The 72089-nt window shown below is 34.8% G+C and overlaps 2 protein-coding genes and 3 pseudogenes across 2 annotated transcripts; 3 read left to right on the top strand and 2 right to left on the bottom strand.

Annotated features, from left to right (window-relative positions):
* The first annotated feature begins 6578 nt into the window (after nt 1-6578).
* LOC141519529 (vomeronasal type-1 receptor 4-like) lies at nt 6579-8171 on the top strand (annotated as a pseudogene).
* A 13908-nt stretch (nt 8172-22079) lies between these two features.
* Nucleotides 22080-23009, top strand: LOC141516783 (olfactory receptor 9G19-like). Its single transcript, XM_074227757.1, has one exon. It carries the CDS (start codon nt 22080-22082, stop codon nt 23007-23009), a length of 930 nt encoding a protein of 309 aa, XP_074083858.1.
* Nucleotides 23010-36862: 13853 nt separating this feature from the next.
* LOC141516782 (olfactory receptor 9G19-like) lies at nt 36863-37892 on the bottom strand. The gene has a single exon (XM_074227756.1). It carries the CDS (start codon nt 37890-37892, stop codon nt 36960-36962), a length of 933 nt encoding a protein of 310 aa, XP_074083857.1. The 3' UTR covers nt 36863-36959.
* Nucleotides 37893-53428: 15536 nt separating this feature from the next.
* On the top strand, nt 53429-54181 carry LOC141516780 (GTP-binding nuclear protein Ran-like; annotated as a pseudogene).
* A 4004-nt stretch (nt 54182-58185) lies between these two features.
* On the bottom strand, nt 58186-59096 carry LOC141516779 (olfactory receptor 9G19-like; annotated as a pseudogene).
* Between the last annotated feature and the right edge of the window lie 12993 nt (nt 59097-72089).

Genomic DNA, 72089 nt, shown 5'->3' with positions numbered 1-72089 from the left:
ATCCTTGCATGGGTTATTTCTTTAACATTTTTGTCATAGTAATGTTGGAATAGTACATTACCTCCATTATCTCATTTGATTCCCATATACCCTGTGAGCTAGATATGATCATTATTCTTTCCACTTTATGGATAAGGAAACTGAGACTGTGGGAGGTTGACATTTGCTTAGTTCACAGAACTAATCCATGGATGAGGGAGAATTTGGACTCTGTTAATCCAAAAAAATTAGAAGTCCATGAGACATAATGAAACTAATAAACATACTTGAATTTAAAATTTAAAATACTAGAAGACTTAACATCTGTTAATTTTAATATTATTGTACTGCTTTGGCTTTTTTGGTTTATCTGTATTTGGATACTAAGTTCTCTTGGTTATCTTGTCATTTTAATTAGTAGCTGATTTTGGACTTTCTTGTTATGGCTTGTATTGTGATTTATTTAGGATTCTGGTCCCACTTTGTGGTAGCAATTATTGTGTATCACTCAGTATGTTGTAAATTTGTTGTAAATTTTTCATCTTGACTTTAATTTAGAGAATCTTGTTCCTTGAGGTTAGGGAGCATTGGTTCTAATCATCTACATACTAGGGAGTAGATCTCTTGATATATTTCTGTCTGTTAGCTTGTGTCCTTCCCAAATATCTTTTTTACCCATGCTTCACATGCTCCACCTCTGGCATTAATATTTTATGAGGTGTTGCAAGTGGCATCTCTGGAGGCTGCCTTGGCCACAACAGGGAAGGTTACCCTGAGGCCAACTGAACTTGTCTTCTTGAGTTGCCATATTTTCCAAAGTTAAACTCTTAGTGTGTCCTTGGGAGTAGAACTAGCCAGAAGACAGGTATCAGTATCAGTCTGTACCAGATTTATAAACTGTCTGTGTAGCTAATCTACTTTCAGGTAAGCTGAACACCTTCCCCCTATGATCCAATATTCCTTAGTCCTTCTTCTCTTAATACTCTTTCCTCTTCCCTGGACATTTTAGAAGTCATAGCCCTCCATTATTAACATGAAACTGCTTTTTTAACTTATAAATACACAAATAACTATAAATATACAAACTTATAAATATACAAATATATGCACTTGGTTCAGTAACTCCCTCCTTGGGGATACTGTGGAAGAAATTCTGTTCAGTTAGGGGTTGATCTGGATTATCATTGAAGTTCCTTTTACTTCTAAATTACTGAGCTTACTAATTTTTCTTCCCTATGGAAAACTGGGGTCTAATTCAGAGAGGAAATTCATATGACACAAAGAGAAGCAGGAGAATATAGTATACAGATACAAAGGAACAAAAACCAAAATTCAATCATTAACATCAACATTTACAAACTTGAAGTCTCTGAAATTTATTTTGTTCAATCGACACATTTCATCTTGGATAAAATGTCTAGTTCCTGAAACATCTTTTCTTGCAACAGTTTTGAAAATCTCTTGTCCTCAAGATGACCATTTGAGTGGATTTTCTTTATGATTTCAAGTTACTTGAAAAAACTCCTTACCCATTCCTGCTAAAATCATTTATAAAACAGATCTCAATATAAATTTTCATGTCTCAAAGTTTCCCTCTTTAATAACTAGTTCACATAGTGAAAATTAGTTGGAGTCTTGTGGTTCTGATCTAATTAATAAGAGGAATAAAAGGATCTTTGTCAAGAAAACTCCAAATGAGGTCACAGAGATCCAAATGACTCAATAAGAGCAGTGGGTTCTTTCCAATAGAGAATTTGGTTCTTGCAATGTCCCAGAGTGAGCCTAGTTTCTCACTCTACTTCTGCTTTTGGTCTTCTCAATCATGGCCATGGGCCCCCAGAGAACATGTTTTTAAAAGACATTTCTTTCTGAGCCTACTTGACTCATCTGAAAAGTGACCATTAAGCTAAAAAGAAATTGGGAAGGGGAAGGAGGATAACTTATCACAGAATGGGAGAAACAGTGTAGAAGTTTTCACATTATATAGACCATGATATTTGCTCTTCATATGACTTTCAAAGAGGCAGGAGTGCTGGTGTGACACTATGCAGGGTGAGGTACAACATGGATTTGTCCATGGAGAAATGGGAGTCAAAGATAAGGGATAGAAATTATATTGATCCACTTCCCATAGAAATGCCACCTGCTCCTAGTGTGTGATCCTGGTGATCTATGGCTAAGATCTTTTTGCTACTATTTTATTTAAAATTTGGCATTAATGTTCTTTAGGGTAGTTGGTCTATAATTTTGTTTCTGTTGTGGCTCTTCCTTCTTTAGATATTATCATCATGTTGGTGTAATGAAAAAAAAAAGTTATGCCTCTTTCTTTGCCCTTTTTGCCAAATAGTTTATATAGTCCTAAAGTTAAATATGCTTTCAATATTTAGTCAAGTTCATGTTTAACCCATCTAGCCTTGGGGGTTTTTTCTTTAAGTTCATTGATGAAACTCCTACAACTCCTAGAAGCCTCTAGCTTAGCAAAATTCAGAGAGCAAAATGAAGGAGGACTGCTGGTTCCCCTTAAGTCTTCCCAGAGTCTTTTCCTTTTTCCAAAATACAGTTGGTCTCTTCCATTTTTCCTTTTGAAACTCAAAGTCAGAAGTATCCAAAGTAATTCCATGTTTGAACACTCTGGAATTTCATTATGGTAATCTGGACCTCATTTTCTTTCTTAAGTTTAGTTCTTTCTTAAAAATGGGGGTCCTTTAAAAATGCATTTTCCTGACTGGATAATCTGATCCATTTGTATTTTTTGCAAATATAAATCCATTTAATCTAGATTATGAGAGTTATAGGCATATAATCGGGCAATTAGCTCTTATTTATTTCTTTCATTTGCTCTTCATGAGTGGTAAATTCAACCTGTGGGATTCTAATACTCTTATTTGGGTTTTCTTCCATAAACCAGTTCTTAGTTTTATTTATTTGATCGAAGATGTTCTTGTTTTCAGTTTTATGAATCCCTCATTTGATTTTCTGGATTTCCAATTTGGTATTTATTGTGGATTTTTAGTCCTTTTTCCATGTTTCTCATTGGTGTGCTGAATTCATTGATCTACTCTTTCTCTATTTTACGGATACCGTATTTAGAGATACACATTTTGCCCATGAATACCGTTTTGGCTGCATCCCATACATTTTGGTGTGTTATCTGATAATTGTCATTCTCTTTCATGAAATGAGTCATGTTTCCATGATTTATTCTTTAAAGATTCCTTTTTCAGGATTAATGAACCAATTTCTTCTCAGCTTTGAATCTTCCTTGCCATGACACTTTATGAAATGTAATAGTTGGTTTGCTATGATCCAAAAAGGATGCACTTAATAGATCTGCCTTTTGGCATTTGATTGTGAGTTATTTTTGTGTGTCCTAATAACTGAACAGTTGAGAAGGCTACTGAGAAGGCATATTCTTTTGTGTCCCCATTCAATGGTCTCCAAAGGTCTATGATACCTAGCTTTTCTAACATTCTATTCACACCCTTAACATCATTCTTTGCTGAGCCAAGTCAGTTGGGCCTCATTTGCTGATTTGTTTTGGGCTGAGAGGCTTCCTGCAGCCTTACCCGGATACCATCTGCACTGGGCCATGCTCCCCCTTTACCCAATTGTGTCAGACCTCCACTGGAGTCCTGTGAAGTTATCTTATGCTGGAAACTTGTTTCACCCTGTCCTTTTGTGGGTTCTGTAACTTCAGAGTTCCTGTTGAGGCTTGAATTAAAATTGTTTCAATTAAAACTGAGGAGACCTCAGGCCACTTCCTGCCTTTTTGCCATTATCTCATGACATTTAATAGGAAGAACTACCTTAAAATGTTGGAAAGTAGGAAGGAACCAGATGGTGTTTTGCTATAAGCACAAAAGAGACAATGTTTTATTTTTTCATATTGAAAACATAATAGCAACACTTTCCTGAATAAGGGAGTAAGAATCTTTTCAATTTCTGAGAAGTGTAACAAGAATTAAGTGAGATCCTATCTTTAAAGCTAGAAATACTAGCTACTGCTATGTTTGTCTTATAAACCTCTCGTTTTTCACATGCTACATCTCATTCATACAATAGCAGTTTACTAGTCCACTTGCTAATCTTCAGACTTAGCAACACTTTACAAATTCTACTCTGGTATCAAAGAAAAGTCAAAGATCTCTGAATCTTCTTCAGAAGTTGGGCCCTTTAACCTCTTGATGCTTCCCTTCAACATTCTTTCCAGAAGCTTCATGAAGGATCAAGTTGTACAAGCCACATGTCCCAATCCCTTGGTTATAGTGTCCTTTAATCCTAAATGGAATGCAATAGTTAGAAACAAAGCTAAATCTTCCACTGATGCAGGTTGAATTTTGGAATTCAAAACCTTCAAACATCCTTCCGCTTTGTGACACCAACTACATGTTCTGGGCATTCCAAAGTGATTTTGATGTATCCAGGCATGCTTGTTCTCTAATGTATTCCTTTAATAACCAAAAACTTCAAATGTTTCCTATACAATGAGGGCAACACAACAATATTTGGTGCTAAACTTTCTAGGACAGCAGTCTACATTCTCAATTTTCTGAATCATCTTTCACCAAGGTCTTTTATAAAGGAGGGTTTCAGGTGTGAGTTAGGCCTGTTCCCTGACCTGTAACATGGGTGAGTCACTGGGTGACTGTCCCAAAGGGTCTCTAGCCTTTTTGACCCCCATCATTCTCCAAGGGACACTTTCATTCTTCCCAAGAGAAGATGCAGAAAATTAAGACCAATGATCATTTCTCTCCTCAGTGAGACAAGATATGGGTGAAGAATTCGATCTCTGTTCTCTTAAATGCTATTAGTGAAGGGTATATGAACTAGTTCATTCTTACTACTGGTACTTTTTTCATTATTGGGAGGAAGGGGGATGCCAAAGCACCTAATACAAATTCCACTATGTTCACACAGTTTCAATAGTAAGAGGGTCTCAGCCAGAGACAGTTCTTGAGCTCACTCAAGGGAGACTTCTAGAAGTCTATAATGTAGCAAACTTAAAGAGCAAAGTGATGGAGGTTGCTGGTTTCTTTAATGGCTTCTCAGAGTCTTCCTTCAGCCAGCTGAGATAGAGTTCACCTCTTCCATCTTTCTTCTTGAAACTGTAATTCAGAAATTCTCAGAGCACTCTAAAGTTGGAATTCTTGTTGTTTACTAACGATTTTGGGACCTCTATGACTCTAGACAACTTTTCCTTACCACTCAATGAGAGCAGAGCATCCATCGCTACAATGAGGAGTCCCATACCTATGGGTTCAGGGTCTAAGGTCATGTTTCTATGAATCTTGTGAGGGGGGAGAAACTTAGGAATGACTGATGAGTCCATCACTATGACTTGTGAGAACTAGGGTAATCTTCTTTTAATCCCTTTCTTTAATCACAATTGATACTTTAGACCATAAGTTTTAAACCATTCAAGTTTCTTTCTCTTTCTGGGTGCATTGGCCTATTGAGAGGCATCTTTAACATAGTGATAGGGGAAGAAATAGCTTCTATTCTGGTCTTTCCCTGGATTCTATTTTTTTTTTAAATCTATCCCTGAGGCAGAACCTGCAAGGTCATTTCTTCATAAGATTCACAGTAGCAAGAAAAGATATGAGTTAAAGTTGAATACTTGCCTCATGAGACATTTCTTGACGTGTTATTCACATGAACAACAATTTTACATAATCTATCAGTTTATGTCAATTCAATGTGTGTTTGGGGTCTGTGATACTTCATGTAGATAGATCCTTTCATGCCAGGTCAGCTCAATTGGGTACAGGAAACTATGAAACCTGTAAAGTTTTTGTCCTTAGAGATTGAAACTTTTGCTCCTGGACTGAATAAATTGTTGTATCCCTGAGATAGAAACTGGGATGGAAGTTTCCCCTTTCATCAATTTTTTTCCCAGACATAATCAGAGCCCATGCTAATCATGTCCAACCCACAGGTAGACAATACTCCTTATATTTAAACAGAGGCTGTGTTCTCTTGTAACCTTATTAATATTCTATTTAATTGCTGATCTCTTGGTATTTCCAACAATTTCAATGAACTAGAAAACTTTGGGTAACAAAATAAAAGATACTGTTATAATTACTGCAGTTAGACAATCATAGGGTATGGAAGGTGGGGAAAGAATCAAATTTGGGTCTATTTCCTTCAGACTTTATTTTCATTTCCGTGATGTCCATACAATCAAGGACTCTTCTTGGCACTCCTTTCCCTATTATAGCCTAGTCTTTCTTTTGCTCTATGCTTGCTCCAACATCTAGAAACTAGTCATCCAGTTTTTTTCTCAGATTTTCAGATGACTTTTCCATTTGTATCAAAATAGTCTAGGGTGCAAGACAAGTCTCTCGCATCATCAAAAAAAATTGAATAATGCTGAAATCTGTTCATGCAAATGTGATTCTGTGAAACATAATTTAAAGTTTTATTGTTTTGTATCCAACTCCCGTGGAAACATATAAAATAAAATAAAATCTTGAGACAAGGTCTCAATAATGCTTGCCCTGAGGCTAGGCTACATGGTTCAATTAAGTTTCTGGGTTGCCTCTCATTTCTCACTACTTGTTAGAAAATTTTTAAAAATTCTCCTATTACCCGTCCCCATGGAAGAGAAAGTAACATTCAACTGTTCCAGCTTCCATGTTTTCTAATTATCTATCTAAGTTTCCACCCTGAAGGCCTTTGGGACTTCTACTAGAATTTTAGTAGTCATACCTTCTATGTGAAGGAATTATCTCTTTAAAATGAGGAGAGTTCTCCTCTGGAAGAAGAGAAAGGCTCTTTTCATCAAATGGAAAATTCTCCTAGTGTTCTATGGAGTCTAGATAAGAAGTTACTTCCCCCAAATTTTTCTCCTATTATCTATCTCATTATCCAAGAACCACACGAGCCCTTTGTGAGTTCAAAGCTTTTCCTCCAAATTTGATTCACCAATAAAAAGTCACTGGTTCCTTTTTAAATATTGAATCATCCAGAAAAAAAAAAACCTAGATTTTTCTGGAAGCCAAGTTATACATGCTGTCACTAGGAGTCAGTATAGAAAATGGGATATTTGGATAGCCCACCTAGAGTAAATGGTGATATGAATATGCAAGTGTATGAGATTTGGTGCTTGGGAGAAAGGGCATGATTCTGTGTATGCTCATGTATACACATGAGCATGTGATATGAACTTAGGGAATTCTGAAGGCAATTGCCCACCAGCTAACAATTCATCATTCATCCATCAGTATCCTCACAGGTGAACTATGGGCCTTCATTTCATTCACCATGAAAGATTTTGGAATGATCTTTTATGTCTTCTTCCATGATATCTCCATCTATGCCTACTTAACACTCCAAGAGCATGCACCTATATAACAGAGTACTGGGGGTATTCTTTTCTCAAATTAGAATTGCTTTCTCTGCTTTTATGGCTTCCCTTTTTCAGCAGCCATAGGTCAAGGACAGTGGAACCCATAGTGGTCCAACTTATGTTGTCTAATACCCTAGTGCTCCTCTCCCAAGGATGCCCACTGGCACTCTTCCATTTAGAGAAAGGATATTTCCTGGGAAATGCAGGTTGTAAAATGGTATTTTACCTTCATTGTGGTACCTGAAGACATTCCATCTCTACCACCTGCCTCCTGAGTGCTTTCCAGGCGGTCACCATCGGTCCCTGCCACGGTAGCTTGGCAAAATTCAAAGTCAGATTTCCAAAGTTCATTAGACCATCAGGATTCCTCTGCTGGATATTCAACATGCTTATAGAAGTGAGGGTTCCCATATATAGAAAAGAATCGAGGATTGTCAGCAGCAGCCATAGAGGTGGAATGGATCTCCTTTATTGCTAGAGGGAAAGGGCACTTACAGTGCTTGCCATCTCCCCTTCCCTTTGAGATATGTTGTTAGTAGGATGCATGGCCTTCACCAGCAGCGACATGATATTTCCACTCTACAGACATCATCAGAGAGTCCATCGTATTCACAGCAGTTGTCTGGCTCCAACGACATTTCCAGAGACAGAGGCCAGTCAAAGCATCCTGCTGCTGGTGAGCATCTTTGCCACTGCTTACAGTACCAGTTGTGACTTCACACTGTACAAAGTGTATGTGATACATTCTGGTGCCTGGGTAGCGGTTGTGAGTACATTCATTGACCCTTTTTTGTTGATTCATAGGGAGCCTGAACCCTCCAAGTCCTGCTGTGCTCCCTGATCGAGGCCAAGTCTATAGTCTCAGAAGAACCATCAGAGCTTGTGAGTCATTCTGTAGTATCTGGGCGAGGTTCCTTCATGAAGATGCCTTTGAAAGACCTGACTGAGCTGTCCGTGTCCCAGTGGATAAGGCAAAGCAGGATCTACGGGGGTAGGAGATGTCAATGTTTCTCAACCCTCACTATGTGGGACAGAGAACCCAAAGAAGGACTTGGGGCCACTAGGACTCCAGGTTTTTATTGACTTCTAGTATTAGCTCTTCCCTGCCTGATCCCAGAGTCTCCAGTCAGCATCATCAGATATTCCTTCTGCTCCAACACTCTGCATTTCACTTATCTCTTCTCCCTTTGTTCCTCACCTACCATCTCCCATCTTCATGCTTTTATGCTGAAGAAAGACTCCTTACTTCCTCCTACTGTCACATCAGCTAAATTCATCGGGTCTCTCATCTTTTAGATGAAATTGAGATATTGCCTGTATGGGAAGCCTTTAACAGTCTTTCACTTTCTTAGACATTCTTCTTTCATAAACTACCTTGGATTCAATTGCTTTGGGTTTACTTGTATTAATTTACGTTGTATTTATGCTGCATGAATTTATGGAAGTCCTTCCTGTTTCCTCTTTACAATGGAAACTCCTTCAGTACAAGGACAGTTTTGCTCTTCATATTGTAATCCCAGCTCCAAGTGAATATCCGGGCACATAGTCACCACTGAATATATACTTGTTGCTTTGTTGATTGATAGGTTTTCCTGAAATGAGTGAGTGGACTTTCTTATACCCACCTCATAGCAGTCATTTTGTGCCTGTGATATATGGCAGGTCAGATCTGTAGGACAATGAGGAGTGTCCTCTACTGAAAAGAGCTCCAGATTTGGGAGGAGAAGCCCTGGGAGTTCAAACATTCTCTAATTAAGATCCAGTGTAAAGGTCAAATGATTTTATAGCAGCTCTTTTTGTGACAGTAAAGAATTGGAAATTCAGGGGTTGTCCATTAATTGGGAAGTGGCTGAATATGTTATAGTATAGGTCTGTTATGGAGTTCTATTGTTCCATAAGAAGTCAGGAATGACTAGACTTTAGAGACGTATGGGAAGAATTACATGAACTGAGTCTGAGGGAAGGGAGCAGAATCAAGAAAATAGTGTGTACTTTAATAGAAAGAATATGAGTTAATCAGTGATGATGGATGCAGCTTTCCCAGCAGTTCAGACATGAAAAAATAACCTTGGGAGACCTGTTATGGACAAGGTCATTCATATTCAATGGAAAAAAAAACCCAGAAATTGAACATATACTATATTCACTTTTCAGACTTTCCTCATGATTTCCTTCCTTTCTCATGGTTTTCTTTCTTTCCCCTTAGTCCTAATTTCTCTTAAATAAAATGTCCAGTATATAATATATATGTTTGACACAGATGTGCTTGTGCAACTTTTCACAGATTGTTCCCTTCCAAGGGGGGGATGGATGGGTAAAGGAGGGAAGTAGAAAAATGTATAATGCATAAATGTGCAAAAAATGAATGTTGAAAAGCTCACATAGCTTGTACTGGGAAATATAAAATAAAATACCCCCAACAAAGGACCCTGAATTGTCAACATCAGTTGGCTGATGGACTCACAAGTTCTGAGCAACCATGCCACTAAGGACCTGTTCCAGCTGGCGCTCATATTGACCTACTAACCTATGGGTGGGGACCCTACATGATCTGGAGCAGAATCAGCATCAATGATTCTGTGATCTAGCTAGAAAATGTTTAGACCAATTCCAAAATATAAAGAAGCGGCTCTCCCAATTGAGTAAAATGGAAATCTATACAGATTCCTTTCTTCAAGGTAATGGAGACATTTCAGACCTGGTAGGACTTGCAGCACTGATCTTTATCTTGCTTTCATGTTTTTTTATGTTTTCTTTTCAAGATTTCTGTTTAAGATCACTAGTCAGTGGTCAATTGTCATAGCATACAGATAACATCCACATTGGTTTTTCCAGGATCCTGGTAGAGGGAGTGTAAGAGGAGTTTCTCAATACTTCCCTCCTCTCTCCCCCTTTCCAAGTGGATGACAGAAATGCTAAGCATCATTTATGAAGCACTTCAATACATGATAGACATCATGAAGACAAAGAAAGGAAACCAATGGCTGCTCTCCATCAACTCACAGTTCTAAGGGGGGAAACAAGAAGAAAACACCTCTTTATACAAGTTAGAGAAAGGATGAAGTGGAAATGATCAGCAGAAGGAAGGCAGCATAATTCAAGAGAACTGGAGAAAGCTACCTCTAGATAATGGGCTTTGAGATGGAACTTGAAAGAAGCAGAGATGAGGAGGGAGACAATTTTAGGCATGGGGGACAGCAGAGAGAGGACCTCAAGTCTCCAGGGGCAAAATCTCATGGAAAGGAATAACAAAGAATCGAATATCACTCAAGCTAAAAGTATGAGGTGGCAAATTAGGTGGCAGAAGCCTGTAAATGCAGGCCATGAAGGGATTTGTTTTCCTTTTTTTAGGTGTTTTTTGTTTGCGAGGCAAATGGGGCTAAGTGGCTTGCCCAAGGCCACACAGCTAGGTTAAGTATTAAGTGTCTGAGACCGCATTTGAACTTAAATACTCCTGACTCCAGTGCTAGTAATCTATCCACTGCACCACCTAGCCACCCTTCCATGAAGGGATTTCAGTGATAAACAGAGGAAATTATATTTGAATCCAAAGGTGATTGAGACACACTGAAATAGCCTGAATGGAGGGGGGGGCATCATCTTTGAATGATACATCATAACTTGAGAAAAACTGGTCATGCTTTGCTTTAGGAAAATCTCCCTGGCAGCTAAATAGAGGATGCATGAGACTAGTGGGAGATATGGAGCAAGCCACCCCACCAGTCAGTTCTTGCTATGTGTAATAAGTTAAAGTATGAGTTGATGATGCTCTACAGTCTGCCACTAAGTGATGGTAGAATAAGTGGAGAAATTTAGTTGTTCCTGTTGTCATTCAGTCATGTCTAACTTCCCCCTCAGCTTCTTCTATTTCCATTATCACTTGAAGGCTGTGACAGTTCATGTTCATTGTTTCTATGACAGATAATGAAACAAGTTAATTGATATACAGTGGATTTTCTTTTTTTTAAAACTTTTTTTGCAAGGCAATGGGATTAAGTGACTTGCCCAAGGCCACACAGCTAGATAATTATTAAATGTCTGAGGCTGGATCTGAACTCAGGAACTCCTGACTCCAGGGCCAGTGCTCTACCCACAGTGCTACCTAGCTGCCCCAAAACAGAGGATTTTCTATTTGATCCTGAAATAGAGAACTACTAGAATCAATTAATTAGTGTGGGGGAGAGTACATACATCATACCTACTTTCAAGCTTTCTGAACATCAGGGTCATTTCCAGTGAGTCATGTCCTCTCATTATTTGTGAAAGTATTCAAATTTCAAGCTTAATATTGCACTTTACAGTGAATAGTCTGAATTAATTTCTTTAAGTGATTTGATGTCTCTGCCATCTAAGGGACTCTCAAAAGTCTTCTCTAACACCACAGTTCGAAAGAATCAAATTAGTGAATATGTTTCCTTTATAATTCAACTGCCACAGTCACCCTTTGCTACTGCAAAAACTATAGGTCTGGCTATCTGAGCATTTGGTGGCACAGCAAGTCAGTGGCTTTAGTTTATTAGCCGGCTGCTCCAGATGAACCATGGCTTTCCTTCCAATCAGAAGGCATCTTTTAATTTCCTGGATGAAGACACCAACTTCACTGATCTTTGAGCCCAAGAATATAAAATCTGTCACAGCTTCCATTTCTTCACCCTCTGTTTGCCAGGAAGGGATGGGACCAGTTGCTAAGATCTTCATTCTGTGAATCTTTAGGTTCAATCAAGCTTTTACAGTCTCTTCTTTCACCTTCATCCAGAGTTTCTTAAATCATGAGCAGGTGAAGTCCCGAAAATCCTGGAAGGACTTACTTCCATGAAATCATGCTGAGAATAGACTTAAGTCTTCTCAGCCATTCAATGAGGACAGATAATTCCAAAAGATTTAGGAGAGAAAATTCACCCACATCCAGGGAAAAAGCTATAGCATCTGAATGTAGACCAAATCATATTATTTTCTCCCTGGAAAAACTAATCTTTTTTTCCTTCTTATTTTTTCCTCTCTTTTCTGGTGATTCTTCTTTCATATCATGACTAATATGGAAATATGTTCTCCATGATTGTCCTTTATCAGTATATATGCTATCATAGGGAAGGGAAGGAGAGAGAAAAATGTGAAACTCAAAAGCTTATAAAAATCCATGGTAAAACATCTTTGCATGTAATTTGAAATAATGCATATTCAATTTTAAAAAGAGTTAGCTTACTTCCTTTTCACTTTCTGCCATCTCGAGCATCATCTGCATATCTGAGATTGTTGATATTGCTCCCAGCAACCTTAATTATTCCTTTACATTCACCAGGTCTGGCATGTCAAATTATGTACTCTGCATATAAGTTCAATAAAGTCAGATTCAAATAAATAAATCTCACCTTGCCTTAATCCTTTCCCAATCTTAAACCAATTGATTGTTCCATGTTTGGTTCTCACTGTATAGTTCTGCCTGTTGCTTCTTACCCAGCATTCCTCAGGAGATAAGTAAGATGATCTGGTGCATCCAGACAAAGATGGTTGGAATCTCCACAATCAAAGGCTTTAGTGTATTAGATGAAGAGGAGGAGATGGTTTTTTTTTCCTGAAACTCCTTTGCTTTCTGGATACTCCAGGGAATGTTGGCACTTTAAGCTCTAGTTTCCCTACCAATTCTGAAGCCACTATACTCTGGCCATTCTCAGTCCACATAATTCAGAAGCCCAGCTTGAAAAATTGAGGCATAATGTTCTGGCATGTGAGATGAGTGAAATTACTTGGTAATTTGGACATTCCTTGGCATTCACTTCTTTAATTCTTCTAACCCAGTGGCCACTATTGTATTTTCCAAATTTGTACTCAGACCATGGGTCAGGGTCCTGTCTTATTACTTGACTATGATGTTTCAGGTGCTCACTGTTTGTTCCCAGTATTAGGATAATCCTATCCAAGTCCTGCCTGTTGCACCAGTGATCGTGGGATTCAAAATTTGTCCTCCAACCTGGGGTTGGGACTCTCATGACTGGCTTGCTGTACCTCTGCTTGATGAGCTGTAACTGAACTTTGCTGAGGCTAAGAATTCATTCTGGCTTTCCAGTCCTCACACCGCTGAGGTATAATCACCTTTTATTCACAGGAAACAGCCCTTCACTGAAGTTCGTCTAGAATATCTTGAGTTGCAAACTTGCTTCACTGTTTTTTGTGGGTTTTAGGATCTCTTTTAGGAGCTTCATTTAAAGCTGTTTTAGGAAAAGCTCCCAGAGTTTCCTCAGTTCATGCTGCCATCTTGACTCTACCCACCCCCCCACCCCCATACTGAACTTTATTTTCTTGAACGTGTTTGGAAGTCTTTTTTTCTTGGAGTCCTCAAGACGATTGCGGGAGATAGGAGATAATCTGTCTACTAGACTCCTTGTAGAACTTTGCATTTATGATGCTCATTTCTTTCATTCTATCCTTGATTCCCAATACAGAAGCTGCTGCCAGTTTTTCTTGGATGCTTTTCCAGAATTTATACGATCCTCCTTACCTTAGGGTTTGGAGAAAATGAAAGATGAGCTTCTTTCCTCCATTACCTATGCAGCTTCCCCAGAAGTTCAGAGATGAAGGGTAACTTCGGGAGACCTGACATGGACAATGCCATTGATATCCAAAGGAAAATAAAAACCAGATTCTAAACATATACTATGATGACTTTTAAAACCTTCCTTGTGATTTTCCTTCCTTTCTCATGGTTTTTTGTCTTTCTCTTTAATTCTAATTCCTCTTAAACAAAATGACTAGTATATAATAAATATGTTTGATAGAAATGTGCATGTACAGCTGTTATGATTTTTCCCTTCAAAGGGGGGAATGGATGGATAAGGGAAGGTAGGAGAAACATGTTTAATTTGAAATGAAACAGAACTTTTGAAATATCATCATCAATTTTCTGGTTTTTCTTCCAAGTCAAGAGAAATTAGGACTGTCAAGAACTGAACAGAAAATACTACTTGACAGGGGATATTTTGGACTAGAGAAGAGAAGAATCCATGAAAATGGTTGCCATGGGTGAATTCAAGCCACCTGTATTAGAGGAAAGAAATCACTGAGTCCTGAAAGTACCAGCAAAGGCAATTCCTTACTAATAGTCAAGTATATTTGAAGTGTCATGGACAATGTGAAAGGCACCATAATAAAGGAGAAAGACACAAATTCTCGAGTTCCATCAGTGAAGAAAATGATGTCATAAATATAAAAACTGAAACCTTTTACTTGAAGAAAGGAAACTTTCCTAGAAATTAGTTCCCTAAAGAGGAATGGTCTGGTCTAGAAACCAGTAGCCTTTCCTTCATTGGAGATCTTTGAATAGAATTTAGATGAGCACCTATCAGCTATAGTGTAATGGAGAATATTTTTCATTTGTGGATTTGACAGTATAGACACTGAGAATTTCCTTCAGGTGAAAAGCATAGTAATTTATCTTACTAGAATGCCAGACAGATTTAAAAAATAAAAAAGGTCTCAAAAACACCTGGAGATGGCCATCATATCTCATGGGATGTTGGGGAACTGGTGATGGGAATGTATCAAAATGAATAGAAATAGGATAAGAAAGCATGAAGAAATTTTGGGAGCCATAAAACTTATCAGAGGCTCTTCTTGATTAAGTGTGATAATATCTTTGCAAAGGAATTCAATTTAATAACATATTTCCAAGTTTTCTATGTGTAAAAGATTGAATCAAGTGTTGAGGATAAACTTAAAATGAAGCAAGGTTTCCCCTCAAAGATCTTGTATTCAAATAAGGAGACATGTGAGGTATGAAAATAAATTGAAAACAAGCTATAGAAATACACATGAAATAGATTTAAAAGAGAAAGTGTTGAGAACTGGGCTAGACAGGTATAGGTTATAGACTGATGCATAGTATAGGTTATAGACTGATGCATATCAGAATAGTTACAATTAGATGTAGACAACAATGGACATTTTAACAAATGTAAAATTTCAATATATTAGAGGCACATCATATTCCTAGTTAAGTAAAAATATGGTGTAAACAAAAAGTTAAAATCATTCCTTTATGACAAAAGAGAAATGCTTGATTTAATTCTAAAAAAATGACACAAAGGGAGATCAAAATAGTTTAATGCTCCTGATACTACTTGTCTTTTAAAGAAGTTGAATATGTGCAAGCTTGTTAAAATGATTTTCATGTGCTCTCAATTGATTTAAATTGGTGATGGTCCCTTACAAAATGGAAACAGCTGTTGTGATTTTATTATTTATTACTAAATTTTGAAATCCCTACATTAATTCTCCTTCCCCCCGCCCCCTTAGCTGTTGGTTGAACCTTCTCACTGGGACATGAGCTTTGGAATAGAATGAGACCTATTTATAATTTTCTAGAACCTTGATTCTCTCTCATTTAAAATGACCTTAAAAATACACAAACATGAATATTTCATTAAGCTAACAATTTTTAAAGTAAGCCTGTATGTAACCTTAAAATTCTGTTTATACATTTTTTTCACCAACAGCAAAATAATGATGATTTGGGGCACAAAGTTTACCCAATGGACAGAATGCTGGGTCTGGTGTCCTTTCTGAGTTTCAATCTAACCCAAGATGCTTCTCTCCATTTGTACCTGGGCAACTTATTTAACCTTGTTTGCATCATTTTTCTTATCTCTAACATAAGCTGGAGGGGGAAAGCAAAACACTCCAGCACGTCCATCAAGATTCTGACATCATGAAGAACCAGACAAGACTGAGATCATGACTGATGAACAACAACACATGATTTGTTAAAGAAAGGCTACTTTTAGTCAATCCAAAAGAAATCCATTCAAAATGACACAAAGTTCCATACTACCCAGCAAATTGAACTGATTTTAGACAGGTGGACCTGGCAGGAAAGCATTGAACATCATTTCTCAGGAAGCCTCCAAAAGGTGGTAAGTACCTTCATCAGAGTAAAGAGTTCTTAATCAGGTGGGAGGCTTGATAATCTGCTCCAGAGGCTCAGGGTCTATTGGATCCAATTGATACTGGCATATGACAACTGACGATTCCATATAAGTATATTTATGTCAGAAAATAGCCAACACTTCATTTCATATTGATTTATTATATGGCTGGCTGTTTAGCCTTTAAAACATGATAGAGAAAATGTAATTGATGAAGTTAAACTTAAAGTGGCTCATGTATGCTTTTTGCTTTCTGGAGATTTTGTTATTAAACATTTAGCAGAACACAATTTAGGATGCTCTCTTTTGCAGGTTTTATCTACTTAGGGACAGAGACCTGCTGCTACACCTCTATTCATGTAGCTTTTGTAGTCAAGAAATGATTTCTCCATTGTTATTTGGAAAAGTAACTTTGGGGGTGGTTAGTTGTTGGCAACCATTGTATATGGGAGCATTGTAAATCATCATCACCTGGTGCCTTGCTAAGTGCCATGGGAATGGGAATGGATTAGGGTCTGGAAAGGATATTTAAGTACTTTTATTCTGGTAAATAAACAGAGCACATGGAGATCTTGATGGAGTACTTGTCTCCTTTGTAATCCTTGTATCTGGCCCAGCCAAGCATCCACCTGGGGAAGACTGAAAGAGTCCAGAAGTGAGACTTAACAATTAGGGATGGTGACAGAATCTGAAGCCATCTTGGAAAGTCATATCCATTCCATTGAGGTGTAGAAACAATCATCGCAACCCTGAATCTTAAAATCCATTGGGTTGTAGAACAAAATGGGTTGATTGATTTTATTTTTGAATTCTCCAGACCTCAATAAGAGAAGGAAAGACAGGGAGAGAATAACTTTGGAGACCATGCCTCCCTGGTGAGGTCCATGTTTTTCTGGCAATTAATTCCTATGGGACATACCTCTGAACCAGAAAACCTGCATTAGGGTTGATTCCCTGGGGATACCGGAGCAAATAAAAAAGGCTCCAATATTGGAAACTTGGACTGCTTTGGGATAACAGTGTTGCTGTGGATGTTGGTAAGTTGTATATCTCAGCATTCCTGTAATAGTGTAATTCTCTTCTTTCAGTAAGAATTAAATGTCTCATTAAGTAAAATATTCAGTGGCCTGTAAGGGATGATATGAGGTGCAAAGAAAGGTCTTTCAACAATCCAACTGTATCTTTTGCCAACCTGATTTTTAACCATTAGAATAACAGTTTTGGAGTTAATGCATTACATCCAGGAATATCATAGATATAAGGTATTTTTTTACAATGGGTTTTAGTGACTTGCCCAAGGTCCCACAGGTAATTAAGTGTCTGAGGCTAGACCTCCTGCTGCAGTGGATGGAGCATTGAGCTTCCAGTCAGGAGAATTGGAGTTCAAATCCAGTCTCAGGCACTTGACTATAACTAGCTGTGTGACCTTGGGTAGGTCACTTAGCCCTAATTGCCTCATATCTAGGGCCATCTTCAGTCTTCCTGATTCATGTCTAATCACTGGACCCAGATGCCTTTGGAGGAAAAAGTGAAGCTGGTGACTTGGCATAGCATCCCTTCACACAAATTCAATCCATGTGCTTGTCATGGCATCACCTCCCTGATGTCATGGACTTTTTCAAAGTGAAGGAAAAACGCTATTATTTTTATCAGTTATAAGGTAAAAGAAATTTAGAATTCAACTTCTCTATCCCTATCATTTTACACTTAGTGATCCTGAGGCAAAAGGAGGTTAGGTAACTTGCCCAAGGCCACACAGAAAGCCAGTGTCAATAGAGGAATTTAAATCTGGGTCCTCTAACTCCACTAGAAATCTTCCTAAAGATTGAGAAACCATTCCTATGAAATGCCAAGATTGCAGTTGCTAGCTACTTTTCTCAGGGTCAATACTTTTGATCTCTAGCTCTCTCAAATCTTGTCATGAAACCAACAGGCTCTATAGCATTCTAGGAAATATGATCTTTCCTAAAACCCATGCCCTAAGCTCTCCAGGCTCGCACATTGCTACTGCTTTGATTAGTTATTTTCCCAACCCATACATCAAAGAGAGAAAATTGGAAACATTTCCTCTAGCAAGAAGAAGGAAGCACACTTTGTAGGAATAGTGCTGAAAACGTAGGGAACCCTGGGAGATGAAGAAAAAAATAGGAAAGAGCAAAGCATTGTTTTCTTTTTACGATTATGATAAAGATAATCATCCAGACACACGTTCTTATACATTGAGGTCTCAATTGTATCTTATTAGAAATTGAAATAATGTTTTCTTTTAATAAACACAAAATGGTAAAGTTAAATCATATATATATATATGTATATATATATATATATATATATATATATATATATCAAACATTTTACATGTTTACCAAGTTTCATCCTCTGTATTTCACCCTAAGTATATAAAAGAAAAATGAAAATATCTCTCACTTGGGATCATAGTCCCTTTTGGAAGACTAGTAAAATCTATGGACTTTTTCCTCAAAATGATGTTTTCATATGACAAAATGAAGGGCACAGATTACAAAGGAAATTAGTTATATTGATATGTAATTATAAAATAGTCACCAAAAATAGCACATAACCCTGACGTCAAGAATCTCTCAAAGAATGTTTGACGTGGGACAGCTAGGTAATGCAATGTTGTCTGGAGGATCTGAGTTCAAATCCAGCTTCAGATAATTAATCCTTGCTTAGCTGTGTGAATTTGGGCAAGCCATTGAAGCCCATCACCTTGCAAAATAATAAATTAATAAAAATAAAAGAATATTTGATATGGAGTGAATCTTAGGACATAGAATTTCAATACTAGAAGGGGTTTTAGAAACTAGACTGTAATTCAAAGAACCTTGCAAATAAAATGGATGACAAAAGGACTACTAGTAATATAATAATCTGGGGCTAATAGATTTAAAATAGAGAATATTGGTATGATAAGGGAACTTAGAAAACAGAGCCAACAATTTCAGAGCTAAAAGTCATCTGCCTGACTATCAACTCTAGCCTTATCTGAGGACATTGATATCAAATAGCTATTTAGTATCAGAGCTAGGACTATAACTTAGCTGTCCTATTTCCTGCCCTCTTATTCTATCCTTCAGTCCAGGTTCCTCTTCTACCCAGGGTCAAGTTGAATTGTTTGCTCCAAGGACTCAAGCTGAGGTTCACTTTCCCAAAGAGGAGTATCAAAGGAGTCTACATGATGGAGGTGATCTATAATCAGATATTTAAAGAGAGATAAGAATTGGGCAGGAGAGAAGGAAAGAGGAAATTCCAGATTGTGGGAAGACTAGAGGCAAAGATGTAGACCAGGAGAGGTTTATATTAGCAAAGTGTTGATCTTACCTGGCTTCAAAATTTCTGAGAACCCTATGAGAATACCATGAGCTCTATACCTTCCATGTGTCACCCATCTCCCCTTTAAATCTAACACAGTGTGTGCAACCCTGCTCATCAAATGAATTTGAGATTATAATTAAGGCTGAGGAGAGAAAATAGTCTCTATTTTAAGATTGAAATTTTGCCTGAACTAGAAATATTATCATTGAATTACTTTTTCTATCTACAATTGGATATATCTTTATTATTCCCATTATTCTGACTGCAGAAGCTGCAGGGGAATTCACACAAATCAAGGGACAGTTAGACTTTCTAACCTTGTGAATGGCGCTTTCCTTTTAGAGTTTAGAACACAATGTGTAGACATGGAGGGAAAGTGATGTTAATCACAACATCTTTCTCGGGGTGGCTAGGTGGTGCAGTGGATAGAACACTGGCCCTGGAGTCAGGACTATCTGAGTTCAAATCTGGCCTCAGACACTTAATAATGACCTAGCTGTGTGGCCTTCGGCAAGCTACTTAACCCCATTGCCTTGTGAAACACCTAGGAAAAAACATCTTTCTGGATTGGTAAGGAAATTTACAATATTAATTCCTTGCCTTAAGTCTATTTAGTGGAGAGGAGGGTCTTGACTTCATTAGGTAGTATAGCAGTTTCCTCCTCCAATACACCATGGCAAGACTTCTCTAATTTATTATCTAAGAGAGTTATGGGTCAAAGGGAATTCAAGTGGCATACCTCAACATCTAGCTGGTGAGTATCAGATGTCCTTCTTGAATTTGGGTCTACCTGAGTGAAAGATAGGATTTCATGTCATCTCTTCAAGTCCCAGTGGACCTCCTTTATTTAAAATCCTACAAATATAATACAATAAATATTTATTATAAGAGTTGTCCTTCATTTTTGAAGAAGACCACACCATCTGGGAGGTGATACCATGACAAACACCTGAATTGGGCTTGAAAGAGGAGGAGCTGTGCAACATCACTAGTTTCACTTTTGTCCACCAAAGCTATTGAGTCCATTGAACAGATATTAATCAGGATGACTGGAGATAGTCTTGGATGCCAGGCAATCAGGATTAAGTGACTTGCTGAAGGTCACACCACCCATAAGAGTTAAGGGTCTGTGTTTGGATTTTCACTCCTGTCCTCCTGACTCCAAGGTCAGTGCCATCTATCACACTATCAATTGAAAAGCTTTGAGTTAGGCATTGAGGAAATAACCTATACTAAAGAAGTCTGAATTCAAGCAACAAGGGCATAATATAATTCTAGCGATAATCATAATGTGCAATTTTAGACACAAGGGGAATCAGAGAGGTGTCAAATAAGATGGCTATTGACATTAGAGAGAGAAGGACTTCACAAGGATATGAGAAGGTTTCAGGCAAGAGTTGACACTTAAATAGGGTGTTGAAAGAAGGGGATAGTAATTCAGCAGAAGAGAATAGGGATTATAGAATTAAAGAAGACTGAAGCAAGGACACAGAGAGGGTGAGGCTAGTGAGTGTTTGCTTAACACAGCTCCATCAGATATGATTTGACTTGGAAATATGTGGTAGAATAATAGCAGGTAAGTTTGAAAAGCTAAGCTGTTATCAGAATATAGAGGATATAGATCGAGAGTACCAGGCAGAGAAGATTGCCATGGACTCTCCCATTACTGTTCATGGTACTCACATCCAATTGGATACCAGGAACAATAATTTCTCGCTTTCTCTCACCTAAAAAAAATCACATTACCTATATAAAGTCTTCCATTCAATTACTATAAAATATCTTAAATTTGCCCCATCTTTCCTCTCATTTGGTCAACAATCAGCTCCTTATTTACTCTCATCTTGAAAATTACAAAAGCAATCTTTATACTCATAATGCTTGCTTTGGTATAATCATAATCGTAACTCTCAAATTCACATGCACACATCTATCTATTTATCTGTCTGTCTGTCTATCCATCCATCTATATATCTATCTGCAAATACCCCTATGTTCGTATTTATGTATATATATATATATATATATATATATCCACGAATGAATACAAAAGCATATTTTATTCATATATTTGTAACTTCAAAACCTAACAAATTGTTTATCAGATAAACATACTTAATAAATATTATTAAAAAATTGAAAGGGCCAAATTTCTACTTAGAGCTGTGATTTCACTTAAGAAATGATAGTTATTTAAAGAAAGACACTAGAAAAGAAAGTCCTGGCCTTCAGCTATAATTCTGCTTTTCTTTCTATATATACAAAGTTCTACATCCCTGACATATGGTAGGCTATTACATTTGATAAATATTGATTGGAATAATGTATAAAAATATGTCAATGGGGAATAGATTTACCACATCTTTCTTTTTTAAACTTTCTGGGTTATCTAGTGATCAATTCTGTTTTCCCAAAAACTTTCCAAAGTCATGGACCACAGTTCTTCTGAAATGCACCCTTTCTTCAGTGAAGTGTAGCTGAGACCCTTAGAAACCATGGAGAGGCGTAATCATACTGTGACTGAATTCATCTTGGTGGGTTTCACCCAGGATCCAGTGATGCAGCTGGTGCTCCTTCTCCTTTTCCTGGTGGTGTACTCTGTGACAGTGGTGGGGAACATCACTCTGATAATATTAATTTGTACAGACTCCCGACTGCACACTCCCATGTACTTTTTTATTGGGAACCTATCTTTTCTGGATCTTTGGTACTCATCTGTTTACACTCCTAACAACATAGTGAACTGTGTCTCTGAGGACAAGAGCATCTCCTTTGCTGGTTGTTTGGCTCAATTCTTCTTCTCAGCTGGGTTAGGATATAGCGAATGCTACCTACTGACTGCCATGGCATATGATCGCTACATGGCCATCTCTAACCCATTGCTCTATGCTCAAGCGATGTCTTCTAGGGTATGTGTGGGTCTCGTAACAGCTTCATATCTCGGAGGCTTTATAAATTCTACTATCATAACAAGTGAAACATTCACCCTGACTTTCTGTGGGGATAATGTCATTGATGACTTCTTCTGTGACCTACCACCCCTAGTGAAGCTGGCATGTGATGTGAAGGCAAATTATCACATTGTGCTCTATTTCCTTCTGGCTTCTAATGTCCTCATGCCCATTGTTTTTATTCTGACCTCATACCTCTTCATCATTGCTGCCATCTTAAGGATTCGTTCTACTCAGGGTCAACTCAAAGCCTTCTCTACTTGCTCTTCCCACTTGATCTCTGTAACATTGTACTATGGCTCCATTCTGTATATTTATTATCGTCCCAGCTCTAGCTACTCCTTGGAGCAGGATAAGATTGTCTCTTTATTTTATACTGTGGTATTCCCCATGCTGAACCCCATGATTTACAGTCTGAGGAACAAAGATGTGAAAGAAGCACTAAGAAAACTCTTCAAGATGACAATTTCCTGAAGTTGACCATAGCATTCTCCATCTTTAAAAAAAATGAAATCCTGCATTACCTTGGAAGCATCTCTTGAAATAATTCACATTTTGGCAAAAACTTTCTTGTAAAAATAAAAATGAATCGTGTCTTTCTGTGCTTCTTGTTTGTTCTAGAATGGAATTGTGATTATAATTTGTTCTATTTCTCCCCCTTCTCCTCAGCTAACTTCAAGGTATAATGCATATCCTTTATCTGCCTTAAAAGCTGGGCAAAAACTTGTTCATACACATATTTGTTCCCTTATTGAAGAGGGCCACCGAATCTCAAATAAAGTGGAGATACAACTAGCCTGGCCTGTAATTATTGTGTGTTAAATGTTAAAGGAAGAATTTTGACCTAAAGAGCATTGGATGGTCCAGAAAGGTCTGTGAGTGATAAAAAGCAACTTTACTTACTGTTCCTAATGTCTAGAATGATCTCCCTCCCCATCTTGTTCTTCTGTTTTCACTGATCTTCTTTCATTCTAACTAAAATTCTAATTATAACTGGATGTCCTTTTCAGTTCTGTTTAATTGTTAATGTTTTCCTTCTATTAACCTCAAATTCACCTATTGAAGTCTTCCTGATATGAATTTAAGCTACTTGGAGATAAGGATTATCTTATACTTTTCTTTGTATCAACAGCAATTAATATAGTGACTGAAACACAGTAGGTGATTAATAAATTCTTATTGACTTCTAGAAACTACTGGAACCATTACAGATGCATCAGTAACCACAATGGTTCTAGTACCAGCTTCTCATGTAAATCAGTATCTACTATTATTATCACTTATCAATGTCATTATTAACATAAATGATTTTGTTATTGCTGTAATTGATATAGAGTTTTTGAAGAAAAAACTTATTAATATTACATTTAGGCACCAACTAAAGCATCTCCCTTAGAGAGCAAATACAGCCACTGGAAAGAAAATTCTCACTGTTATTTGATTGGAATGTGCTCAGTAGAGCAAATTGAAATTGGTATATTATAATTATCATGACAGTCTATCAAAGAATCTTTCAACAAGCTTCAATAATTATCTTCTGACACTTGTACAAGCTTTGATAGATAACTGGACTCTATTTTAATCATTTCATGATATTTTATTACTTGGTATCCCTTTCTCTCCAGGAATAAACAGACTATTCAGGTATGATTCATGTTATTACACTGGGTATCTCTTTGCTTTACTCCTTAAGACCATACTGCTAAGTGTTACAATAATGAGAATGCTGACAAAGGGTCAAAAATAACTGAGCTCAGATATGATTGATGTCATATACTGGATATGTTATCTTGGGCAAGTCACTTAACCTTTGTATGAGCTTTGGTTTCTATAAAAGAAAGACACCTATTCCCCATATTGTTGTGTAGATACATAAGATATAATATTTGCCTTAAACAGTTGTATATTAACTACTAAAATGTTACTTTCTTTTATTCACATTTCTATAAATAATAATTTTCTTTGAGAAATTGAGGGTCAGAAAGTCCAAAGGTACATAAGCATAAGAAAATACATTAAAAGGCAACATTAAATAATTTGTAATGATAGCATTATGTTTTGCTATAAATTTAATTTCTCTCTTTGATAGACACATTACATATAACGGGAACAGACTTTGCATTACAACCTAAATTTCCTCAAAGCTAATCTAAGACAGAATCTAGATGAACACCACCTTGGCTGAAGTCTAAGAACCAATAACTTGCACCATTGATCATCCCTGGTCTGTCACGGTCTTGTGTCCTTCTTTCATTGAACTCAGATCACCAGTCTTCTTGGGAAGTAGCCTTTCCAATTCTTCATTCTTCTTTCTGACCCTCAATGCTATCCTTACAAATCATTTAATGTCTTTTATTGGATTTTCTTATATTTATGTACATATTATCTTAAATTGTGTACTGAATGGGTGTCTCTAGAAAATGATTATTAAAGTCAAAGAAATGTTTAAATTCCTCCTGGATTCCTTGTCTTACTATATTGCCCATGTAGGGTTCTTGATGAATAACAGGGTTATACAAATCAATCTAATAAATCATTCCTGGCAGATTGACTCCGTCTCTCACCTTTCAAGTATCAACACCCAGGGAGCTGCTTAAGGCCTCTGAAAAGTAATTTAACTTGACCAGAGTCATGTTTTTATCCATATGCTTCTATTTACATGTCCAGCACTCTCTTCTTGACACTATCGTTCCACTTTAATGAAAAGTGTCACATTTATATAGACTTTCAAGGCTCCTTCCTAAGACTTTATTGAAAAGTCATTTTTTAAAATTGCAATGAGTATTGTTGGTGGAATTTCTGACAAATGGATTTTTCTTACACCAGTGGAATCATAGATTCTTTGTTCATTTGGAAAAAATCTAAACATATAAATTTTCACACATAAATATAGACAAACCTTTCATATATATAAGCTTGAAGCTGCATGTGTATAAATATTTGTATAATTCCACATGTGTTCATCTGTAAATATGAATCCATATATTCCTATGCACATGTGTTTATGAATACTTCAGTGTGTGCCTGTGTGTTTAATATAAATATTTATGTATATATATATATATATATAATTTCAAGTTTTACAAAATACTTTCTTCACACCAAACTTATGAGTTAAGTAGCATATATACAATTAGCCCAATTATACAGCTGAGAAGCTTAAGACTCAGAGAACAAATGAGTGCATTGTTCATGGTCAGTCAGTTAATATATATATATATATATATATATATATATATGTATATATATATATATATATAAAAGGTAAAATTTAGAGATTTTATAGACAAGTAAAGTGGGCTTTCCAATGTGTTCTATTCTCTCTATTCCAAGTTGTCACACTACTCTCTCCTGATCTCTATGTTGACTTTTTTCAGTCTCCTTTTCTGGTGCTTCATTCATATAACAGGTCATTCATGAATGTGATGTGGATGTGTCAGTCTGAATATCTCTCAAATCTCTGTTCTGGACTTCTTTTCCTTTTTTGCTGTCTATCAAGTAACTTGGGGATTTCAGTGGTTAACATGATAAATGATTATTTTTCTAGAAAAATGTCATTGATTTAGGAATCTTGTCCTATTGTCTCTGATGAGTTACAGTCACACATCTAAAACTACCTCTTACAAATCTCAAACTGGATGTGCCAATAGGCTTTTCAAACTAAACATGTGCAAAATAGAACCCTTTATCTTTCTCCTCCAAAAGATGCTTGTTCTTTCTAAACTCCGCATTCCTGTTGAAGGCATGACTATTTTCCCAATTACCAGCTTACTAACATTGATGCCAATCAAATATCCCTACTCCCATTCACCCCATATACCTAACCCACTGATAACTTGCCATTTCTACGTTCACAACATTTATCTTATTTTGTCCTCACAACCGCCATCACCACACTCTTAGTTCCCAGTCTCATACCTTCTTTCCTAGACTACTACAATAGCATTTGAATCTATTTTCTTTTCTAAAATGTCAACCAACTCTTTCACATGTAGTAATTGAGATTTTTTCCTCAAATCGTAATAATAAAGTATTTCTTTATCACTTCTATGAATAAATTTCTGAGGCTCCCTGAACCTCTCAGTATCTTTGATCATATTCATATAAGCAAATTCATTCATTGATATCTCCAAAGAGACACAGAAATCCCATTAATATGTTGTCATTAGATACTCAATTTCAGAAATATTTATGAGGCATGGAGGCACACCCACCCAAGGAGAGCAGCAGGCTCTCACGTTATTTGGGATTCCATAAGCTCCCTCAGGGTCAATGTAGGTGCTGAGTCCTTGGAGTGTGGGACACCGGGGCTGTTGCTCCCTAGTTTTCCTCAAGAAAGTCCCTTCCTGAATCCTTGGATGACAACTGTCTCTTCTTGGTTGACCCAGTATTGAATGAGGCCACTGTGACTCGGTCAGATAGTTCGATTATTCTCTGTTTAGCCATTGCTCATCTGGGGCTTCCGGGTGGTATTCTGTTTTGACTTTCTCTTGGTTGAATTCATGTAGATGAAATTTATATTGTTCTTACTGCTCTTTGAGGCATTATTTTCCATTAGTTTTCTGAAATAAGAACAGAGCAAGGCATGCTGGTTATTTCTTTCTTTTTATGTAGTTTTGTTTAACCACATCATTTTTTAATTTCTCAGTCATGACTCAGATGGAAAGAATTGGCAACACAGAATAAGGAGACATGGGTTCTAATCTACATTTCGTTACTTCCTCCATAAAATTAAGGAGTTTTAAGAAGAAAGTAAAAAACTAAAAACTAAGTGAGGGACAATTGACTAAGAAAAAGCTGAGTAACCTTTTCCCTATAAATGTCATAGAATATCATGCTAAAAGGAAATTGTCACTGAAATTCAGTGAAATTGGGAAGGATTTTATGATCTGTTACAGAATTTAAAAATAGAAAAAGGGAAGAATATCCCCAAATGACTAGACTATTAATAAAATAACATTAAAGGAAACCTAAAATATTAATTTAATTATCATGAAATGATAATTAAATATCATATAAATGAATAATATTGTATTTTATCCAAACCTCATAGTCATTAACATAGTACTCTCTTCTTATTAGTGGAGATCAATATACATAATTAGTTACAATGACCAATCTTGGTCCTAAAGAAAAGAAGAAGAAAACCACCTTCATTCTCTTCAAAGAGTGGGATAGAAGACTACATATAAAGAAGGCTTTTGGGGGCGGCTAGGTGGCACAGTGGATAAAGCACTGGCCCTGCAGTCAGAAGTACCTGGGTTCAAATCCAGTCTCAGGCAATAATTACCTAGCTGTGTGGCCTTGGGCAAGCCACTTAACCCTGTTTGACTTACCAAAAAAAAACCTAAAAAGAAAAAAGAATGCTTTTTACACAACCAATGGTTATATGCCAAGGCAGTCAATAGAGTACATTCACTATATCCTAACCAAACTGAAAAGAAGAATGGAGTAAAGCAGCCAACAAAGGAGATTTTCTTGTCCCCAGAGACATAGGTCACTAGGATGTTAGAGGTGTAAGTTGATGATTCAGAAAATATAGGTTCCCAATGACCCAAAAATACATGGGAGTGTGCAGTTGAGAGTCTGTATATATTTATAGTATTAGAATCATATTCCCCATCAGTTTCCCAAGCTATACCATGAGGAAAAGGACAGAAAACACTACCTGCATCATAGGTTTCTGAGTTACCCCCACTAGGAGGAATTGAGGTACAGTGTGATTAGCTATTTCCATAGTATCTAAGGGTCTCATCTACCCTTCATTGAGGAGACTGTCCATTGCAGAAACTCTGTGGTCTATACCTTGGTAAAATTGCGGAGAAAGCAGTATTGCTCATTAGATAAGCCAGAGCAGTATAAAAGACTTTGTAATTCTATACACTAATTATATCCTTTTTTAATGCTGATTCCATAGTTCTTTATTAAATGCATTAACCTGCCACATGTCAGGGATGTATGTCTTTGCGTATATAGAAAGAAAGACAAAATTGCAATTAAGATAAGTATTTTCTAGTCTAATATCTGCCTGTCCTTTCAATTAAGACTTTTCCTGTCTTAAGTGAAATCAATGCTCTACTAGAAATTCAACATTTCATTTTCATTCATTTAATAAATCCATCAGTACTTATTAATTAAATGTCTGGTTATGAGATAAAGAATTTACTTGATGTTGAAGATACAAATATTTAAATGATATTCCTTACTTTTACATATTTGCATTCATAGATACATACTTATCTGTATATGTGCATATCATATATAAATACATAAATATGAAAGAGCTACAACTGTGGAATAGGAATATTACCATAGTAGCTTCTATGAAGTACAGAGACCACTTTTGCAATAGATAATAAGGGTGAGAATAAAGGTATAAATGTTGATCCAAAGAGAGGAAAGAAAGGGTAGTTAACAAATTTTGTAGATATAGAATGAAGAAAATAATAGATGATTGGATTTTGGGGGTGAGAGAAAAAGAGGATTCAAGTATGATTTGAAACTTAATATCTTGATATCCAAAAGAATGATTGTGACATGCACAGAAATGGGAAAACCCACTTCAAACTTCTTTGTTTGGTGCTCCAGACTGCCTATATTCTGATAGTATTTACCTTTCCAACTTTACCTGTTAATATTCTCTTCTATATGATCTAAATGCAACCAGATCTTGGTTGACCAAACCCTCATGGGTTTCATCATCTTGCTCATGCTCTTTTCTAAGTCTGGAATTTCTTTTCTTCTTTCCTGTTCAATTCCTACTGATCCAAAATAAAGGCCACCTCCTTCAGAAAGTCTAAGATTTTCTAGCTGGAGGAGTTCTTCCAACCTCACTCAAAACCTTCTTTGGCAACTCTCTGATTCCCTTTATATTTAACTTTGCATGTTTTGTTGATTACTCTGCTTTACCTTTGTGACTTGACATCAAACTTCTTGATTATTTCCTCATTGCTTCAGATTGGCACCTTTCATCATGCAGTATCATAATAAATATTTATTATATTTGGGGGATTTAAATAAAAGTGGTTCGTTGAGACTTGGTGAGGCAATATGAAATAATGCATAAGAAAGCTGACTCTCCCCTCAGGTGGACCCAAATTCCAGAGCTTCGTCTAATACATACTATCTGCAGGAGTAAGCCACTTGAATTCTCTGTGACCCAAATCCTACAAGATTACAAAGTAGAAAGGAATTGCCATTCTGCAGCTAAAGTGGAAATTTCCTAACTATCTAAGGAAGCCAAGATCCCTAAACAGGAAACACCATGAAAAAAATATTATCCAATTCCTTGCTGAGCCAGAAAGAGAAGTTTTGGTTATCATCTCTTTCCCTGCTCATCTATACATTGTGTTCTAAATTCTAAAAGGCAGGCAACAATTAAAAGATTAGAAAGTAAGTCCAATTCTCCCCTGGTTTATTTGACACTAGAGAATCCCCTTCAAGATTCTGCAGAATCAGAAGGAAAGAGAAAACTCGGAATAATAAAGAAATCTCCAATTGGGAATAGAGAAAGTAACAATGACTGCTTTTAGTTATCAGTCTTCAAATATAGGCTTTTTTCTCTCTTCAGTCTTCTTGAATTCAGTTGTTAAATGGGACCATACAAATTGTGTGAGTCTTGAAGGGACATGGGTGACTGACTGAGGCACAGAGTTTATGTCATTCTCATGGGGACTTCCGAATTTTTGAGGCCAAGTAAGATGAAGGCTTCTTGAATTAAAAATGTATTAGTCCCACCTGCTCTATGGCTTTTTTTCTAGTCTTCCTTAAGTCTGAAATTTTCTCTTTCCTTCTCTGCTATTGGATTCCAACCCTTCTTTCAGCAGCTGATTAGATGCCACCTCCTTCATATAGTCTACTCTGATACTCCTATTTAGACAAAAAAGTATAACTAAGCTCCAGTCCTTGGAGCAAACCATTCACTTTGATGCTGGGCAAAAGAGACTAGCAAGAGAGTGGGAAAAAAGAAGAACAAAAACAGGCCCTGGTTCTGCTATTAAATTGCTGTATGCTTGGAAAAGTCCTTTCATATGAATTTCTTCAATAAGATTGAAGTTGATAGGCAAAGAAGTGCCTTTTCAATCTGGGAATTTTTGCTATATATTCTAAGTTCCCTTATTATTCCAATATTCTCTACTCTAAAATCTGTTAGCTCTAGTTTTTATAAGTCCTCATTTCATTAAACATTTTCTGTTCTAAGTTTTCTTGAAGTTCAACCTTTATAATTTCTAGCTTCTAAAATTGCTTCTAATTATTGACATTCTATGTCCTTAGATTCATTCAGTGTCAGACATTATTTTATAGAGATCCTTGACCTTTGTTTATGTATTTTTTGGTTAATATTTTAATAATTATATTTCAATATATTTCATTTTCATTGTAATTTGTACGCTTTATTTTGTTAATTTAAATACATTATGAAAAAGAAAGTCCACAAACTTCCAAATTGAACCATTTCTCAACACATTTTAAAAATACTTTCTTGGGAGACATTTTCCTTTTTTTCTTTTATATACTTAGGGTTAAGAAAAGTGCCTAAAACATAGTAAGCATTAAATGTGCATTCTATTTTGTATTTCTTGTAATTTTAACATTTCAAATTCATTTAAAAAACAAATTTGTTCATTTCTAATAAGGTAAAATTCAAATTTCATCACCCCTGAGGTTTGCCTAGAGAACTGCATTTATCATAACTGTCAAAACATAAAAAGAAAAGTTTTGTTCTTTTCTATTGTTTTCTTATCTCTTCCAGTGTTACCTGTGATGTTTCAGCACTTATTATTACAAAGTAGAAGTTAATACTTCTTTTTTTTTTCTGTTTGACCAATGTGTTGAGGAAGTAGATAATAAAACTAGGTAGCAATGTTATATCTAATACATAAGTGAGGCTCTGTACTAGACAGTTCAGAAATAGATTTTAAGGTAGAAAGTATTTCATAGGATTTTTTATACCCTTTTGGTTTTGTGATTATGTTTAAGAGTACCATGGGATGAAAAGCTCTGACCCTGGGAAAAGTAGCTAGCAGCTGCAATCTTTGCATTTCAATGGAATCCTTTCTGGTTCTCTAGAAAGCATCCTGGGTTTGGAGTTAAAGGATCCAGATTTGGATTCCTCTTCTACCACTTGATATCTGTGCAAGCTCGCATATGTGAACTAACCACTTGGGTCTCAGGACCTCCTTCTATAAAATGATATAACTAGAGAAGATGGCTTCCAAATTCCTTCCACCTTAAATCTACAATACTCCTGAATATAATTTCGTAACTTCCAAAGCATTATTTTTTAATGGTGAAAATTCAGATACTGTAACAGGTAGGTACACAATACATCTGGGCTCTGAAAGACCTTTCTTGCCCCTCATATCACCTCATGTTAATGAATACTTCATCTAATGTGGCCTTTAGCAATCCTAGTAAGAAAAGAAAAATGTTACTGCTCCAGAATCCCAAGATATACAACTTACCAACATCCACAGGAACACTGCTATCACAATGCCATTCAAATTTCCAAATATTGGAATATTTTTTTTTATTTTCTCTAGGTTCCCCAGACAATGGGAGCAGCTTAGGTTTCCTGGCCAAGAGGAATTATTTGCAGAGTAAAACGTATACCACACCAGGGAGTGATGGTCTTCAAACTTGATTTCATTATGTTTCCTCCTCTTAGAATTCAAAATAAAATCACTCAAATCATTTTATTCCACAATCCAATAGATTTTGAGATTCTGGGTGAGATAATATAGTCTGTTTCTGAATGGAATTGATGAAACTTTCCAAGATAGCTTAGGATCCTGTCGTCATCACTACCATCTCCAAAGTTACTTCTTTATTTAACAATGAGCAAATCATTTTCTTGGAGAAAACAAGTAAATATGGAAAGGCTTTCATCACATTTGAGATGTATTTGACCTCTCTCAGATACATTAAGAACCCCACACATGCTTAAACCAAGAGTCACTCTAAGAAAAATCTTCATTTCTCTAGTGCTGCAAAACAGTGTGTATTATCTTGGAAAGAAAACTGAAGGACACAGAACCTGAGTCTAAATATCAGTTACCTTTTAACCAATCTGACTTTGCATCCTTTACTATTTTAGTGATTACTGTGGGAGTAACACAAGATCACAGCCTCAGTTTCCCCACCTGTGAAGTGAGAAGGTAAGGCAAGGTGCCATAAGGTACCTTTGAACACTCCATCTACTTTGTTACCATCTTTAAGTGTACAAAATGCTTCAATTCAATAAGAATTATATATTCAAGCTGGATTCTCAACAAAACCTATTCAAATGAAAAGGTTTCAATATGTAATGTGCAAAGTCAATGTGGCTACAAGTTTATATAAGATAATGAAATAGTTTCAAGAGGGAAAGGATACAAACCTTTGTGAATAGGGGCAGGGGAAGGGGTCAGGAAAGACATCGTGTAGGAGATAACATCTGAACTAGGGTCTAAGGAAACTACGAGAGGAAAGATGAGGATAGGCAAGAGACAGAGAGAAGAAATGTTGAGCATGTGTGGGAAATACTTTCTCATATTTTTCTTCCAAGGAATATATATATATATATATATATATATATATATATATATATATATATATATATATATATATATATGTATGTATGTATATATAGGGCAGATAGTACAGACCAGGGTTACAGAATACAAAACTCAAAACTTAAGGACAGACAGATAAATAGAATCCTGGCATACCTATCACCATTCTTTGAACTCTCCAACTTAAAAACTTATTGATTTGGATTAACATGAAACTTTTGATGGAGTTCTATATGTTATATATATATATATATATATATATATATATATATATATATATATATATATATAACAATATGTAGGTAGAATGATCTAAAGTGAATATATAGAAAAGCACCTGGTAGGTATTGTGATTTAATGCAAAAACCATTAGATTAGCATTATTGGGAGACCTGAGCTCATATTCTATATCTGACACTTGGGTGTCATTTACACGCTACAGTCTTTGGTTTCCTGTTCTGAAACAAGGAGTTGAACTTTGCACTTTTTGAATACTTGCACAGTTTTCCTTCAATCCATCATCTGGATATGCGTATCTGCATTGAAAGAGTAAAGTGCAAACCAAAGATAGGACTCAGAAGAGCTATGGTTTGAGCCAGTCTTTGGATGCAAAAACTAGTGATTTGCTTTCTAGGACACTGTCTCCCAGTGACTCTTCTCACAACATAGTTTTTCCAATATACAACCGGACTTTGGGGGCAGATTGAACATGCTAGGATTTGATTCTGAAATGTAGAATGAAGAAAACAGAATCATTAGGCAAATTTCTCATTGGAAGATTTGAGTCATTGATTGTATTAAAATTCCACAACTCCATTCAGCAGTATTTTACTAAATCATGGTCATTCATAGAGGGAAATGCCTATGATATAGCATCATTCTAAAGAAATATCATACTAGGGGGTGTCTAGGTGGCATAGTTGATAAAGCACCAGCCTTGGAGTCAGGAGTACCTGGGTTCAAGTCAGGCCTCAGACACTTAATAATTACCTAGCTGTGTGGCCTTGGGCAAGCCACTTATCCCCATTTGCCTTGCAAAAACCTAAAAAAAAAATTTATCCTAGCTGTGTGATCTTGGGCAAGTCACTTAACCTCATTGCCTTGCAAAAACTAAAAAAAAAAATACCACAAGACTCAGAGGGCTTGAGTAGCAGGAGCACAATCATTAGTTTATTAATAGTATTTTTAATCATTTATTTGATTTATTAGGTTATTTTAACACAGCCCATAGCCATTAGTGAGTTAGTAATAGTACATTTTAATCAAGTATTTGATCTATAGATTCTCCTATAATGATCAATTTGGGGATACAAAATCAAGGGAATTTACCTAGAAAAAATAAAGGCAGCTAAGTGGCACAGTTCTTGCTGTTTAAATTTGGAGTCCCAATTCAATAGTTAATAGTGAAACAAAAAGTATAAAGTAAAAAATTGAGTTAAAAATTGAGAAAATTATATAAACTGCATATATGCACAAAATACATACAAGAAATTTTAAAGGTTTCAGGTTTTGTCTTCTGTGGCATTTTATAATATTTAACTTTTTGACCTTTCAGATTATGATTGAATTTTTTAAATATGTCAGTGTAACAGTTTTTCAATTATCTCATAGAAAGTTAAAAAGATAATGAAGTCAATGCGAATTTTTAAAGCGATCCTAGCTCTTATTTTTATATCTCCTTCTATAAATTGTAAATCATTAACCAGGAGGACGACAGTTGGTTGATTTAATATGAATTCCATTAACACTGTTGTTGCTATTCTTTTGGATCTTATTGTTTTTGTTACCTTTATGCAATGAGGACAGAGTAGTGTGTACTGGTTATTTTGGGGTTTTTTCTCTTTTTTTCATAGTCTTGCTTATCTACCTTCTCATTTTTATTTCTCAGACTCCTATCTCAAATAGAAAGAAATGGCATCGAGGAATAAAGAGACATGGGTGGGTTCCAGTGTCAGTCCTGTCATTTACTATTTCCAGAATCTTGAAAAAAAATTCCCTCATCTTTCTCTGGATTTCATTTGCTTCCTCTGTAAAATTAAGGGATTTCAAGAAGCTCAAAGGAAGTGAGAAACTAAGAACAAAGTGGTTACCAATTGACTAAGAAAGGGCTACATAAACTTTTGCATAGAAATGTAATGGAACATTATACTCAATACAGATGCTATGTGAAATTCAGAGAAACTTGAAAAGGATTTTATTATTGGATACAGAATTCAAAAACCAGAAAAAGAAAAGAATATACCCAAATAACAAAACTATTAATCAAATAATAAAGAAAATCCAGAATGTTAATTTTATTGTGTGATTATAATTCATAATATGTATATATAATTAATATTCTTATATTTTACTCAAGTCTCAAAATCATTGGCATGAAGCTCTTTTCTCTTGGTCCTGAAAAAAGAGGTGAAAAACATCTTATTTCTCTTCAAAGAATGGGTTGGAAGACCACAAGTAAAAGATGCTTCATATCCTACAAAAGTGGTCCCTGTAATGACTCGTTCTGTTAAATCATTTTTAAAAAATATATGCTTCATATTTTGTTTTTTCAAGTTAAATGCATATTAATTTAATGGTCAATATTTTCCTTCTGAAATAATTTTGTACTTGTTTATATACATATCATGGCCCCTTCATATGCCCCCAACAATAAAGAACATGAAGCACTGACATGTTATATTAATTGTTTGGCAAAATTTAAAAGTGATATGCTAGTCATGATTACTTAGAGCATGAACTTTACATTTTTCTTTGTGTATAAGCAATGACTATATAAAGGGAGTTCTCCTTAAGAGAAGGAGTTTCATACTTTTACCACTAAAAGCAAATTTTTCAAAGCTTGTCAATTTCAAATCATCAGAGTTGGTTTTGAAAGCGATCATACCGTATCTCTCTATACCAAGAATTCTTGAGAATTACAAAAATGAAGAGAAGTCATATTATAACATCATCTATGGTTTAAATTATCACCATATTTACTAGAATACAAACTAAAAACTTGTCTTCATTCAGAGCTAATTTTACTTATGAAATTTAAGTAGGCAATTTTTTGTTGTAAAAATAAATAGATTATAAATATTAGCCTTTTGTAAAACAGAACAAACAAAAAAGTAGACTCTACCTCTCAGAGTTGTGAGGACATTATCTGCTATATTAATGTTAACTATTATTTTTAATTTAAATTTTATAATATAGATACATAGACTGTCTATTGGCTACAAGAAAATGTAGTAAAACCTCTCCTTCCTTTTGATTTTCAGTCTTCTCATACTCAACATGTCAAGGTATTTCATAGTAGCACACCATTATTTATATTGACAGGTCCCCTTTTTTCTCTGACTTTAGCCTGAGGTTTGTGGTCCCAGAGATTTAATTTTTGGTGACCTACGTTACCACTGTAGTCCAAGATATCATCTTCTGCATGCTTCCATGGACTGTGTACAACAATTTATAATTGATCATTATATCATCTCAGAGGACGCAATAGGACATTATCTTTTACCAGATTCTACCCTTTTGAGTCAATATTTCCTCAATTTTGAACTATTGTTTTGCTGAGTCATTTTAATGAATAGAGGATTTAAATCAGAAATGCTTACTCTAAATATATGACATAAAACTTTTATTTTTAAACATGTGTATAAGTAATAACTAAGGTCTTTCCTTTCTTAAAATAGTAAAAACCATAATAAACAGAGGAGGAAACACATTTAAAAGACAATAAGTTAATTTAATATATAGTTTTAAATTATAATTGTAAAGTGACTTGTCTATCCTGAAAAATGACTTTTTAAATTTTTTGGAGAAAAGAATATAATGAGGAATATCGATAAAATTTTTCCTTCCTTTTCTCCAATTCTCCAGCTTCTATTTAGATGACCTGTATTCTATCTCTCATTTTCTTCAAGGCGTCTTTGACATCTTTGTTCCTGAAGCTATAGATCATTGGGTTCAACATGGGCATTGCCACAGTGTAGAACACAGACACAATCTTATCCCTTTCCAGAGAGTAGCTACTGCTAGGGCGGGAATAAATGAAGAGAATAGATCCATAGTATAGGGTCACAGCAGTCAGGTGGGAGCCACATGTGGAGAAGGCTTTAAGTCTTCCCTGAGTAGATCGAATCCTCAAAATGGCAGCAATGATGAAGAGGTAGGAGGCCAAGATGAGCACAGTAGGAGTGATGACATTAGAGGCTAGGATGAAATAGAGTACCTCCTGGTAACTGGCTTTCACATCACATGCCAGCTTCACCAGTGGGGGCAGATCACAAAAGAAGTCATCAATAACATTGTCCCCACAAAAAGTCAGAGTGAATGTTTCACTTGTAATGATAATGGAGTTAATGAAACCTCCAGTATAAGAAGCTGCAACAAGACATGAGGATAATCTTGGGGACATAACCTGAGAATAGAGCAATGGCTTGGAGATGGCTACGTAACGGTCATATGCCATAGCGGCCAACAGATAACATTCACTATAAGCTAGCCCAGCTGAGAAGAAGAACTGGGCTAGACAACCTGCAAAAGAAATACTCTTATCATCAGAGATACATGTCAACATGATCTTAGGGGTATAAACAGTGGAATACCAGAGATCCAGAAAAGAAAGGTTCCCAATAAAGAAATACATGGCTGTGTAAAGTCGAGAGTCTGTACAAATTAAGGTAATCAGAGTAAAGTTCCCCACCACAGTTAGGCAATACATTAGAAAGAATACCACAAAGAGAACCCGTTGCATCAGAGGGTCTGTGGTGAAACCCACAAGTATAAACTCATTTACAGTGTAATTAACTTTCTCCATATATAAGAGAAAAAAATGTCTAGGAATTAAAACTTTTTCAAAGGAGAATATTTGTTCATGGATATAAAGAGATGCCTGGGAAAAGTCATTTTTTAGGAGCTTGAATGATCACTTATTGGGGTCCTTGGTCAAGTTGTATTTGATGTCTTCTGATTTTGCAGTTGGATTGCTGAGTAACTCCATCAAAGAGAAAAAAATGACTTGTTTAATACAATTATATTTATACTTTTAGAAAGGATACAACAAATTACTTCAGAAACTGAAATAGAAGATGAAGAAAGAAAATAAAAAGAGAGTTGGCAGGACAAAGTGAAGTAACATAAGGTTAATGGAACAACTAAAGAGCACACTCAAATTGAGTAGATTGGTGGGAAAGTGGGGGAAAATTTCAAACTCTAGAGCATGATTTGTTACAGGCTGAAGAAGAGGTAAAGTGTAGCTACTGAGTTGTTGAGACTAATTAAAGGAAGGTGAGTAGGGATTTAAAGTAATTGAGGTTTATTAGGACTCCCATATAAATATCCCCAAATTGTTATTAAAAAGTTAAAAATATCAGAATATGGGAGAAGAAAAATAATGCACAGAGGAGAGAAACATGTAAAAGATAGTTAAATACAGGAAAAAAGTTTTGAATTTAATTTGTTTATTTTTCCTAAAAAGGATAGGGAAGGATATTCAGAGGAGGAAAAGTTGTCTGTGTTCTAAACAATGATAGTATAAAGCCGCAGGAGTGATTAAAATGGGTTAAGAGCGTTTGTTATAGAGAATGGAGTTAAACTTATAGAGAAGTGAGTCAAATTTGTTAGACTAAAAGTCATCCCCAATTGGCTAATTGTCAAAGGATATGAAAAGGCATTCTCAAATGAAGAAACTAAAGCTTTCTATAATCACATGAAAAATGCTTTAAGTCATTATTGATTAGAGATATGTAAATGAAAACAACTGTGAGGTACCATGTCACACCTATCATATGGTCTAGAAAGGAGAATGATATGGGAAAACTGAAACACTAAGGCTTTATTGGTGGAGTTGTGAACTGATCCAACCTTTCTGGAGAGCAATTTGGAATTATGTTCATGAAGCAATAAAAATGTGCATTCCTTTTGATTTACTATTGACCCTATATCCTAAATAGATCATGAAAAGGGGGACATGCTCACATGTACCAAAGTAGTATAGTAGTTCTTTTCATAATGGCAAAGAATTGAAAATTGAAGGGAGGTCTATCAATTGGGAAATGGCTGGAAAAATTGTGATACATGAATGTGATAGAACTCTATTGTTCTTTAAGAAATCATGAGGAATGGGACTTCTAAATAGCAAGGAAAGATGTGCATGAACTGATGATCAACTATGATGGATTTGATCATTTCTAGAGTACAATCAATAATCAACGACAATGCTAAAAAACTTGTGATGGAAAATGCCATTCATATCCAGAAGGGGAAGTGTGAAATTTAAATGCAGAACAAAGTTGACAATCTTCAATTTAAAAAAAAAAAAGTTGTCTTTTGAATTATGGCAGTTTTAATTTTTTTTCCCATTTGGATTGTCATTCTTCCTTCACAATGTACATAATATGGATCTATGCTTAGCATGCTTATAGATGTAGACCGTATATTACATTGTTTTCTGTCAAGGGAGAGGGGAAGGCAGAGAGGAAGAAGAATATAAAAAATGATTCTTAAAAGCTACCAATACATGTAGTTGGAAAATATAAATGAAGAAAAAATGGAAAATAAAGAGTCTTTGTTGATTCATTCTCACAAACACTGATATGGCTATAATTGGTCTGATTAAAAAACAATAGAAAGGACTGTTTTTATCAAAAACATAGAAAAGAATCTTTAAGACTGATTAAAATGGAAAAGAACTAGCTACTCTCAATGATTTCTATGGTCACAAATGATGTTTCAATATGAAATTTTGAACAAGAACCTTGGGTCCATCTTGAAAGATTATGTTTTCCTCATTCCTTTTTACTAAAAAAAGCCATAAAAGAAGAATTATCAGTTTGAAAAATGAAGAACTGGCTAAGAAATCTCTCTGGTTTACAACATAGGTTGATCCTCATTTTCTCTTTCATGCCCCCAGATCTAATCTGTTACTCAGATCTGCTAATTTTACTTTTATATTTCACATAATTTCTTTTCTCCTCTGACACTGCTACCACTGACATAGGCCCTCATCAGCATCTTGAATTATAACAATAAGTTCAAATTGCTTGTTCAACTCAAACCCACTGAGCAGTCAAAGATATTAATAAAGCACATTTCTGACCATGTCATTCCTCTGAATAAACTCTTTAAATGTCATTGACTCCCTACCAGCTAGGATATAATATAAAATCTTGTACTTGCCTCTCAAAGTCTTTCATAATCTGACTCCTTACTTGTCTATTCTTCTTACATCTTTCTCAACTCCATGTACTCTATAATACAATGACACTGACGTCCTTGCTGTTCTTCAAATGGAAAATTCTATTTCTTGATTTGACAAGTCATTATTCCTGGAATGTTCCATTCCTTTTCTCAGATTTCGAGATTGAGACTGTCTTTTACTTTTTTTGAATTTCTAAGGTTTAGTTCTTCTTCAGTGTTTGGCACATGGTAGAGGCTTAATAATGGTTTTCTAATTGATTTATGTGAATGCAATTGGCATGGTGGCTTAAAATATAGGGAGGAAAATTCATGGCCAGCAATTGAGTATACATATTAAAGATGGATAAGAATAGATTTACCAAGACTCATACAAATCTAATTAAAATGATAAGGATGGGAATGGGGGGAGAAATGTCTACTCATGTGTATCACTCAAGTAAAAAATGAAGTAGTTACTACAAAGAAATGATCCATTAGTAAAAATACATAAACTCAGATATCCATATTAAAATGTCCAAATTTGAAATAGAAATATAAGAAAATAAAATATAAAATATAAGAAAAACTAAAGTTCAAAGTTCAAAAAACAAGGCAAAATTAAGCATATATATATTTATATTTATGAATGTAGATGCATACACATGCATATATATGATTGAAAATTGAGAATGAGGTTCATTGGAGAACAAATCAGAGAATCATTGATGTAGACTACAGAAAATCTGGATAAAGGGAAGAAATTTAGTAAGTGTTTCTCTCCATCAAAAACAGAGAATCTAATGAATTCATGACTTCACTAAAGAATGATTTCATCATTTAAAAAATAGACAAACTAACAAGGGAGAATTCTATTCTGGATCTTATTCTCACTTATAGACAAAAATTATATTAAGAACAAAACAATGTGATCCTTTTTTGGAAGAGATTTCTTCCTAGATTCTGTTACAAATAAAGTCAATTAAGGATTGTACCCTAGATTTTAAGAAAGTAGATTTCAAAAGATTTAGAGGAAAGCTTGTGAGGATCATTTAGAGAAAAGTTTGTAATGATTCATTGATTCATTGGACTAAAAATGTTACCAAAGAAGTTAGGTCTCTAAAAACAAACAAACAAAAAAAAAACATTGTTAGGAATGAAATTCTGAAAGTGGAAAGAAAAACAATTCCAATTATGGGTTGGTCAGTCACCAAAATTGTATTAACTACATACTACTTGTTAGGTACTCTGCTCAACTCTGGTTGTTCAGAAAAGCAAATGGCAATCCCCCTTCCTAACAATTCAATGGAAGATAGCACAAATAAATATTATACACAAGCTCTACACAGAATAAACCAAGAATAATTAAGAGAGGGTAGAAAATATTTCCTGTATAAAATTAAATTTTGCAGAAAGATAATTTTGATGAACATTCTAATATCCAGCAAGTTCTTTTTAGAAATAGTTATCACCAAAGTAAGAAAAGGAGATTCTCTCTCTCTCTCTCTCTCTCTCTCTCTCTCTCTCTCTCTCTCTCTCTCTCTCTCTCTCTCTCTCTCTCCCCGATATGTATGTGTGTCTCCAAACATATGCCTCTTTCACAAAGTTCAGGGAATTCTAGGCTCCCATTGTAATAATGCAGGTGACAAAAGGGACTTCAGTGCTCCTTGTTCCAGAATTTGTTTTTTCTTCTCCCATTTGTGAGATGATAAAAAACATCCCTTTCACCACAGTGAACTTGTGAGTTCTTTGACTCTGACTACTCATGAAGACACTGTCTTCAACTGATCTAAGCAGCTTAGATCATTAATGGAAAGATACTAAGTCCAAGATCTTAGAAACATTTGAAGTTTGCAAAGATCTTCTCCAGTCAAAGATATGATAAGGATAGAGAAAGAAACTAAGATCAGAGGTGGCATTAAGATTTCTCTTTTTTGTTCCCTAAAGCAGTTTCCTAACAGGAGATTATGCCAAAACATTATGCTTGTTTCAACCTTTCAAATCACTTTAAATTTCTAGGTTGCTTATTTTAAATTACTATCTGGGCATGCCAAGTTCCCTTGACTTATCCACATAATAATCTCATGCTATATTTGTTCAGTTTAAAGATTTATTGCCCTTACTCTAATCCCTATGATCTTACCTAGCTACAATTTTAAGGTTAAAAATGAAGTAGAGTGGGGTGGTTTAGATCTCACCCCTACAGTGATAATTTGTATTTACGTGTCTTCTTGCATGTTATGTCTATTCTGATGAATATAAACTATTTGAAGATAGGAGGGTTTTTTTAATTTATATCCCCAGTACCTAGCATTCTATCTCTAGTGGCACAAAATAAATAATTAATAAATGATTATTTACTCACTTGCACATTATCAGCACTTAAAAATGTATTTTGAATTTTCATTAGATTGATTATAATTTTTACGCCAGTTGGCATACCCCAACAAAAGCAATCCCTCATATAGTGAGGTACTACAAACATCCATTTCCTAACTGAGAAATGAAACTAGAACTCTACTCAATATCAGGAATTCACTAAGAAGCATCAACTCAACCAGATGTGGATTATACTATCTCCTTTCGTCTATCTCCAAGTCTCATATTCCCAGATAATCAAAAAGAAATTATCCATAGATAGAAAATAGATGTTCAACTCTGACCATGTCTGCATAAGTCATGAAAATTCATTTTACTCTGAATACAGAAATCTTTGTAGTTGCTAAATATGATCCTTCTCCTCAGCACTAATCAATATTCCTCACACATTTCCTGTCCTTTATTTCTCCAGCTAAATGTTCTTTTCTGCCTTGAAGGAAAAATGTATGTGAAATGAAATAGGAAAGATTTACTCAGCTTTGAAGCTCTTAAAAGTGTTTTGATGAATCCTGCAGAACTTGAAACTTGAAAGAAGAATAAAACAGACAGTAAAGATGAAATTTCTGAGTGGACTAAAAGAGTTCATTGATTCTGATTTCCAAATTACAAATTCTTGCTCCTTTGTCCATCAAATATACCAAGTTTGGGAAGAATGGGATTCTAGGACAATTTCAAAAATATAATAATATGAATGTGAGATTCAAAGTTCAATTTCATCTCTTGAAGATGTTTACTTTGTGCCTGCCTCTCAAATCATCAAACTCCAATTTTCTCTTCTCTCTCTCTCTCTCTGTCTCTCTCTCTGTGTGTCTCTCTCTTTGTCTCTGTCTCTGTCTCTGTCTCTCTCTCTCTCTCTCTCTCTCTCTCTCTCTCTCTCTCTCTCTCTCTCTCTCTCTCCTATCAAGTACTACTACTCTACTAAGTAGATATCTAGTAGCTTCTTATATAAAAATTATATTGGGAAACCTCAATCTGGTCACTAACCTGTGTTTTGGGAGGGAATGTTGTTCTATACATCAAAAATGTCTTTCTTCATCCATAGAGTTCCTAGCCTCTGTCACCAATTCTGATTACATCATGCATAGTTGACCTGGTGAACATGAATAAATCCCTCTGTTGCTCCTTGCAAATCTTAACTTTGCCTTTTTTAAAGTGACAATGACAGATTAATCAGTAAATCCAATGGAATTTTAGATAGAGAGACATGTCACTGAAGAATGCATTTCAAGACAGAAAAGGCCTCATGCCTTAGGTTGAGCTCTCACTATATGAACAGATCTGTACTTCCAATTTGAAGGAACAAATCTTGTAAAAACAAGGATAGATAGATAGATGATAGATAGATACAGACAGACATACATACAGTCAGATAGATAGATAGATAGATAGATAGATAGATAGATAGATAGATAGATAGATAGATATTACATCCTGTTCCCTTGAATAAAAAACTTACCAAACAACTGAAAAAGTGGTATTCTCACAATGGAACCTAGCTTTGTGAATCCCACAACTTTTATATAACTGTTCTCACTTCCCCAGAGTATAATTAGAAAGGTTAAATTCCTAACACTTTGGGGATCCATGTCTTGGGAAGTCTCTGAAAAAGAAATCCTACAAAATGACGCATTTTCTGATTGTGGACAGTTGTCATAGAAGAGAGTGAAGTGTAGATGTGGAAATAATAGGAAAATTCAGAAGGTTATCCTTTTGATAACCTAGAAGGCTAGAGTTAGAATTCATTTAAGAAAATAAAATATCAGTCATGAAAGGCACCTTATAATAGAAAAAATCAGCATCAGAAAGTGCCTTGAAACATAGAATGTCAATACTGGAAATGGTTAAAGGACATTGAAAGTCAAAACTGTAAGGCCTCTTTAAATGGAATATCTGATTTGGAAAGGTCCTCAGAACATAAAATATAAGATTTGGAAGGCATCTAAATACAGAAAATATCAAAGCTTAGAAAAGAAGGTAGATCCTAGAATGATCAAGTTAGAAGATAACTCAGAATATATAGACTATCAAACCTGAAAGTGACCTCAGATATCACTGAGCACAATTGATCATTTTATTCATAATACCAAAATAACATATTGGTGTTCTCATGATTCCCTGACCTTATCTTTATATCAAAATATTCCAGTTTCCATTTTATGAATATATATGTATATATAATATATTATTACATATAATATATCTTAAATGGATATATTTTCTTATATATCTTGAAGAATCAAGAATTCAGGTAATGGGGGCAACTAGGTTGCTCAGTGGATAGAGTATCGGCCCTGGAGTCAGGAGTACCTGAGTTCAAATCCAGCCTCAGACCTTAATAATTGCCTAGTTGTGTGACATTGGGCAAGTCACTTAACTCTATTGCCTTGCAAAAAACAAAATAAAACAAGAATTCAGGTAATGAAAATGAACCCATAATATCACAGACATTGATTTATACTATATTTAAATAAAACAAAATCACAAGATGGTCATTCATACTTTTCCAGTCAAAGATTTTATTTTTCTGAAGAAATGTCAAATGATCCATCTACTCTACAAGTGAATTTATGAAATTTTACACTATACAATAAGCTGGAAAATCAGAATGAATACCTAACACACTGAACTTAAATACATGCAGAATTATACTATTTTAATTAAGAATTTTAAATCCTGGGACAGCTGGGTAGCGTAATGGATAGAGCACTGGCCCTGGAGTCAGAAAGATCTGAATTCAAACCCAGACTCATAATAATTACCTGTGTGACCTTGGGCAAGTCTCTTAACCCCATTGCCTTGCAAAAAAAAAGTATATCCTTAATAAAACAGAAATTGCAATAGACCAGTCTTGTTGTTGAAAAGATGAATGAGAATCTAGTATAATATGAAATGGCATTTGCCTGGGAATTTGGAAACTTGAATTTATTCACTTAATAGATGTATTACCTTGTAGTAATAATTTACTAAATTTATATAAGCTTTCATTTCTTAATCTCTAAAATGAGTCAAGTAAATCAATATTTTTTGTTTTTAGTTTTCTAAAAGCATACTATTTCTCAGGCTGAATAAACCCAGGAATACAAAGACAAAATTGAAACAGCCCCCACTTTCAAAGAATTTACATTTGATTAGAGATGATGACATGTGTCTATAATTATATGCACAATATATATAAAATCAACACAAGGTCATTATGAGAGAGAAAGAGGGTAGTAGTAGTCAAAAGGACCAGTAAAGATCTCTGCAGAAATGTACCATTTGATTTAAGAGAATCTAAGGCATGGAAGCACAGGTAACCTCTATAACCTGACTTTGTTTTTCAATTGGCTGGTTTCAATGGCTAGAAATGCTCTCTTCATTTCCACCTTCCATCTTCCCTCCTATCTTCCAGACTCAGATCAGGTCTCACCTTGTAGCAGGTCTTTTTCAGTATCCCCAGGAAATAATGCCTTCCTTCTGAAACTCTCCTTCATTTTCTCTGAATCCCTTGAACATACATAGCTTTTACACTTTATGATTAGAATGTTAGCTCCATGAAGCTAGGGATTATTTTTTCCAGTTTTTCCTATGCCTAATGCTTAGCACATCTCCTACCCCTTAGAAAGCTCTTGGAAGTTATTAGTGACTAATTATCCACACATATTCATTTCATATGAAGAAATTATTATTAATTACTAATAGTATACAGGGTGCTATATTAGGTTTGTTGGAGACATAAAATTTAATTAATCTATAGTTCTTGCTCTAATGTAACTCTAAATCATTGAAGGACATGACAAACTAATAAATTTAGTTTTAATACACAGTATTTCATGAAAAGTTAAAACTAGGAACTGAACTCAAATAAGCCTTCCTGAGGAAAGTTATTTAAGCAATAGGATGAATAACAGTTCAAAGGATGACAATTACAGCCCTACATCTCACTATCTATTGAAATCTAAGGTTCTTTGGACAATAACGGTTAGCGTGACTTGGCAAGATAGCAGTAAAGATCTGACCAAACTATGTCCTCTTTTATAAATTCAGTTTATGAGTCAAATTTTCAAAAAAAAATAACAATTCATCAAAGGATATGCAAAGGCAATTTACAGAGGAGGAAATTAAAGTGATTCATGTTCATATGAAAAAATGCTCTATGACATTACTAATTACAGAGATGCAAATTAAAGCATCTCTGAGATACCACCTCAGACCTCTCAGATTGACCAATATGACCAGAAAGGACAATGATCAGTGTTGGAAGGGATGTGAGAAATCTGGGACACTGGTGGGGCTATGAACTCATCCAACCATTCTGGAGAGAAATTTGGAATTACTCCCAAAGGGCAACAAAAACGTGCATACCCTTTGATCCAGCAATACCACTACTGGGTCTATACCCTGAAGAGATGATGAAAAAGGGTAAAAACATCACTAGTACAAAAATATTCATAGCAGCCCTGTTTGTTGTGGCAAAGAATTTGAAATTAAGTAAATGTCCTTCAACTGGGGAATGGCTTAGCAAACAGTGGCACATCTATGTCCTGGAATACTATTGTTCTATTAAAAACCAGGAGGGATGGAAATTCAAGGAAGCCTGGAAGGATTTTCATGAACTGATGCTGAGTGAGATGAGGAGAACCAGAAAAACATTGTACACCCTAACAGCAACATGGTGGGGGGTGATGATCAACCTTGATGGACTTGCTCACTCCACCAGTGCAACAATCAGGAAAAATTTTGAGCTCTCTGCGATGGAGAATTCCATCTGTATCCAGAGAAAAAATCGTGCAGTTTGAGAAAAGACCAAGGACTATTATCTTTAATTTTGGAAAAAAACTGTTATCTTACTATGCAATTCTACCATCTCTTATACTTTATTTTTATTCCTTAAGGATATGATTTCCCTCTCATCACATTCCACTTAGAGCAATATATACCATGGAAACATTGTGAAGACTAACAAACTGCCTTCTGGGGGTGGGGGAGGAGAGGGAAAGGAGGATTAGGGGGAAAATTGTAAAACAAAATAAATAAAATAAAAAAATTTAAATAAAAAAAGAAAAAGAAATTCAGTTTATTAAATTGGAATATGGATACTACCTACCTCAAAGGCATCAGAATCAAAATTATAATTGAGTGGCTGAAAATAATATTCTTACCATATGAAATAAATTAAATTTAGAAGTATGATGAAAATGGCATCTAGATGACAGAGTTTCAGTGTCGCTTCAGATATGCTTCTAGCTGCGTAAACTTGGGGAGGTCATTTAATTTCTCTCGTTCTCAGTTTTTTTTTCAAAGAAAAAGGGCATCTAGCTCATAGAATTATTAGAAAAATCAAAGGAGATAACAATTGTAAAATAAAAAACCTTAACACCATGCTAGATTTGTATTAGGCACTATATAAATGTTTATTTCCCTCTTTTTCCTCTCCTGTCAATTTTCTTATGTGTAAAATGGGGTTAATAGCATCTACCTTCCAAGGTTATTGTAAGGATAAAAGGCAATATGTGAAAAGTAATTGGAAACCTTGATGAGTTTATGGTTAAAATGGGTAAAATAAATGCTACTATTATTAGAAATTTGATTCAAAAATCAATGATCTGCATTAATGAGAATGATGACAGCAGTGGTGGTTATGGAGATAAGGAAAATAATGCTCATCCCAATAATCATGGAAAATTCAGCTACTCAGATGTTGTAAAGACTTTCACCTCTTATTCTTTTGCCCTGGAATAGCTTGGATGATTCCTCACACAATTGCAGACCCAGAACTTGAGTCAGACGTTTTGACTCTCAAGTCAACAGTGTTATTGCAGTATTGGAATTAAACCTAATGGTTAGCACAGAGAGGTGTTTGTGATGACACCTGACAAAGGAAACTCTTGGCAAAGGGAATCTGGGACCACATCAAAATAGTGGGTAATAATATAATAAGTTAATAAAGAAAAACATCATGAAGGCAGGTAAGTAACCAGAAAATCTGAGAATTACAGAGTTAGAGGATACCTCAGAGGTGATCTAGTTCAAGTCCTACCTAAAATAAGGACCCTATCTAAAAATATAAAAAACAGTGGCCATCCCATCAGAGTTTATAGACCTGTGTTACAGACCTCTACATCTTAAAACCATTCATTGCACTGTAGAATAGTTCTGTTTACTTAGCCATGGCCTGAGTTATTCTACCCAACTAGAATGTAGGTAGATCATGCCTTTGAAGACATCATTTACATAGTATAGAGGGCCTTTAACATTTCTCACCAGGAAAAAATGTTAATTCCTTGTTTTTATTATCAAAGACAGGAACTTTTCTTTACCCCAACACTGTTGACTTGAGAGTCCAAAGGTCTGGTTCAAGTTCTGGGTCTGCAATTGTGTGATGAATCATCCAAACCATTTAGGTTTTAGTTTCCTTATTTGGAAGAACAGTGGTTTGGGCTCTCCATAATAATAACAACTTCATTTATGACTATGACTCATCATTGAATTCTCTCCTAGAATGCAGATTGCAATCTATTCATGTCTGCCTGTGAAACATTCATTTTTGTCTTTTTCAAAAAATGCTTATGTCCGTATATACATTTCTACAATCAGATATACACACATATATGTAAGAGGAGGATATGAAAGCATATGCATGTGTGTGATAGATATTTAATGTATAGACATCATGGGGATGACATGAATATAACCATATATCTGCATGTATACATATATGTATGTAGGCATATATACACTTACAAGCACTTTATAAGTCATCAAAGAGCTAGTCCTAAGCCTCACAATGAAAATTCAGTAAATTAAATTATACTAATATATGTTGTCATTTTTTTCTCCTATGAGTTATGATTCTATAATCCTGGGGATGGTACAATTCAAATTCTAAAAAGTCATAAATGTAAAAAATATCCTGGAAATGTGAATTGAGATCATTGGTATTTCTCCATTAAAGTCCTCCTTGAATACCTCCTCATAGATTGATTTTGTCCATGTTTCCTCAAAGGCTATGCCAGTAGAATACATCCCGTGAGTGGATGGCTCTATTAACGGGTTGTGTGGCCTTTCAAGAACCACCAAAGTTAAATTCATGACCTTCCCTAGTACTGTGAGTTAAATAGACTGTGCATCCAAGTAGCAGGGGTAAGGGAAAGGGGGTCAACTTTTTTAGTGACTGAATACTTTTCTTTTCGTGGGGTTTAATCTTAACTTCAGGATAATAATACAATTCTGGGGGATATCTTTAGGAAATGTGAGGATCAAAGGATGGGTGGCCTATTTTTTTCTATGTTTGGCAGCTATGGGGAAGGATTCTCTAGGGAATGATATAAAAATGAAGGAAGCATTTAGGAAAAAAATAAGTCCCTCTGAAAAGAGCAAGAATCTTGTTTTGATTACTTACAGATTTGAGGTAGAAGTCCTTCACTTTTTTAAACTGGTGAAAGAAATCCTTTCTATCAGATATTTTGTGGACATGAATGTTTATATGGCAAGTTTATATAGAAATATAGCCTAGTACTGGAAGTAAACCACTCCCAAACAAGTAAGGCTAGATTATGATATAATATAATGCGATCTAATATAATGCAATGAAACACAATACTACCACAACTGTGCATTAGGTAGTATGAATTTGAGTATCCCTATTTTATAAATGAAGAAACTCAGGTTGAAAGAAGGAGAAATGATTCATCCAAAGTAACACAGATACTTACTCATGCTGCCTCCCATGAATTTAAGGCATCTCAAGCCCAAAGCAAAAAAAAAAAAAAGTCTTACTATACTCAAAGGTTCTTTCCCATAAGGCCAAAATTTCAGTATTTGCTTTTGAAAAACATTAGATAAAGTGGAATAGTAATTCCTCTGGAAAAATTATGAAGATTCAATGATGAGTCATAGCCATAAACTCTTGGATTTATTTATAACTACATACATCCCAAAACTCTCTTGTTCCAAATATGAGTGAAAAAGCAATATATTTATACAATTAAGTATTTTATTGAGTGGGTATATTGTTCAAGGATCTGGGCTAGGTCACTTTCATTGTCTTAAGGGACCTAGAGGGGAATCAAATTTCAATGCCCCAGGGGGCAAGGGGTTCTTATCCTTGGGGTTTTGAGTCTGGTTTTTTAAATTATTAATATTATCATCACTTATTAATGTAATAATTATATTTTAATGTAATTAGCTTCTATTTAAATATTATGTATTTTATTTAATTCACTTACAAATATTATTCAGAGAAAGGAAGGCTGTATAAGTTTCATGAGACTGAGAAAAGTATCCGTAATAAAAAGAATTAGTCACTGCTTTAGGGAAACCTAGGGAAGAGCCAATTCTGTTTTCCCTGGGGAAATCCTCAGTGGTAATAAAATCCAAAGGTTTATTGTAAAGGTCTGAAAACTAAGCACAAATTGTATAAATCAAGAAATTTGTTTGTAGGCCACAATTTGCTCATCCAAAAGCAAATTTTTTAATCTATCTAGTATATAAAAAGAGAATTTATATTGGGCACTGGAAAACAAACCAAATTAGCATCTTATCTTTATGGAGCAATTTAGTGCATGGAACAATTAAATATCTCAGTAATACTGGATGTTTTAGGAGAGATGATTACTGACTGAGCAATCACCACAGGCTTCTTGGAAGAGGTGCTGTCTGGGATGGATTTTTAAAGGATGTGGAGGAATTAAAAAAAACAGAGGAAGTCAATTATAGTCACAGAGAAAAGTTTGAAAAAATCCCAAAGGTAGGAGAGTAGGTGACTTATTAGGGACAGGAGGGGTATAGGATTTTCTCTATTGACTGGAGAATAAACTTTCCAAAGAGAAATATTTGAAACCCCCAGGTTGGAAACCCTAAGTGACTAAGATTTTAATTCTGTTGACTTCAGGAATATGAAAGACTAAACCATTCCCTTGACCTCTTTCTCCTGGTGATGATTGCAGCCTCTAAGGCCCAACCCATGTTATGGATCCCAGTTCTAATGAGCTGCTCTGGGCAATATTATGATTGATTGGGTGCTGAGAGACAGGCACTTACCAAACTTGGAAGAAATTTCATTCCCAATACCTAAACAAGTTGCTAAGGACCTAATTAAGTGAGAAAGGTTGTAAATAAGAAAACTTTCTGGGTGATAATGAATTTCATTTAGACTTTAGAAGCCAGTTTCTATTTCTGGCAAGTTAGGTAATTCTAATAGAGATTGAAAAGCTAGCTAGTCAACTTCAGGGCTAAGGATTATGTGGTCCAGTTTGTAGGGTTTGCCTCTCAATCCCATCAACATGAAACATGTTCCTATGAAATACCTTCCTATCCTCTAAGTCTTAATCATCTGTGGAGTGAAATCATTCCAAGCTAGAGTCCTGAAGGTCAAGAGACTGAAATGGTTGCTGAGATGCAAAGAAGTGAAATTCTAGTTAGAAGTTAATGCTGTCTACCATTTTTATTCATCTGACTTCTTATCTGTAGCCAGGATAGGACAGAAATTGTGAAGTCTTTTGGGAAATGAGCATGATACTGGTTCACTCATTTTAATTTAAAGACCCAACATCTATTCCTGCCTTTCTCTATCAATGAATGAAACATATTATAATTAAAAAAATAATAACAAAATTCATTTGGAAAATCAAAGAACAAGAATATCAAAGGAAAAAATCAAAAGTGAAAAAGGAAGGAGTACTAGATGTTAAATTGTACTACATAAGGTAGCAATAATCAAGACTATATGATAATTGATAAGAAATACAAAGGTAGAATAGATTAGACTTGAAATTTATAACCAGCAAATAAAAATAATAACCCTGTATTTTACATGTGGGAAGATTTAAGATGTTGGGGGAAAATACATTGTTTGGTTCAAAAACTGGAAGGGAAATTGGAAATCAGAATGGTGAAAACTGTGCATGAGTCCATTTCTTACACAATTTCTTCAAAAAAATCAAGTCAAAATGGATGCATGCTCTAGATGTAAAGAATAATTTTACAACATTAGACCACAGAAACACATTACTTTCCAGACATATAGATAAGTGAACAATTTATGGATAAAGAACAGTTATGTGCAAAAATGAATAATTGTCATTACATTAAATTAGGATAAAAGATTTTATATAAATGAAACTAATATAGTAAAGATTAGAAGGGAAGCCAAAAATATAAGAAAATTTAATAGTTTCTCAGAGAAATGTCTTATATTTAAAATATATAAAGAATTTTCTCAAATATGTTATAAGAAAATGGGTCATTCCCCAGTTGATTGATAGTCAAAGGATATGAGTAGACAGTTCTCCAATGAATAAATCAAAGCAATTTATAGTCATAAAAATGCTTTGTCTCAATCATTATTGATTATAGAAATACAAATTCAAACATTTTAATTTTGCACCTTCTATGTTGGCTAAAATGATAGAAGGGGAAAAGTGACAAATGCAATATGGAAAAATTGGAAAAATGATTCATCTTTGGTGGCATTGAAAAATGATCCAACCATTTTGGAGAGCAATTTGGAATTTTGCCTAAAGTTATTAAACTACCTAACCCCTTTGACACAGAAATACCAATGCTTGTTTTATTTCCAAAGATGATTCGGGGAGAGGAAAAGAATCTTTTGTGCAAAATCTTTAAGGCAGTTCTCTTTGTATTGACAAAAAAAATACTTGAAATTGAGGGTATGTTCAATGAACAAATGACTAAACAAATTATAGTATATGACTGTGAGGAATATCACTGTGTTGTAAGAAATGATAAGGTAAAATGACTTTAGAAAACCATGGATCTCCGGGTATTTGAATCGCGCTTTCCATCGTTCAGTCAGGCGGAGACGGAGACGCTTCTGGAAGAACCATCGCGATGGCCACCCAAGGAGAACCCCAAGTGCAGTTCAAACTTGGATTAGTTGGTGATGGAGGTAGTGGAAAAACCACATTTGTAAAACGTCATTTGACTGGTGAATTTGAGAAGAAGTATGTAGCCACCTTGGGAGTTGAAGTACACCCCCTCATTTTCCATACTAACAGAGGTCCCATTAAATTCAACGCATGGGATACAGCTGGGCAAGAGAAATTTGGTGGTCCTGAGGGACGGTGATTACATCCAAGCTCAGTGTGCCATTATAATGTCTGATGTAACATCAAGAGTTTTTTACAAGAATGTACCTAACTGGCATAGAGATCTGGTACGAGTATGTGAAAATATCCCTATAGTGTTGTGTGGCAACAAAGTGGATATGAAGGACAGAAAAGTCAAGGCGAAATCAATCGTCTTCCATAGGAAGAGGAATCTCCAGTACTATGACATTTCAGCCAAAAGTAACTACAACTTTGAGAAGCCCTTCTTTTGGCTTGCTAGAAAACTTATTGGAGACCCTAATTTGGAGTTTGTTGCTATGCCTGCTCTTGCACTTCCAGAGGTGGTCATGGACCCAGCACTGGCAGCACAGTATGAGCAGGACTTACAGATTGCTCAGACAACTGCGCTCCCTGATGAAGATGATGACCTGTAAGGGAATGAAGCTAGAGCCCAGCGTCAGAGGTCTAGTTTTATAGGCAACTGTCCTGTGAAGTCAGTGGTGTAGCGTGTTTGTCACTTTATTATATAGCTGAGCAGAACATGTGCTTAATCTTTGGGATGCTGAAGGAAACGAATGGGCTTCGGAGTGAATGTGGCAGTTTAAAAAAATATAATTCATATTTTGGACCTGCGTATTTAGCTGTTTTGGCCCACAATTACGTCCCCTTGAGTTTCAAATATAAGACTGCTGCAGTCCCATCACAATATTCAGTGGTGAATCTTGTTTGTTACTGTCATTCCTTTTTCATTTCGATCATAATAAAGTTGTATTTCAAATAAAAAAAGAAAACCATGGAAAAGCTTGCAAAAATTAATGAAGAGCAAAATGAGCAGAACCAAGAGAATGTTGTATGCAGTAAGAGCTTAATTGTTTTTAAGAACAACTTTGAACAAATAAGTTATTATGTCTATTATAATTGCAAAAAGTAATTGTAAGGACATATGAAAAAAGATGCTATATACATCCATGGAAAGAATTAATAAATAGAAGTAAATAGAAAAAAATTTACTCAATATTTCTTGATTTATACTTATTTGTGTCTAATGATAGTCATCTCTAAGGGAAGAAGAAAACATAAACTTACATAATAATTTTGTTGCATATTTAAATGGAATAGCTAGTTGTGCATAGAAGATTTTACGTTTCATATAAAATCATATTTTATTGTGCTAGATTATGAAAATGCTTGTTTTATTCTAAAAATTAAAATTATTTTAAAAATTTCTCACAGAATTAATCAAGAAAAACAAACACCAAATATCATTAAAATCAGCAGCATTTATTAATAAGTTCATCTTTTGGAGTAGAATTGTTCTAGATAATGATATTTTTAAAAAATATTTTTAATTTAGGACATTTTTAAAATTCTTTTTATCATTCCAAATTCTCTCTCTCTCTCTCTCTCTCTCTCTCTCTCTCTCTCTCTCTCTCTCTCTCTCATTCCCATCCCCACCCCCGATAAAGGTAAGCAAAGTAAGCAATATAATATCACTTATACATGTTAAAGCATGCAAAAAAGATTTATATATTATCCATGTTTCTAAAAAAAAGGAAGAAAAATTTAAAAAGTGGTAATTATACTTCAATAACCACTCACAGTTAATTAGTTGTCTCTCTCAGAGTAGATAGCATCTTTTCATCATGAGTCTTTCAAAATGTCTTGGATTATTGTATTGATTAGAGTAAACAAATCTTTCACAGTTGATCACCATGATAGCACTGCTATTATTGTGCACAATTATTTCCTGGTTTTTCTCAATTCACTTGTATCATTTTATAAATGGACGCTGGGCTCTAGCTTCATTCCCTTACAGGTCATCATCTTCATCAGGGAGCGCAGTTGTCTGAGCAATCTGTAAGTCCTGCTCATACTGTGCTGCCAGTGCTGGGTCCATGACAACCTCTGGAAGTGCAAGAGCAGGCATAGCAACAAACTCCAAATTTATAAATTTTATAAATCATTTTATAAAACCACCTCAGTCATCACTTCCCATAGCATGTTAATACTCTTTTTATATCACATACCACCATATCATATACCACAGCTTGTTAAGTCATTTCCCAGTAGCTGAGCAATCCTTTGATTTTCAATTCTTTTCTACCACAAAAAACCCTGCCATGAATAGTTTTGTATACATAGGTCATTTTCGTTTTTCTTTGATCAGGCCTACTAGTGATAGTGGTAGGTCAAAGGATGTGTACGATTTTATTTGCTTCTGAGACTGCTTCCAAATTGTTCTCCAGAAGGTTGGACCAATTCACTATTCCATCATTAGTGTATCCATTTTCACTATCCCCTCCAACATTTGCCATTTCTGTTAGATGTGAAGTGTAGCTTCAGAGTTCCTTCATTTTGCATTCTTAATCAGTTAGTAAACTAGCACATTCTTATATGATTATAGATAGTTTTGATTTCTTCTAAAAACTGCCTGTTTATATTCTTTGAACATTATCAATTGAACAATGGTTCTTATGTTTACAAATTTGACTCAGTTCTTTCTCAGTATATATTTGATAAATTATGTTTTAATAGGAAAAAACAATCATAAATGTTTTTCTTGTATACAATATTTAATAACATGCAATTTCCCTTAATATCCCTTTTAGTTAGTTCTATTTTACTTTTGTTTTGTCTGAGATCATGATTATTCCCCCACCTCATTTTTAGTTCAATTGAAGCATATTAGATTTTGCTCTAGGTTTTTATTTAAGCGCTCTCTGAGTATATATGTTACAAGGGTCTTTGTTTCAAGGGCATTTGTAAATAAAATTCTCAGTTCTATTCAGTTATCCTACATGCTTTCTGTTTTATGAATAAGTTCATGCTCTCCACATTCACATGTTTGATCATTAACTATTTCCCTTCTCTATTTTATTGTTTCTTCTCTTTTTGTTTTGACCTTCCACAAGTCTATTATTATTATTCCTTTTCTATTTTCACTTAGTTTTCTATTTTCTTATTGTACAAGCTAAATTTCTAAACAAAATTGAGTATGTGTGTATAAATTCATACATATGCACACATGAACATATATGCATATATTTGCATCAATCCTGATAAGAATGAGGTTCAAGTCTTGTCCTTAGCCCCATCCTTATTCCCTTCTCCACATAAAAATTCTTCCTTGTGTACCTCTTTTTTGTGAGCAAGTTTTCCCTATTCCACCATTCCCTTCATCCTTCTGCCAGTGCATCACTCTTTCTCGTTCCTTCATTTACTTTTTTTTTACGTTTTTTGCAAGGCAAATGGGGTTAAGTGGCTTGCCCAGCTAGGTAATTACTAAGTGAGATCGGATTTGAACCCAGGTACTCCTGACTCCAAGGCCAGTGCTTTATCCACTGCGCCACCTAGACACCCCTTCATTCCTTCATTTTCTCTGGCAATCATTCCACAATAATTGACTCAAATCCAGACCCTTTGTCTATGTAAAAATCCTTTTAACAGCCCTAATAATGATAAAAATTCTTAGAAGGAATATCAAGTTTGGTTTTACTGTTTAGCCTTTTATGTTCTCTTGAGACTTGTTTTTAAACATTTTATTTTTTTATTTAGCTCTAGTCATTTCATCAAAAGTGTTGGAAAGTCCTTTCATGTCATTAAATATCTATCTCTCTCCACCCCCCAAAAGATATGTTTTTGCTGAATAGGTTATTCTTAGTTGTAATCCTACCTCTTTTGTCTTCTGGAATATCATAATCCAAGAGCTCCAATCTTTTAATGTGGAAATCATTAAATCTTTTGTGGTCTTGACTGTGGGTTTTGACTGAAACTATCTAACCACAACTCTGTGAGATGGATGTTTTTATTGTGTTACAAGATAGATGTAACTTTCTTATAAACCTAGACCAGCTTTTCTTCTTGTGTACGTCCAGTGCATAGAATGATGGAAATGGAAGGAAATAAGCTTTTATGCAACACCTACTCTATAATACATGTAAAGTAAATATACATATATATATATATATATACATATTTAAAAATTATGTGCCAGGGACTCTTTAGAAATAAAATATTAATCAATCTTCCCAAAATCCTATGAGGAAGATGCTATTATTTCCATTATATAGTTAAAGAAACTGAGGCAAGCATATTTTAAGTGACTTGTTCATGATCACATGATTAGGAAGTACCTGGACCCAATTTTTAATTCAGGACTCACTAATTTCAAGTCAGGAAATAGATAGTTTAAATTTGAAAGGTATAATATTATTATTTCTGTTGTTAAATGAATTGGTAGGAAATAGATAATAATGTGTCTTTGATTCTTTGAAATAATGAAGACTATAATAAACCAAAAGAAGGAAATTGAGCCTCCTTTTATTCTGACAATAAATTCACTTAAGCAAGCATGTTAATACAATATACAATTTTAAAACTAAAGATTTAGAGTGATTTTTCTACCCTGAAAAATTATTTTTTAAATTTTTTTTTAATTTTTGAAGAGAACAATTTTTTGAGGAACAACCTACCAAATTATTCCTTCCTTTTCTCTGATACAACTTCAGTTTAGGAAATTTGTAGTCAATCTCTCATTTTCTTCAAAGCATTTTTGACATCTTTGTTCCTGAGGATATAAATCATTGGGTTCAACATGGGCATTGCAACAGTACAGATTAAAATTTACCCCCTCCAGAAATTAACTTGACATAAGTCAGGAATAAATGAAGAGAATGGAACCATGGTATAGGGTCACAGCAGCCAGATGGGAGCCACATGTGGAGAAGACTTTAAGTCTACCATGAGTAGATCCAATCGTCAAAATGGCAGCAATGATGAAGAGGAAGCCAAGATGAGCACAGTGGGAAGGACAACATTAAAGCCTAGGATGAAATAGAGCACAGCCTGGTAACTGGCCTTCACATCACATGCCAGCTTCACCAGGGAAGGCAAGTCACAAAATAAATAATCAATAACATTACCCTAAAGAAAGTTAGGGTGAATGTTTCACTTGTAATGATGATGGAGCTAATGAAACCTCCAGTATAAGAAGCTGCTACAAGACATGAAGATAATCTTGGGGACATAGCTTGATTGTAAAGCAAAGTTTTGGAGATGGCTATATAACAGTCATATCCATGGCGGCCAACATATAACATTCACTAGAAGCTAACCCACCTGAGAAGAACTGAACTAGACAACCAGCAAACAAAATTCTCCTGTCATCAGACATATATCTCATCATGATTTTAGGGGTATAAACAATGGAAAAACTATATATCCAGAAAGGACAGGTTTCCAATGAAGAAATACATGACTGGGTAGAGTTGAGAGTCTGTACAAATTAGAGTAATCAGAGTGATGTTCCCCACAACAGTTATGCAATACATAAGAAGAAATACCACAAAGAGAACCTACTGCATCACAAGATTAAAACCCACCAGAATGATTGCAGTCACAGTGTGATTAACTTTCTCCATAATTACAAAGAGTATAAGGCTGAAAAAATTGCTGGGGATTAGAACTTTTACAAAAGGGCATATTTTATTTGGGGATAGAATGAGATCCCTGGCAAAGGTCACATTCAGCAAGTTGCATGTATGATTATTTATTGGGGATTTTGACCAGATTATATTTGATGTCTTCAAACTCTGGGGTTCTGTGATTCTTTGGCTCCATCTATATGTGGAAAAGAAAAAAAGCTTGCTTAGAATAATCACAGTCTGTTCCTTGGAAAATGAAATTACAAATTACTTCAGAATTTGAAATTGAAGATGAAGAGGGAAAAGGTGGTTTGCAAACTAAGCAATTTAAGATTAAGTGGAAAATTGAAAATCAATTCAAATTGGTAGAAGTGGATTGGTGAGTGAAGAAAATTGGCAAATTAAGAGAATGATTTGTGCCAGGCTAGAGAAGAAGTGAAGTGTGTCTGTTGAGTTGCTGAGTCTAAAGAAAATGATTTGAACAGGAATGTAAAGTTATGGAGAGGTGACAAATCACTTAATAAACTTTTGCCAAGTTCTTAAGGTTAATATATAACTATCCACAAATTATTTTTTTTAAAACTGAAAGTATCAGAATGTGGGAATGGGAATAATACTGCACAGAAGAGAAAGAGATAGAAAAGACAGAGAAAAATATATTTATGAGATTTTTGCTAAAGAGAATGGGGAAGAAAGTTCAGAGGGGGGAAGAGGCTATTTGTGCTCAAAACAAGAAAGCACAGAGCTGCAGGAGCAAATAGAAAATATCAAGGGTATTTAGGTGTTGAGTTAGTCTCAGAAATGCTGAGATAGTTATCTTTGATCTGAATAAAGCATTAGAAAAGTCCATTTTATCTAAAATATAGCAAAGGATCTCCCAAGACTTATCAGCTTGGATGATGACTAGCTACTTCCAATGATTCAGTAATGAGCACAAATGATACTTCATTATGAAATCTTGCTGAAGGCCCTTAGTTGTTGATTGTAGAGCAAAGGTTTGGAGATGGCTGTATAGATTCATCAGGATGGTCTGTGGTTTCCTCATTCCTTCCTACTAGGAAAAAGTTTAGAGGGGAAAACATTCAATCTGAGAAATGAAGATCTAAGAAATCTCTCCAGCTTATAACATATGTCTAATTCTTGACTCCTCATTTTCTGCTATTCTCCCAAATCCAATCTTTTGCCAAAGTATATAATCTTATAAATTTATAATTTTATAATTTGTAAATTTATAATTTCATAAATGTCTAAATTTTATAAATATATAATTTTAATATCATCTCCTATACACCTTTTTTTTCTCCTTTGACACTGCCACCTTTCACCTGCAGGCACTTATCATCTAATTTTTGGATTATAACAGTATCCTTCCAACTCAAATCCATTTTCCAGTCAACAGTCAAAAAGATTTTCTTAAAGTACAGATCTGACCATGTCACCCTCCCTCAGTAAACTCCACTTACTCCCTACCTCCTGCAGGATGTAAACTAAAACCTTCTTATTGTCACCCAAAGCTTTTCATCACCTAAACCCTTTTATCTCTAGTCTTTTTCGCCTTACTCACTTTTAGATTCTCTGTGATACAGAGACATTGGTCCCCTCTGTGATACAGAGACATCCTATCTCCTGACTTCCTAGCCCCTATACCTATAATGTTCCTTCAGCCTCCATATTTTTTTGTATTCCCAGTGCTAGGTCATTATCTGTCAGATAGTTGATGTTTAATAAATGTTTATTGACCAATTGATTTCTGAGAAAATAATTTGGATGTCCACTTAAAATAAAGGGATGAAAAATTAAAAATTTCTGCTCAGAAATAGAGTATATATACATATATATATATGTATATATATATATATATATATATATATATTGGCAAAGACTGGTTTGCCAAGCATTATTAAAATTCAATTAAAATGACTTCAAATGATAAAGAATTGGGGATGGAAATGAGGCAAATTTAAACACCCACATATTTATCCATGTGTGTATACACACACACACACAAACACACAGACATTTTCCCTGAGATTTGGTGGGAACACAAAACACAAAAAATCAGGCAAAGTATAATGATGGATAGTTTGGGAGTGAAGTTCAGTGGAGAGCAGATCAGTCATGGACCAGACCTTAGAAAACTTGAAGAGAAAGAGACTAATAGTGACAGAGAATTCATTTATGCAGACATTTAATGCATCTTCCTCTTTATCAAAACAGAGAAAGTAGTAAATTTTTAACTTGGCCTAATGATGATTTTATCTTTCAAAAGGTGCAGGAACCAACAAAGGAAAATTCTGTTCTGGATCTCTCACTAAAAAGGAGAAATGATGTTAAGGAAGAAATGATGTGATCCTTGGGAGGAAGAGAAAGCATCTTTCCACAATTTGTGACTTTCCAGAGTTTTTATTTCAAAGTGTTAAGAGGAAAAAAATGTCAGGATTCATGGACTAAAAAAGTATTTCCAAAGAAGTTACCATAAAAGGCAAAAAAATGTGATTAAGAATAAAATTCTGAAGATTCAAAGGAAAAATTTATGAGTCTATCAGTCAGGAGATATGTATTAACTGCCTCCTAAGAGCCAGAAACTATGCTAAGCTCTTGGGATACAAAAAGAGATAAATGATAATCCTTGCCTTCTGGGAAGTCATAATTTAATAGGGGGGACAATAAGCAAATATTGTAAATAAGATCTATGCAGAATAAATGAAATAAGCAAAAAGTAAAAAAAGACTTTCTATAGAAAATGATATATTAATTCAGACTTACAGGAAGCTAGGAAAGACAGTCGGCAGATATGAGAAGGAAGAGCATTCCAGGCATAAGGGTAAGTCAGAAAAAATGAAACTCACATGAATAGATATGTGTAAACATGTATTTATGCATGTCTATTTATATATATTTATGAATACATATTCTCACTAATCAACCTGTATTTTTCAATGAAATGCACAAAAATGGAACCAAGAGTTCAAAGATAATAGAGAGCAAAATGGAATAAGAATGCTAACTAAATTTATATAAAGCTTTAGATTTTACAAAGCATTTTACATGTTTTACCATATTTGATGAACACAATTCCATCATATGGTTCCTTAAAAAAAACATCAGGAATACCAAGGGTAGTGAGGGTACTGAGGGTAGTGAGTGAAATATTGTATTAAAGTCTAAGGGCCTCAGTTTTAAACATATATTGATAAATTGAAAAGCACCTGGGAAGAATGTAACCAGAATATAAGCCCAGCATCTTTATTATATGAGAGTCAGTTAAAGGAATTTAAGATATTTAGCATTGTGGAGAAAAGACTCCATGAGTGCAAGAAATGGACATCATGAAAATCTTCAAGTATTTGAAGGACTATTATGCAAAGTAGAAATCAGATTGTTCTGTTTTCCCCTGAAGGTCCAATCATGAGTAAAGGGTAGCATCTGCAAAGAGGAACATTTCTACTCATGTTCATAAAATAAATCCCAATAGCAGGAGCTGTCCAAACACAGAATAAGTTGACAATAGATAATAGATTGGTTCTCCTTGCAGTTCTTCAAGAAATGGTTAAATTACCACTTTTCAGTTATATCTTTTAGTTCAAATTTATTACTTGAATGAGTATAACTGCATCTTTCTATTGTCCCTTTCTCCTTTCAGTCTGCAATTGTGTGATTTTATTATTTTATTCCTTTTGTAAGAATAGTAACAACATTCCATATATTTTGAAAACCCCACATAATAATCTGAACACCCTCATAATCCTGGGAGATTTCATGCCGACATCAATGCCTGTATTTGTATTATATCTATCAACAGATTTTGTCTCAGATCTAATAAAAGCATACTACTCATTGAAGGGATATTCTTTTACTTAACTTGATTGCCTTAATAAGAAAATGTTAAAAATTTAAATTTTTAATGCCAGGTCTTTTCTTCTCAAGGAATTTAATGCAAAATAAACTTTTTTAAATAAATAGCTCGAATTCAAGAATAGCACCCATATTTGCATAATCTTGGGTTCATATTATTATTTTTGTAGGTTAAATATTCCACTTAACCTTATGAAACTCATTTCTGTACTTGGATTCTTGTTTTATTTATCTTTAAAATGATAGACTCAGGCAAGATTATCTTTATTGGGCTCTTGTTCTAACATTCTATGAGTCTATAATTTTTATTTTTGATGTACTATTACATCATATAATCTGTTAAAAATTCTCAGTGTTACTAATGTACCTCATTTTCAAATAGTCAACAGTTGAAATTTTGCCAAATCTGAATGATTTTTTAAAAATTATTCCAAATTTAAAGGTTTTTTTTTTCCTCTAGTTAAGTCCTGGTCTAATGTCAGATCATGATGCACAGATGTCTCTAAATTCTCAATGAATGTGATAGTAAAACATCAAAGGAATGAAGAAAGGATGGAAGGAACGAAAGAGGGAAGGAAGGATGAAGAAGGAAGGAGGAAGGAAGGAAGGGAGGAAGGAAGGAGGGAGGGAAGGATGGAAGGAAGGAAGGAAGGAAGGAGGGAGGGAAGGATGGAAGGAAGGAAGGAAGGAAGGAAGGAAGGAAGGAAGGAAGGAAGGAAGGAAGGAAGGAAGAAAAAACTAGCATTCTCTTCAACTTGCACAATAGACATTGCACAATAGAGATTTGCACATAACTAATAATAAACATATCTTGAATATTTATTAGAAAGATTTGATCATTTACATCAGGGAATTTCATCATATAGAGAATTCTTACATTCATTTCATATCTAGGAATTGAACCAAAACTCTGTTCAATCTTAGGCAATCACTAGAAAGAGAAAACAGCCATATTTGGATCTGATAATCAATCAGAAATCATTCACCCTTCCCTTGTCTGTAGGAGTCATGAAAATCTATCTTTCAAACATTCAGAAATGCATACGGGTGCTAACTAAGGATCCTCTGTTTTAGCACTAACTCATATGCCGCACGCTCCATCTGTCTATCTAGCTCAATGTTCTTGCTGTCATAATGAATTAAATGGGAAACATTTGCTCCTCTTTGTAGCTCTTACCGGTGTTTTGATGAATCTTGCAGAACTGGAAGGAAGTATAAGACTGACAACAAGGATGAAACTTCCAAGTGGAGAAATAGGTTTAAGTAATTGACTTTGATTTCCAAAGTACAAATTGTTGATTTTCTCTCCTTGAGATAGACCAGGGTGTAGAGAAATGTGTTTGAAAGTATTTCAGAAATACATTAAGCATATATGATGGTGAGATATTCAAAGTTGGCCTTCATCTTTCCTAGATTAATCTCTTACCTACTAGCCAGTTATCCAGTAGCCACTTATAAAAAAATACATTGGGAAGTCTCATGCTCTGGGAATTTTCTTTTATTCATCAAAAATTTCCTCCTCCATTCCTAGAGTCTGATTCCATCATACATCATAGGGTTGGTGAGAATCAATGCACTCCTGTGTTTCCATCTCTCAAGTGATAATTTTATATTTTAACTTTGACTTTCTAAGGTACCAGTGACAGAGTAATTAATGAGTTTAATGGAACTTTAGATACAGAGGCAGGTAAGAGGAGAACATATTTTAAGAAAGAGAAGACCTTATGACATAGCTCAAATATCACCATATGAAGAGATTTGTACTTTTCCAATTTGGATGGGCAAATCCTATTGTAAAGACAAGAAGAAAAAAGATATATTTTATCTTGGTCACTGAAAACAAATATCACAATGAAACCTAAATCTGTGTATACTGCAATCATTATATTTCTGTTCTCATATCCCCATAGTACTATCAGAGTACAATCAGAGGAGTTAGATTCCTAACGCCTCAGAGATCCAGGTCTCTAAAAAAGCAATTATACAAAATGATGGATTATCTAATTCTAAATAGTTCTTGTCATAGGAGACAGTGAAGAATATAGAAAGCTAACCCTTTTAACATAGATGATCAGACCTGGACGTTATCTTAGAAAGAAGAAGATCAATCATGGAAGGAACCTCAGAGAAAATCAGCAATGAAAAAGGGCCTTGGAAGATAGAATGGCAGTGCTGAAAATCGTTACCAGAATAAAGATAGGCAGAGCTATTAATGACCTTTGAATGGAATACCAGATTTTGGAGAACCTTCATAAAATATAAAAACCATAAAGGACCTTGAGACATAGAATACCAAAAGCATAGATCATAAAATACCATAAAATAAATCACAAAATTTTAAGTTAAAAGAAAGTTTTGGGGGGGGCAGCTAGGTGGTGCAATGGATAAAGCACCGGCCCTGGAGCCAGGAGTACCTGGGTTCAGATCTGGTCTCAGACACTTAATAATTACCTAGCTGTGTGGCCTTGGGCAAGCCACTTAACCCTCAGTTGCCTTGCAAAAAAAAGTTTTGAATATTTAATGTCAGAACTGAAATTGATTTCAGAAATCACTGATCAATGTACTCATTCTATCAAGAATGGCAAAATAACAAGTTGGTCGTCTCCTACTCTCTGATCTTATCTTTCTATCAAAACGTCTCAACCTATACTCTTACATGTATTTGCATCCTTATAGATTTTGAAGTACAGAAAATTTAGATGGTGAAAAGTCAGCCCATAGTATCACAGATGCTGATTTGTGTTGAATGTCTAAATAAATCAAATTCATAAGATTCACTCATTCCTTTCCAGCCTAATATTTTATTTCTCTGAAACTAGCATTGGAAATATCAAATGATTATTTATTCCACACATGACTTGATAAATTCCTATACTGTATATAATCTAGATAATCAAAATAAACATCTAACTTCTTGCATTGTTACTCATTCAAAATTTCCCAATTTTTTCAGAATTTTCAATCCTGAATAAAGCAAGGTGTACAATAGATCAGTCCTATCATAGTTGGAAAAAAATAGAAACTGGTAGAATGAAAATAGAGATTGGTGTGGGTGTTAGGAGACTGGAGTTTAATCTACTAAATAGTTGTGCAATCATGGGATTACTTAGTTTATATAGGCTTTCCGTTCCTTCTCTATAAAATGAGGATACAGGCAACTCATTATTAAATCATCAAAAAATATATTGTGACATTTTAAAATACTTATTATCTTTCAGACTTATAAACACTGGAATCTTAGAGATAAAATTGAATCAGTCCTTTGTCTCAAGGAGTTTACATGTGATTGGAGATTATGACATGTTGCCCATATCTATAATCATAATTTATAACTAAGTAATCTAAATTTGTTATGGGAAGGAAAGTAGAAGTAGCCAAAAGGATCAGTAAAGGTGTCTTGCTGAAATGTACCATTAAAATTGGCTTTTTTAAGGAAATAAGAAATTTCAAGACATGGAAGTAAGGAGGTAGATTTTCATGTGTGCAAAATGGTGAATAACACATACTGACTGGATTCCAGAGTAATGGGAAGTAAATAACATATGAGAAGACTAGACTAAGAAGGATTCTGCTAGTGAAAAAGCTCTAAATGACAAACAAGGGTTTTATATGTGAAGTTTGAAGGAACTGGAACACACTTTAATTTTTCAAGCAGGGATATGATAAGATCAGATGTATTTTTTCAAGAAAGGGTAATTTGTGGAGAGTATAGAGAGTTAAGAGCGGCACTCATTGGAATGGTCAAGCCCATAGATTATGAGGAGCTCAACTAGAGTGATAAGTGTGTGGTTAGAAAGCAGGGAATATATATACAGGCGATATTTTAGAGGTAGGTTAGACAAGATTTGTCTAGACTAGATAGATAAGGTAAGTATAGAGTCAAGGCTTCCCCTGAATTCAAGACTTCCCTTGATGACAGTACTTAAGTATAGATGAGAGGTAGATTGGTAAGAAAAATAATAAGCTCCGTTTTATAGGATTGCAGTTTGAGGTACTTTCTGGGAATACAATTTTAAACATCTAAGAGGAAACTGGAAACATAACTGGTACTCAGATATGTAGATCTACATGTCATCTGAATAGACAAGATAATTTGACACATTGGAAATAACCATCTCATCAAGCATAAGAATATAAAAAAGAGAAGATTATGTAGTACAGAATCTTGGACTAGACCCACAAAAATGGAAAGTGATACAGTAGGAGGATCTCTGAATCACAAAAACATGAGTTCAAGTTTTACTTATGAAAAATATTTGTTGTATGCCTATGGGCAAGTCAGTCTTTTGGGGAATACTTTCACCATAAACTTTTAAAAAATATAGAAATGGGGGCTAGCTCATGCAGTGGCTAGAACGCAGATATGAAATCAGGTGAACCTGAGTTCAACTACAATTTAAAACACTTAATTCTTAGCTGTGTGACCTTGGGCAAGTCACTTAGCCCCATTGCCTTGCAAAAATAAAAAAAAAAATACAGGAATGAAAATTAACATTATTAACTCCCAAATGGCAGAGCCAAAGCTGACAATGTTTCCTTCATTTCTTAAAAGAAAAAGCACACATCAGTTGGAAAATGTCTAAATATTCTTCAGAAATTTAATAGAATATTACTGAGCTAAAATCATCAGTAGATATAAAGAAGACAGAGAAAAAAGTTATATGCACTGATGGAAAAATGAAAGTGACACAATGAAAATGCTTTGCCCAATGACTATAAAAATGCAAATAGAAACAAAATGCAAAATGCAAAACAAAAACAGAAAAATCTGAATGGTATCTAATTAACTATGCCTTCCAATAAAAATGTATGAAAAAAAAGCACTTCTCTTATTTGCAGTGGTGTAACTTGATGGGTGATGAACACTGCTGACATTATGTGAAAGCTAGTTTATTCAATTTGAGGGGGGAAGTGCTTGCTTTGGATGTTTTGATTTCTCTTTGTTATTTTTGGTTACAGGTGTTCGTTCTCAGGATAAGGGGAAAGAGGAAAATTGGAAACAAAGATTGTATGAAAAACAAAAGATATCAATCAAAATAGCATTTTAAAAAGAGAGAGATCATTTATTATTATTATTATCAACCCAAACACTTGGGGTTAATACAATAGAAGTGACAATTAAATGTGAGTTAGTTGATTATGTGCTTATAAAGCAAGGCTCTTGATGGGGACCCTAAAAGAAGTAGAGAACACACAGGAGAAGCTCTATTCATTTTCCAGTTTCTTGTTTTCCATTCTACCACCACTCCATTCCTCAAACATAACATTCTAGGTCCTGCCTGTGTGTCTTTGAAATGGCTAATTTCCATTCCTAGAAATGCTCTATCTTCTCCTATCTTCCCCAACTCCTATCTTGCCTGGTTTCTACAAGACCTGAGTCAACTGTAATCCTGCGGGAGGTCTTTCTTAGAACTCCTAGGGCACAACGCCTTCTCTCTAAAAATTCCTTTTCTAGTCATCTGTATTCCTTAAAGCACATAGTTGTTTCCACTTTGTTTCTGTAATTGAAACAGGAGCTCCTTGAAGGGAGAAGTTGGTTTCCTCTTTCTTTCTCTACCCTAATGCTTACTATATTTCCTGACACAAAGAAAAAACTAAGATCTTAGTAACTGATCACCCACACATATTCATTTCAATTGAAAAATGATTATTAAGCACTAATTGTTTAACTATTTTATACAATCTCATTTTTGCTAATGGGAACATAAAATTTAGCTAATCTGTCTTTCTTACTCTCAGATAACTCCCATTCATTGACATAAAGGAGACACTGATACATTTAGTTTTAATATACAGTTTCATGAAAAGTTCAGGAGGAAGATTCAAAATTAGGATTGGAAAATCAAATACAATTGGAGATACTTTTTGAGGAAAATTTTTTTAGCAATAAGATGAATAGTAGTTCAGAGGATGGTGATACAGCTATATATAAATTCATAAATTCAATAGAATATTACTGAGCTAAAGTCATCAGTAGATATAAAGAACACAAAGGAAAAATTTATATGCACTGATGGAAAATGTCTATATATATGTCTATGTCTCTCTCTCTCTCTCTCTCTATGTATATATATATATATATATATATATATATATATATATATATATGTCTATATGCCTCTCTATATATGTCTAAAATGTCTATATATATCAATAATTACTGGTACCTAAGGTTCAATGGAATACAAGGAGTAGCATGACTTGGCATAAAAGGAGTAAATTTAGTCCACTAGATGCTTGATTTCTCCCCCTACTCATGGTCTTTCTCTGATACTAAGAGTAATATTTGATATTGAGAGAGAGAGAGACTGAGAAAGTCATAAAAATGCAGACAGAGACAGAGATAGAGAGAAATAGAGTAGAATGTTTTTACACTAGCCAGCATGATAGGTTGGAATAAGCATTTAATTTTTATTCAGGAGATGTGAGATATTACAGAGTTTATTTGGGGGATTGATCAAGTTATTTTAATTTCTCTGGGTCTTGGTTTCCTTGTCTGTAAAATGAGGAGGTTGCACTCTAAGGTTCCTCCCATCCCTAATATCCTTTTTTTATATCAACTTTCAAAACAAAGTAATAGAACTCTATATGTCTAGCTTATAGATATAGGTAATACAGAAACAGATATTTAACAAGATTAATTCTGTTGGTTTCAGAGATATGAAAGACGAGCTTTTCCCTTGACCTCTTTCTCCTCGTGCTAGCTGTAGCCTCCAAGTCCCTGCAGTCATTATGGATCGCAGTTCTAACAAGTTGCTCTGAGCACTATTAAGATTGATTGGGTGCTGAGAGACAGGCAATTTCCAAACTTAGAAGTAATTTCATTGCTCATTCCTAAACAAATTGCAAAGGACCTAATTAAGTGAGATAGATTGTAAATAAGAAAACTTTCTGGGTGATAATGAATTTCAGTCAGGCTATGGAAGATGAATTCTATCACCCGCAGCGTCAGGGTAGCACTAATACAGATTGAGGGACTAGTCAACCTCTGGGCTAACAGATATGTGAACCAGAATATAAAATTTGCTTCTCATTCCCATTTGCACTAAACACATTCATCGACTACCTTTTTATCTTCCAGGTTTTATTATTTTAGAGAAATCACTCCAAACCAGACTCCAAAAGATCAGGAGACTCAAATGGCTGATAAGATGTAAAAGAGTTAGAAATTTTATTTAGGAGTTAATGGTGCCAACTGGGTTCACTCTCTGCTGATCTGACCTGCTCTGTAGATAGGATGGGAGAATAATGCAAAGTCATCTAGGAAAATCACATGATGCTACTACTATTCTAAGTTTAAAAGACCCACAACTACTCTGCTTCTATCAAAGAATAAAAAAAAAATAGACATTTCCCAGAATTGATCAAAGCAAAAGGCAAATATCATTCAACTAGTTAGCTCTACTACTCAACAGGAGTGGTGCTAGAGATATTGATATTTTACATACAGAATTTCATTATTTATTTTTGACATCCTTTACTTTTTTTTAAATTTTGAGTTCCAAATTTCTCTGTTCCTGTCTCTGTTTTTCTCATTCTGCCTCTCTGTCTTTCCTTCATCCCCGCTCACAGAAAAAGCAAACAGTATGGTATCAATTATTTATACATATACATATATGTATATATAAAATCATGCAAAATGTATTTTTATATTAACCACATTTCAAAAAACATAAGAAAATTAAAAATTGAAAAAATTATATTTCAATTTACACTTCAAATTTATCAGTTCTCTCTCTGGAGGTGTACAATATGTTTTCATCATGGGTCTTTTGGAATCTACCTTGGATCATTGAACTGATCAGAGTAGACAAAGCTTTCACAACTGATCATCATTACAACATTTCTGTCACTGTGCACAATGACTTCCTGGTTTCTTTCAGTCACTTTGTCTCAGTTTTGAAACCAGCCCCCTTAATAACTTCCCACAACATAATAGTACTCCATCCCAAATTGTCAGAACAAAATCACATCATATACCTAATTTGTTCAGTCATTCCCCAATTACTGATCATTTCTATTCTTCTCAAGCACAAAGAGTTGCTATAAGCATTTTATACACACTGGTCTCTTTCCTTCCATCACTTTGTTTACAGACCTAGTAGCAATATTTCTGGGTCAAAGGGTATGAAAAGTTTTATAGCCCTGAGAGCCCAATTCGAAATTATTCTCCAGAATGGGACCAGAACCCTCTAGCATTTGTCATTTCTGATACATGTGAGATGGAAGTTATTTTAATTTGTATATAGCACATTTTAATATGACTATAGATAGCTTTGATTTCTTCTTCTGAAAACTTTCATTTAATGTTCTTAAGGATTTATTAATGGGAGAATGACTTATTTTTTATAAATTTGACTCAGTTTTATTCTTAGTATATATATATATATATATACATATATATATTAGAGAAATGAGTATTAGTATATATATTTTAGAGAAATGAGACCTAAAATAGAGAAACTTACTATAAAAATTCATGATATTGCTTTGTCTGTAGTGCCTTTCACAAAATGTCATTTCTCTGATTATCCCATTTAATTAGCTATTTTTTTGCTTTGTCTGAGATTATGATTACTCTTTCTACCTAATTTTTGATTAAATTGAAGCATATTGAATTCTATTCCAAGCCTTTATTTTTGATTCTGTGTGTCTTTCTGTGTCCAATGGATCATTTGCAAATTAATTTTCTTTACTTATTCATTCTATTATCTTCTTTATCTTTTGCCAGTTAGTTCATTCTATTCATACCCACAGTTATGATTATTAGTTGCGTATTTCCCTCTAATCCATTTTCTTTCGTTTCTTCTCTCCTTTATTTTTTCCCATCCCCTCAAAAATCGATTTTGCTTCTAACTACTGTGTTCCTTATTATGTCCACCCTTTTAACATTCCCATTTATGCCCTTTCCCTCTTATTTTCCTAATGGGTAAGTTATATTTCTATGCACAATTAAGTTTGTACATGAATTTTTCCATCATCTACCCAATCTGATAAGAGTGAGGTCCATTTCCCACCACCACCACCTCTATTTCCCTCTCCGCTGTAAAAGCTATTCCTCATACACCTCTCTATATGAGAAAATTGCCCGCATTTTGTCATTTCTTCACTCTTCTCCATTGCACCCCTCTTTCT

This window comes from Macrotis lagotis, chromosome 3, assembly GCF_037893015.1.
Source record: "Macrotis lagotis isolate mMagLag1 chromosome 3, bilby.v1.9.chrom.fasta, whole genome shotgun sequence".
Lineage (NCBI taxonomy): Eukaryota > Metazoa > Chordata > Mammalia > Peramelemorphia > Peramelidae > Macrotis > Macrotis lagotis.
The sequence above is the reverse complement of the archived record's forward strand: the minus strand, read 5'-3'. Positions and strand labels throughout refer to the sequence as shown.

What these genes read in the sequence shown, in the direction of transcription:
- LOC141516782 (XM_074227756.1), bottom strand. Translation starts at nt 37,892, where the DNA reads ATGGAGAAAGTTAATTACACTGTAAATGAGTTTATACTTGTGGGTTTC.
- LOC141516783 (XM_074227757.1), top strand. Translation starts at nt 22,080, where the DNA reads ATGGAGAGGCGTAATCATACTGTGACTGAATTCATCTTGGTGGGTTTC.